Source organism: Ornithodoros turicata, chromosome 8, assembly GCF_037126465.1.
Source record: "Ornithodoros turicata isolate Travis chromosome 8, ASM3712646v1, whole genome shotgun sequence".
NCBI classification, from domain to species: domain Eukaryota; kingdom Metazoa; phylum Arthropoda; class Arachnida; order Ixodida; family Argasidae; genus Ornithodoros; species Ornithodoros turicata.
In genome coordinates this window covers 14670412-14742284 of record NC_088208.1, presented here as the reverse complement: position 1 = coordinate 14742284, position 71873 = coordinate 14670412, and the positions used below count along the sequence as shown (strand labels likewise).

At 46.9% G+C, this 71873-nt stretch overlaps 3 protein-coding genes across 3 annotated transcripts; 2 read left to right on the top strand and 1 right to left on the bottom strand.

Annotated features, from left to right (window-relative positions):
* The first annotated feature begins 4532 nt into the window (after positions 1 to 4532).
* On the top strand, positions 4533 to 16829 carry LOC135365976 (uncharacterized). The gene is made up of 5 exons (XM_064598619.1): positions 4533 to 4600; positions 5770 to 5847; positions 9656 to 9721; positions 14937 to 15002; positions 16594 to 16829. The coding sequence occupies exons 2-5, from the start codon at positions 5781 to 5783 to the stop codon at positions 16788 to 16790; spliced, it is 396 nt and encodes a 131-aa protein (XP_064454689.1). The 5' UTR covers positions 4533 to 4600; positions 5770 to 5780; the 3' UTR covers positions 16791 to 16829.
* A 4468-nt stretch (positions 16830 to 21297) lies between these two features.
* On the top strand, positions 21298 to 24606 carry LOC135365975 (phospholipid scramblase 1-like). Its single transcript, XM_064598618.1, has 3 exons — positions 21298 to 21468; positions 23038 to 23163; positions 24223 to 24606. Exons 1-3 carry the CDS (start codon positions 21298 to 21300, stop codon positions 24316 to 24318), a joined length of 393 nt encoding a protein of 130 aa, XP_064454688.1. The 3' UTR covers positions 24319 to 24606.
* A 15102-nt stretch (positions 24607 to 39708) lies between these two features.
* Positions 39709 to 64709, bottom strand: LOC135365974 (phospholipid scramblase 1-like). The gene is made up of 8 exons (XM_064598617.1): positions 64574 to 64709; positions 61515 to 61592; positions 57681 to 57737; positions 55517 to 55582; positions 53070 to 53230; positions 50611 to 50784; positions 45681 to 45806; positions 39709 to 40071 (listed from the first exon to the last, which is right to left on the bottom strand). The coding sequence occupies exons 2-8, from the start codon at positions 61579 to 61581 to the stop codon at positions 39973 to 39975; spliced, it is 750 nt and encodes a 249-aa protein (XP_064454687.1). The 5' UTR covers positions 61582 to 61592; positions 64574 to 64709; the 3' UTR covers positions 39709 to 39972.
* Positions 64710 to 71873: the final 7164 nt, after the last annotated feature.

The following is a 71873-nucleotide window of genomic DNA, read 5'->3' as shown; positions in this document are numbered from 1 at the left end:
CATGCCTTAATCCTGTTCTGTATGTCGCGCCTCATGTGCGTGGTAATATGAGACTGAGACTGCATTCCAATACCTCGCGCCCGCGAAGCCGCCTGACTAGGCAGCTGAGTAGACCACTTTGCTTGTCACTATTGGAACAGGCTTGCATAGCCGAGGCGCCTGTGGTGCCACCTCGTTGCTCACGCAAGAAATGCGTACGGCGCAAGCGCCGCAGGTACTAGCGTTTCCCGCTGTCAGCCATCCCGGCTGTCAGATGGTCAGGTGTATAACTAGACTGCATCGATGCGCACTAGGCGGTAGCCGACTGAATAGCGGACTTGGCGAGATTTGGAACGAGACTTAATATGGCGGCACTTCCGGTTGGACCGCTAGGCAGTCGACTAACCTGGGTATTGGAACGCAGACTGAATTGGCGGGGTATTGGCTGCGGCCTAGCGGTCTAACCGGAAGTGCCGCCATGTTAAGTCTCGTTCCAAATCTCGCCAAGTCCGCTATTCAGTCGGCTACCGCCTAGTGCGCGTAACTTGTTACTTTGGCAAAGTTACCTGAAAAAGGAGTTCCTCTGAAAATTACCACGGCGCAAAAGTAGCGAGTTAAGTTATATAGTTACCAAGAAAAGGAACTTAGTTACAGTAACGAGTTACCTCGAACTCTGGTTGAAAGTGTGTATTTGCATGAAAATCTAGCCTCTAGAATCATGTTCCATAGTTAAGAGTTTCAAGCGATGGTTGGTGATTGGAATCAGTACTGCACGAAGGGCACCTTAAAGCTGCAGCTTGTCCAATATATGAAAATACTCCTGAATTACGCATTCATATGCAGTAAAAGCCACTCCATATTGGATAGGACAATACTAAGGTGGGCAAAAGCATATAAAGAAAAAAGTATTGCATGAAAATGTTGCCTATAATCGTACAAACTCGTATTAGTGGGATATACAAACACACCAGCCACATGTCTCTTTGGTGCGTTCCAGCATGTTTATTTTACTTAGAGACAATAAATAATTTTTCAACCTCGAATGTCTACTCTTTATTCTCGCTGCTTAGGTTTGCGACAACACATGTTTGAATGCACCCCATCCGATCAATGTATCCGTGATCCGTCTGATCAAAGAGGTTTCCCAGTGCTACAGCAGTATCGGACTGTACCACCTTGCCAAGGAATATACAGAGAAGGTGACAGCCAGGCCTCAGCTGCGAAAGAAATTGTCAAGGTTGATCATATTCAACAACCAGTAATGCACTCGGCCCACTTACCTGCTTGACTGCTTCAAAGTTGCTGTTGTAACTGGACTTGTGATACTTTGATGTTGGAGCTTTCAGCACAAGACCTTGCTACTTAGCCTTTTTATGACTTATTCCCTCTACCTCTAGTTATTTTGAACTGTCTTTACCGCCATTTATTTCCCCAGTGCACATATTTCTAGTCGATATGTTTTTACCGTCATATAGCCTTTATATCACATATCATTCTAGTCCTTTGGAAGTGCTTTAGTGCCGTTCGGCATTTCGTGTCATAACTAGTCATATCTAAACTTCCTGTGCAAAGCATAATGTTTATACCCAAGCATATTAAGGTAGTTACATAAACAAACGTGCCAAACATTCCCTGGCATTCCACACCCCCGAGCAGAAAGGAAATGGGAGAAACACGGGAAGCAACACACTGCACACACTGACAGACGATAAAGGAACCGTAACACAACAAATACAACACCGCACAAAACCAGCAAATCACATAATCGAAGTTCAAAGTACAAAATTGGGACGACACGACCTCGCACGAGTACAAAATAGGCAGGAAATAACATGCATGTGACGGGATTTCATACAAAAAACGTAAGGAATCTAATCACGAGGGATTTCTGCAGCGATCCGTGGCAAAATTTTAGCGAAGAAGCAAGGGAATCGCTCACAAACAGCAAAACTTGTCACAGCTTACATGCATTCCTATGGGCTGTAATCGCTCTTTTGAGCACCGCAATATGGCGGACGGTTGTCGTTCCCTTTCCCGCGATACCCTCACCCATCCGCTATCCAGCCTTTATACATAGAGATCAGTGGTCTCCAACCTCCTTTGTGATCTGGAGAGGATGGGTCTCTCCTGTCCCAACGTCCGAAATGCACGTCTATTTCTGCCGCCAGCTCACGACGTCGCATGTCGCGTCAAGCTTCGCCAAGTGAGAGGTGGCCCTTATTTGTCGATTCAGGTTCAGGTTCAGGTTCGCCTAATCCCTTTTACAACAGGGCAGACATCCATAAAAGAATCACAGGCGAGTCTCCAAGCTCTCATAAGAGGAGAGAGGAATTTGAGTCAATGCTGGGGGGTTCATCTTGCGGAGGCGCCACTTGATGGCTCTGGCTTCGGTTGGCCATCCGCTGTGTTTGGCCGGTTTCGGTTTCGAGAACCTTTTGTGGCCGCGCCGTGGCGCCCGCGTGCCGTGGGTGGACAGACCCCGCAGCCTCTCGCCTTGGTAATGCGATTTTCAAATTCAACTCGCGCGTCATAAACGCACACAGGAAAATAATTTGATAAGTAAATCGCGATCTTTGCATGTCCAGCAAAGTTCACTTTTCTTGTATTTTTTTTAAAAGAGACAATAGAGGTTGACTTAGTACGTTTCTGGGACCATTTGAAAAAAAAAAAAATTCTTGCGAATTAAATTTGATAAAACTACTCAGAAGCACATTAAATACGGCGTGCCGTGTGCGGTACGTTCAGTACCCATCGAAATAGCACGAAGCAAGCATCTACGTTTCCTGAAATGGAATTGGTATGGAATGGGACGGCCCCATTCCCGTATCTCACCTCTACTAATTTACTTTTACCCCTACATTACTTGACAATCCCACCTTCACTAAGCTCTCTTATCATTACCCTTAGAGTTTTCGAATCTCAATGCCTGAAGCATACTATTTCTTTTGTGTTACGAATGACTGCTTTTCTGCGAGTTATACGGCCCTGATACGGGCCTGATAGGGCCTGATACGGGCCCTGATACGGGCCTGATTAAAAAAAAAAGTTTCCTTTTTCTCCCCCCTTACTACGCGTGCCAGTAGCAGAGCATGCAGCAAACAATCACTAAATAAAAAGTTCCTGCGATAGCGGGGTATCATCTCGTATGGCCCAAGTGTGCATAAGGTCCAAGTGATCAGAACGCCCAAATGTTCATAAGACCCGAAAAAAACTTGGGCCTTTTGAGCATTTGGGTCAAATGAGAAGGGCACGGTAAGGTATCCAGAAGGCCGAAATGCCCAGAAGGCCAGAATATTCATATGGCCCAAATGCTCATAAGGCACGAAGACCAGGAGGCAAGACTAGGAGTGACATAGATACTGTATTTTGTATACACATATGCGCAATATTAATTAAATGCTGAATGCGACAGCAGGAGAAAAAGGTAACTGAACTAAAAATATTAATAAAAGTACTGAAATGAAGAAACAAATTTTCAAGCAAATAAGATATAAATGTGACAAAAAGTAAAATACAAATAAATATGAATCGTTACAGCGTTCAATATTTCGCTCGGTATAGATTGGTAAGCTATGTGCCTAATATATTTATTGAACAACTGATTCGTTTGCCGCATTAAAATCTTTTCAACTTTCGCTTGAATACTGCTATGACGCACAATATGTAGCGCTTTTTCTGCGAAGGTATCCAAGCCGGGCACGGCAGTAGCGTAGCCAGAAAAAAAATATTTCTAAAGGGGTTCAGGAGGAAATTTGCATAGGAGAGAAGGGTTTTACTCCTCGTTTCTCTCTTCCAGATGCGTTACCAAAGCTACGATTTCGGGAGGGGTCTGAACGTCGCAAACCACGCCTACGCATGGGACCGTTTTTTTCGCTCTAACCGATCGGTGAGATGCGCGCTGCAGAAGGAGCATATTCCACTGAGTGACCGAGTGCAATTGTCCAAAATGGGCACTGCTTGATGAACATAATAAATCTCAGTCCCGAGCAAAATACCAAGCCGTAGCGATTCTCGGCAAAGTGTGGAATTCCTGCGCAGTCACACCTAAAACGCGATTTTACAGAAAAATATTTCTCGCATATAATTCGCACTGATAAAAGTACCGCATTTTTCTGTGTACAAGCCCCGTTATATATAAAAAAAGTTCTCTGAAGAAGTGCTGCGCAGGACGATGGCACGCATATGATGACATTAGATGACGCGGAGGACTTCTTCAGAGAACTTCTTTCAATGTATAACGGCGCTTATACACTGAAAAATACGGTCGAAAACATACACTGTTAGTCTTCCTTTTTTGTTTTCGGGCCATATGACCATTTGGGCCTTCTGGGCGTTAGGGCCTTCTGGACACCTTATCCTATCCTGCTCATCTAACCCAAATGCGCAAAAGGCCCAATTTTTTTCGGGTCTTATGAACATTTGGACGTTTTTGTCACTTGGGCCTTATATGCACACTCGGGCCATATGAGATATAACCGATAGCGGGACTGGTGTGAGGAGGACGAAGAAGAAGAGTGTTCTAGTTCGGCGTTCAGGCTGCAAAAGGAAGATTCGCTTCTAGTGCACCCAGTTCGAGCATAAGTGGCAGCGCAGTGAAAGCAGTCGGTGACAAAATTACAAGGTGAGTCCAGCTCTAGAGAACGGCAAAGACTTTGCACCGGAGCACAATGCACTACAGTGTGGACACAATACAGATAGCAGAGAGGCTGCGGAGGCTCACGTGACAATGTGCGGGTTAGGTTAGGACAAGTGGGGTTCCTTTACGGTTCCCAGGGCTCTTGGGATGTGGAGGAGAACGGAAAGCCCCTGCTACAGCTCTGGACAGTGCATCTGGACCAGGGGTGCAGTCATCCGGGGACCGAACTGTGCCACTAGGAAACCACGCGGGTCCCATACCACGGCCCTGGGGTAGCCTGTTTCTGATATACTAGATGACAAAACACAGAAAAAAACGTCATAAAGCGTGTATATTTGGATTACTTAGCATGGCCCAATCACAGGGTCGGCAATCTAACTTTTCTTTTTTGCTGTGTGACCTGGAAAGGTGGCACCTCTTGTTTTTAACTACTGCGCGACCATCGTGTGAGGCCGATTTAATTACAATATTAAGATCTGCGTTGATCTGTTCGTTTGTTAATCGTGAACGTAATTTGACCTATTCAGGTTTTTCACAGAAAAACGCCTACTCGCAGACGTACGTTGACGGTAGTTGTCTCGCTGCGTACAGCCTCGAATTATTATTATTAGACGTATGTTGGTTCGAACGGCGCCAGATTAACAGTGGTGGGGGGCCCAGGACAGCATACATGGTGGGGCCCTTGTGCCTTATCAGTACATGGTGCGTCCTAAGGATAAATTGCACCGTCTCTCGACAGTACTCACGTTCAACAGTTTTTTGTGTTGTTCCTCTTTCTTGTACCGATCCTGTATCAACACTGTTGACGTCATCCGGCATGGAATAATGCGAGCTTCATAGCAGATTTGCAATGCTTGCTGATGTCACAGTACCTTTCACCGCTGTGCGCTTTGCATTTTGGTTTCGGTTTGGTATTGTCATCATTTATGAATTAACTATTCGTGCAAAATGAATGCGAATGTTGTACTTGGCATCAAGTGAGCGGTCCCTGTTCGGTATGATGCTCACCTAACTTTGTTTTCGAATCCTTACAAAGTCTCCCTTTAATGGCGTGATAAGTAAAGCACACACCCATTCTCTAGGATATGTGCAACAGGGCTATAGGTGTGTTGTGTGCATTCCTTGATTATACTTCAGTTAAGTTTGTGTTTCAGGGCGTGGCTTAATGGAACCAAATACTGGTCTTGAGGGACTGGCGCAGGAGAACCAAGTGTGGTTGTGTTTCGTACCAGGTGAGCAGAAATGGACCTATTTCGGGTGAGCATATGTGCATGCGCAGCCACCTGCAGACGACTGCCACGTTCATTGGGGGAGATAATCACAGGGGTGACACAAACCCGCCATTGTTGTAACTACTCTCGAGCAGGGTGCTTCTGGCAAAACTGCAATCTTGTCCTTGTCACACGTCAAAGAAAACGCCATTTTGAGGTAATGTGTCTTTGTTTACATGTCGTTTTGCCACTTACCGACATATTTCCGTCGTCGTATAATGCCACGAGATTACCGCATTTTGCCAGCGTAAACTATGCTGTGTTTCTTCCGCAACATATGGTAGCCGAGTTTTCCTTAGTACAGCGCATCGGCTCGGTGGGTCTTGACGCGCGGTCGTCTTCGCATCTTTGGAGTTGTCAACAGTACGCCCTTGTGTGCAAAACTCCGCGTTTTACTGCGAGATCATTGGATGAAAATTATTGCTGTGATCGCCAGAAAGTCGCACTGAAACAACAACCGCATTGTTTACAAACGCTTTGGCCGCCGATCACGGTCGCCGTCATCTTTAGGGTCACGTGTGCCTTGACGTTTGCTGTGACGTGCGACCAGGACCTGTCCAGATGGATTGTGTTCGCCCAGTACGCTTACAGCAATACACTGTATACAATACACCTGTTAAGTGAACAAACTGTTTCAAGGCCACGTGAGCGTTGGACGTCGACAGTTGACCACGTTTTGTGTTCATAATCACTACAATGCACTGTCACTGTTTCCTCATTCTTATTGCAATCTTCTCTTGCTACTTTCCCACGTGAAGTGCCAATCCGAAAACTGTCCTCCTTGTTTACTGTGTTCAAAGATACGACGTTCGACATTCCGCCACCAGGGGCGACGCAAATATAGAAACGGTACAGTAACTCGAAACAATGTGAAAAGTAGCTTTCGTCAAATGACGCTATAGCGTACCTTAGCGCGCGTGTCCAGCTGTGGGTTGGTCCCCTCTGTCGCATGGTGAACTGTCAAAAACACGTCCTACACTAACCTAACATCTGAAGACTAACCTATCACCCAGTTCTAACCGAGGTTCCCACCGGGGACGATTTCTCTGGGGACGTTTTCTCCGGGAACGATTTCTCCGGGGGATGATTTTTCCAAATCCCGGAGAAAACAGTGCTGCGATTACATGCAACCAGGGATGGGCATAAATACACTTTTTGAGCATTTAAATATAAATACAAAATACGTTATTGAAAGGGGTATTTAAATACTCATCATAAATACTTTTCAACATGAGTATTTAAATGCAAATTATAAATACGTTATTTAAATACCGTAACTACTACCATAAATACCGTGAGGAAAATGTCATCTGGAATTACAGAAATAACTATGTTCAGAACAACAAATCCGCAACGAACAATAGTGTTTATTTGTTAGACTATCATGGCGATTTTAATATTAGAAGTTTCTCGAATGCTCGAAGAATTCTTTTGCTCGTATTAAATTTACAATGCTAAATTATACAAATGCTAGTATTAAATTTGACGAAGATGCTCCGTACAAGAAGGTAATCGGATTGTCGCAACCGTTGTCCGCAACAACAGTAAAAAACTCGCCATCTAAAATGGTTTGTCGCATATGCGTGCTTGCGAAAACACGGCATAACTGGGCCCAAAGCTTGCCCTCCTTCCCGAAAGGTCAAAGTGCAGGCAACTTTAAGATATAAATCAGTACACTCTGTATTTGGGAGTAGTTATAAGGTATTTAGGAGAATAAGTACCCAAAAATTGGTAATTAAGTATAATTATAGATACATTTTTCAAGACTGTATTTAACTACAAAATAGAAATACATGTATTTCTATTTTAAATAGTATTTTAATTACAATGTATTTAAATACTGCCCATCCCTGCATGCAACAACGTTTTAGCAGGCATCCACCTCATGGTCAAGCGAGGACTCATGTAGTAGCAGGGGCATCCGAGTGGAGCCATGAGGCAGGGATACACAAGCAGACTGTACCTCCTTATGCTTCCTCACGTGCATTTACAATGTACAGTCAGCCATTCTCTGCCTGCCATCTCAGATTAGTGTATGCATAGCATTTCATGACGGCACGTTTTATATTCAAGCGTTTTATATCTCCGCACATGCGATTTTTAAAATCATAGTGGGTAGCATTAGTAGATGAAACAGTAACAATTACACTCATGGGGGGGCCTTATAGTGGGGGCCTCAGGGCATGGGCCCAAACTCCCACCTTAGATTCGGCACTGGCTAGGTGTTTTGAAATATTAGACTGCTATTGAATCGGTCCAGCAGGAGTAATGAAAATGTCAGCATCAGCGCAGAAATGTACTCGTGACATTTTATTATGTTCTTCATTCATTTTCGTCCTTGAAGCATTTCCTGCTGCAACACGTAATGGCTGTGCTCTCCGCAGTGAACGGCAACATGTACGAGGGTGGTTCCATAAGTTTCCGGCCCGAGGTAGAAAATGCGCGCGAATTTGAAAATGCTAATAAAGGACGCGTGGCGCCATCTGTTGGAGGACCGGAGCACCACCCTCAACCCTCTCCATGCTTTTGTCGGTTGGAGAGGGGCATTTCAAACAGCCAGGGCGCACTCTTCAGTTAAAATGGAAAAAATCGAGTACCACGCTGTGATAAAATTCTTGACAAAAGAGGGACTTTTGCCTAAAAAAATTAAAACGCGACTGGACAATGTGTACAAGGAAGCCTCTCCGTCGTACACAACGGTAAAAGACTGGGCTAACCAGTTTCGACTGGGGCGAGAGTCCATTGAAGATGATCCACGCGATGGTCGTCCAGTGGAAGTGGTGACACAAGAAAATTTGTCTCTTGTCGAGAAGGAAGTGCTGAGCGACAGGCGTCTGGAGGTAAAGGAAATCTCAGAAAGGCTGGGGCTTTCCAAAACAACCGTTTTTCGCATCATTGGCGAGGGCTTTCAAATGAAAAAGGGCAGTATGAGAGGGGTGCCACGACTTCTCTCGTCAGTTCAAAAGCAACAGCGCGTTGTCTGTGCCAAAGAGTTATTGGAGCTCTTTCGAGAGAACGAAGAAGAAATATTGAAGTCAATTGTCACAGGAGATGAGACTATGGTGCTCTACTATGATCCCCTTTCGAAAAAGGAGTCGATGGAATGGCGCAAACCAGGAGAAGCACCCTCAAGGAAAGCCAAGGTCACACAATCCATAAAGATGATCATGGCAACAATACTTTGGGATTGTCACGGGATCCTCCTCGTCGACTTCAAAGAGAGGAACACCACAGTGAATGCGACTTAGTATGCTTCACTCCTGCACCGACTGCGAGACACCATCAAGGAAAAGAGGTGCAGCAGGTTGAGTCGAGGTGGCCTCGGTTGCTCCAGGACAATGCCCCTGTCCACACGGCTTCTGTTGCCAAGGCTGCACTGAAGGAGTGCAGCTTCGAAGAAATCCACCACCCACCCTACGGTCCAGACTTGGCACCGACTGACTACTTCCTGTTCTCAAACTTGAAGAGGGATCTCAGAGGACGGAGATTTCAAAACGATAGTGAGGTGCAAGAGGCAGTTTTCCAGCATTTTGCGGACAAAACTTCGGACTATATTTTCAAGGGTATAAGAATGCTGGTTGAAAGATGTCAAAAGTGCATCGAAGTGAAGGGTGACTATGTCGAAAAAGTGATACACTTGTTTCGTCTCTATGACTATTAAAAGTTGGTCGGGCCGGAAACTTATGGAACCACCCTCGTATATACCTGCAGGAGCGGGCACTCTTCTGTACTTCCGTTTTCCATATTGAGGTCACTGTTGCTTTTTCAGGTCCTAACGCGATGGAGGCAAGTAGTGGTCCTGGTTACAGTTTTTCGAACAGGTACAATGTATATGGTGAGTGGAACTTGTCTAATCTTTCTTGCAATTCGAAAACGTTGCGAGGATCAAGAATACAAGGTAATGCGGCACTGATCTTGAAGATATCGTTGAGCCTGCCGTAATCTATTCGCACAGGTAACGTTTCACAGAGTCTGGAGAACAGTCTGGAGTACTTGATCACAGGTCATTTTGGGTCATAACTTCAGGTCATAACTTACTACTGTCACTACACTACAGCTCATAACTTACGCGTCCCCGACCAATAACTCACCGAACACATAACACGCGTCAACAGAAAAATTTGACTTTCAAGATAAAACTGCTTCATCTAACGCACGGACGCTGGTAAATGAAACGCTCATTTTATTTATTTATTTATTGATTTGTATCTTTCTGGTGCCCATGAACGGCCAGAGGGCCCCCGGAATGGTGCACCACATGCTCATACGCTCATGCACATCCTGGGCATTAACGAGCGAAGTTTATTCGTTATACAAAGAAATGGGGAACTTCGCTTGCATAAATTTGTCAAAATTTCATCCTTCATCGCTGTGGAAGAGCTGTTGGACGTGGTCCATTGCATGGTGTTGTCATTAGCTCTTCACGTTCAGCGCGGTCTTCTTTTCTCCATAATTCGCGGGCTGGGCCAAGCGGAGATGCTCATTCGGTGCTCCATATCTGGGATTGCTCTGCTCTTTAGTCTTTGGAAGAAAGGGAGCAGGGTTAGATGGGAGTATGGTCTGTATAGGGCCCCAAGGACTATAGGCCCAAGCAGCACAATGTACTGAAAATCGAGTGCAATAGGAGTGGTCGGTATGTGTCTTATCAAAGTTCTGTAGCTTCAAGAGTCTGTTCAAGGGAACTGCAAACATGTATGGACATGTACAGACAAGAATAATAAAAACAAGGAAACATGTTCTGCTAATTACAACGCGGTAAATCGCTCTGTTGTACCACTTGTTCTTTGAGAAGTCGGCGATATATCTATTTGCAAGACGTCTTTCATCTTGAGGCCGATGACGCATCTTCTGTTCTTCTCACCGGATGGTGGACAGTGTATGCGTCGAGCTTTCTGAGAATGGTGGGGGCCCTATCTCTGGAGATATGGAGCGCTTTCCTGTAACGCTCTACGCCAGCCAGTACCCCATTGGGTTTATCATATCCCGTTATAAGTCCACCACACTATTAAGGCTTGCTGCTGCTGCTGAGGCTGGCGAGATTTGGCCAGGGAAGTGAGACGCTATAGTTTCGAGACTCTGCGAAAACGGGAAGGTTTCTTCCCCGTCTTACGTTGCAACAAATGATTGACTTGGTTTAAGTGGAGGAGTGCGTGATGGGCTTGCCCGACACCAAGACGCAACATTGTTGATCCCATAAGATCACCTTTTTTAAGACAACGCTCGAACGTATGTGCAGCCAACGACACCTTTCTGTTCCATACACTGGGAAACAATTCAGAGAGGTGCTTCGTGTCGGACGAAGAAAGTCTAAAGACGTCGCAACGCTGGAGAGGTGGTAGAGTGGATTGAACTTGAGCAAGGTAAGGCGAGGACAGAGATTCATTTTTTTGAGCGTAGACATATTGACGACCTCCCAGCAAGATGTTGTTACGTAATCAGTGATTGTCCTACGCATAGTTTTGAAGATCGACGAGTAAATAAGCGTGTGGCAACGACATCACTTATTTATGTGTGTCCAGAAGGCCCACGAGACCAAAACCTGAATGTCCAACGGCACGCGCGGCGCATCTGCATGGCGTATGCAGGCGTCCACAGCTCCCCATAGAGCCCATAGTTTGAGATAATTCAGGCAACACTGGACATACGACCAATGAAAATGAGTCGTGATGCCTAGCAGCCAACCAATCAGCAACCTCTCAGTTTGGCTCGGCTTTCGGCCGGCCCTGGCTGCCATTGACTTCTACTGGTTTTCATACCTGGCGCCCGTTATTCCAAAATAACTAAGACATTTTTGATAGGCGAAATACATATTTATTGATGCAACGTATAAACTCAAATGCTTGACTCATATATTCACCGTGCGTACAGGACGTTTCGTTTCTTGAATAGACAGCAACCAAACCAAGTTCGAACTTGCAAAGCACACATACAGTCTACTTCTGGAAGCGAGCGAAGTCCACGAGTGCGTGCGTTTCACAGATGAGCATCTTCTTCTCATTCTGGCGATGCACCGTAGGTCACACAGTCACGGGAAATACTTTTGTCGTTACGAACACTCTCTTCTTAGTCACTGTATTTGAAAATGCGACAGCGCTCGAAAGTGTTCCTCAGGCGTCAGCTCACCAAGCATTCCAGTTCCGACCCGGCAAGAATGTCCGTAGGTTGACACTTTATCGGAGATCAGTACATGGCCAGAGTCACTATAGCTCACGAACAAACCCACGCCTACACTTCTTCTTTGGTCGTTGTGGTCAACCGACATCGGCGAGCCGCGGAGACGCAGCGACCTTGCTTGGAGCTGCCCGCCTGGCCGACTGCCCGCGAAAAGTGAGCTGTCAGATATTTCGAAACTTTATCAACCAATCCCGGAGCGCGCATCCTCCTTTGGCCAATGGGCATCCGTCATGATGCCTGACGATGTAATACCCCGTGACTGTGACGTGTTTTATTTTTCTACTGCCGCAAATGCGGGGAGCTGTGGAGGCCTGGCGTATGCTCACCAAAGAGGGCGCCAGATTCAGTTTTCTGTTTGGCCCACGTTGGGTGCGGTCGTCTGGCGTGTCGCTCTCGTATCGCGACCGTTGCTGTGGAACTCTTTAATCACGTGAAGAAGACGGTGAGTGATGTGCGTAGAGATATACTTCCGATGTCGGTCAGATACCGTTTTAAGGCCTGTTATCTTGTCGTGTTTACCAGGCCCATATTGCGATTCCTTGACAGCATGTATTGGAGTAGTGCATATTTTGCGATTTACCTTGTTGCCATTGGCAGAACATGTCCCCTTGTTTCCGATGTTACTATTCTTGTCCGTGGTGCATGTCCACACACGTTGGCAATTTCCGTGTTGCTATTCTCGTTATTATTCTCGCGCATGTTCGCGGTGGTGGAATTCTTGTGTGTGCACGCTTTTCATTTCGCTGTTTTTCTCTTGTTCGTACTTCTTTGTATTTTCCGTATAACACGGAAGCCGCCATGGTGACGAGGGCCCTGCCACCTGATGTGATATCTTGCAACCTGCCTGGTATGACGGTTTGCAAGCCATGATGGTGGCGTCCGTCATGGCTAGATGATGACGGTAACTTCATTGCCATCATCTAACCCTTTACTACGCTTCCGCACGTACTGACTTAAACTTTCTTCAAAACAAACATACTTGGCACTGAAAAGCAACAGAAAAAAGCTAAATGTAACTCTTAAACCAAAACCATGTGATACTGAGTTTTGGGAGACGTGTTTCAGAACTCTGTCATGGCATGTTGAAAAGCATCTACGTGTAACGTCTATCAATACTAGGAGTACCAAGAAATAGCACTTGTGGTGATGAATTGCATCGTGATGAAGTTCCTCGTACATTTCGGTGGCACATCGGCTTACACACTTGCTACACGCATAGGGGTTGCTGATTACGACATGGCCTCTATAGCCTATTAGGTCGTGATTTCGTCGATGCACACAAACCACTGCGCAGTGTGGGAACATGCGCTGCATGCTGAAATTCATAGGCATGTTCTCCGCGTCAACGCAAGCTATAAGAAGACAAGATAGAATACTCCACATGCTTCACTCGACCGCATGGTAGTCGGTTAACGTTCAGGTCAGTACCACAATAGTGATGCGATGAAGCGACCTTACGCAGGAAATCGGGCGGCTGTTATCCATTGGGATAACCACATTGGCGGCAATACCTGCACGGTAACATATACAGGGTGTCCACGCTAAGTGTGAACAGATTTTTTAAAAATATATCAATCACTTTTTCCGAGATGAAATCAATTGCAATATAGCATTTGCTGAAGGGCACTCCTGTGGCACAGTGGTTAGCGTGCTGGCCATGTCACGTCGAGACTGGGAGGTACCCGGGTTCGAATCCAGGTGCCGGCTGTGCTGTGTGGGGTTTTTCCTGGGTTTTCCTCAGATGCTCAGACATATGTCGGCACAGTTCCCTTAGAAGTCGGCCCAGGACGCACATTCCCCCAGGGCGTCAGTCGTGACGTTGCCCACATACGTGAGGCCGACAACGGCAAGCTCTATCACCACCACCAAGGCACTCCCTAGGGGGCATTAACAGACTCCTAAGGCAATGTCTTAATTAACTTTCAATAATTAACTTTTTAATTATAAAAGCTACGAAGTTGCTCCAATGAGAACATCTGATCTCTTCGGTCACCAGATACCAAAACCGTTTTCAGGACAAAAATCCGTTCGGTAGATCGTCCGCAAAAAACTCGTGAAGGGACGCCATTTTTTGCTTTATTTGGTTTATTGCGCATCTTCAAAGAAGCGGCTTTCCTTTACCCCCATTGTGAGAGAGTGAAAGAGCACAGTGCCGCCTCATGCGTCGAAGATTAGCTTTAACTTGCGGAAACAAACCAACAACAGAAATCTCTGGGGTGACTCTATCGCGACTGCCCTTATCTTGGGCTGCATTTTCTGTTTTCTTTTAATCTTTTTTCAGGACGCAAGAGGCGATAGTGTGCTCTTTCATCCTCTCGTATTGGGGGCGAAGGAAAGACGCGTCTCTAGAGATGCGCAATGAATAAAATAAAGAAAAAAATGGCGTTCCTTCACGATTTTTTTGCGGACGATCTATCGAACGGATTTTTGTTCTGAAAACGGCTTTGGTATCTGGTGACCGAAGAGATCAGATGTTCTCATTGGAGCAACTTCGTAGCTTTTATAATTAAAAAGTTAATTATTGAAAGTTAATTAAGACATTGCCTTAGGAGTCTGTTAATGCCCCCCTAGGGAGTGCCCTTCAGCATATGCTATATTGTAATTGATTTCATCTCGGAAAAAGAGATTGATATATTTCAAAAAAAATCTGTTCACACTTAGCGTGGACACCCTGTATATCTGCCTCCAAGTGAAGCATTGTCCTAGTCGCTTTCGGTTGCCATCCCACGAACACCCGCACCGTGCACACATCCTTTTGGCTACACTGACGCACTTCTCCGCTTGTCAGCTGTAGAGAACGCTCACATGAAAGACACATTTCTATTGATGACATGCGTAGTGAACGATGGATGTAATTAACCCGTTTCTTTATGCAGCATATCCTTCATGGCAGTTCAGGGTTCAGGGCTCGAAGAACAACGACCTATTCTTTGTGATGAAAGGTGCGTCACTTTTATCAACTTTTTCTGGCACTTAACATGTGCTTGTGTTAACTGCCATCTCGAACAGACCTCGTTCTGATAGCCTCGATATATTTCTGATGAGCACATGTTTGTATTTTTCAACCTAGTATGTCTGTTTGAGCTGTCTTCTCAGGCAAAAATCTTTTGAACTGGTCCAGTTGCAACTGGGTCTGGGTGAACTGTGTTACCGAACAGGGACCAGTTTGATCAACTGGTACCAGTGGCCCAACTGGTTTCTGGCCGGTCTCAGTCTCAACTGGTACCAGTTGGCCCAACTAGTTTCTAACCGGTCGACTGAAATTGGTTGTAAACCTCATTGTTGAGCTGCGACCAGCTGAATAAGCTTCACTGGAGTGCTCCCTGTTTGGACTCTTGTACCAATCCAACTGATATGTTACCGGAGCCCCTTTGCATGATCGCTGTTCCCAGCAAAGGCAGATCCAAAGAGCTGCAATGCAAAATTGCATTTTATTTTAGTCCATCATTATACATATTCTAACATACATGTAGCGCAACTATAATGTAATTAAAATTAAATTATAGCAGTTAGAGGAACTACAGAGTTACATGTAATAGATAACATTTCATGGTTGATTGGTCCCTTGCTTGACTGCCTTGGGGACATCTTGATTCGCTCAACAAAGTATTTGAGATATACTGGAAGAGTGACGAAATCTGGGCTTGTTGGTATGAGACCATATTGCTGCTGAGCGCTATAAGACGAGGACTTAAGAAGGAACACAACGCAGGAGATGTTCTTAATAGCACATGATGAATTCGTATTTGAGCTCCAGCAGCTTAAGCTTTCTGGAAAGTTGAAAAAGCACAAGTAAGTATGCATTCAATTGCAACATGTAAAGGCACAGATATAGTCCAACGTTTTTGACGTCGCAGTCAGCGACAGCCCAAGTCAGACCTGCCATGCCAAGCCACTCGGGAAATATGCGTTTATAGTCAGACGCGCGTCAGCAGTGGCCTGCGACCGTTGCGCATGCGCAAAGCCGCTGTGACTGCAGCAGCGCGACTGCGACTGCGGTCGGTTTTTACTATTTGTTTCGACTATTTCTGTTTAGGTACTGTACATAGTTTTTGTTGGATCCGTAGTTATCCGTGCAGCACTTCACATTTCTGTAAAAAAAAAGTGAGGTTCGGTTGGGAATATCGGATGTTCAGTCGACAAAATTCCCTGAATTAAAAATTGTCCAAAGCCTTCCTAAATGGCGGGAAAAGTTCCCAGAAAGCAATTGCCGAAAGTCCCACAATCCTCCGACGAGTATTTCGCCAGTTATAACTTTCTATCACTTTATAACTTTCTATCACTTTCGGTGAAACACCCCGTATGTAACAAAAGGGTTTTTGTGCATGTGTCTTGTACGGGTACGTTTATTTTTTTAAATTTCAAATCCTGTTTTGCTATATCCTATATCCTGTTTGCAATGCTGTTGGGCTAAAGCAGAGTAAAACATGGCAGTTGCATTAGCCCGCTGTGTTCACCTGTCTGTGTTTATTCTTTGTTCATCGTGAACAGCATCTTCGTATCATACACGTTTCATGTTGTTTCGTGATGCAGATATTACACCATGCCTCGTCGTTCAAGGATGCTTCGGTCTTGCGAGTTCATCGTTCACTGCTTTCCTGTGTCAAATGAATGGCACTTCCGTGATGAGTTTCCAACGCCTTCTGAGGCTTCAGGGCGGCGTCAAGGGATGTTTCTGCTGTTGTCTTGGACAGGTAAGAAGTCTGTGTCTGGTGTTATGCTGCTTGTAGACGTCAATAAAGAGAATCACCTGAGTATACACAACGATATAACAATCTAGCGATGTTATTTGGCAACAAACAAGTAATGGAGGAGGTGAATGAGGTGTAGGCCAGGAGATGTTTACGCGATGCAGATATGAGCGTCACATAATTCTCGTCGATGCCTGCGCTGTACATAGAGGAATCAATGAGCAATGCTGCAGGGGTCGCACTTTCTACCACAGCAGCTCTCTACAAGGGCAAAAGGGAACTATTGCTATTGCAACGCTATTCCGACTATTGTTTTTGCAATCCACTATCAGAGTTTACGATAACCCGGCTATCAGAAATGCTTCTAAATCTCATCTCAAAATTGTAAGAGCATTCCTCGCACCCACGTGTTCAGATGTGGTCCCTAAGAGTTTAAAAGTGTGACGCACATATATCCATTTCTAGATAGCCTTCCAGTAAGAGAATGTACGACGCGACGCGATATGATAGTTACATAGAAAGACCTACAAAATCAAGTGCTTGCACTACACTTATTACATTCAGTGGCGTATCTAGGGTGTGGCAGGTGTGGACAGGTGCCATTGGCGCCAGGGGAACAGGGGCACCATTATGTGGTTGGCTGTGAATGTGCCAGGTAGGGCACTCAACCTGGCACATTCATAAATGATCTAAAGCACCCGCCATTAGAGAGGTTGTAGCGTGAAACCTAGTGCGGACCACACGAAAACGCATCCCCAAGGACATCATGTTAACCATGTTGCCATGGGCGCAAGTAGCTCTAGATACGCCACTGATTATATTTACATACATTCAAACACCACACATGCTCTAATTAGTTCTCAGAATATTCTTGTATTATCAGGACGCGGGACAAAAGTGCCGTGTTTTGCACTTTACGCTGTTTCCAGTCGAAACTGAAATAGAAATATGGGCTGATTTACCTCCTTGAAAGCATGCATGTTCAAACCTGTAGAGTACACGTAGAATGTATGTGTTCCGTGGAACATGGTGTTACGCTCCTGTCTGTACGCACACGTACGACGCTAACCAAAAACAACACCCCTTGAGTCGAGCTCAGACTTCTCCGAGATTTATAAACCAATCTGCGCGCGTGACGTCACGTTTTGCGGCGGTGATGCAATTAGCAGATAATCTGCTTCGTGTGGGCAAAACAGCAGTAAACTGGAGTGATTGTTTTCATGCAATCTGGGCATGCCGCAAAAGCTGTACATCCTTCGGCTACAGTATTCAATGGGGAGAAGTTGGCGAAATCACTTTTCACCAGTTTCTGTCAAGGCAGGTCTATCGGGCTGTTCAGTTGTCAATGCGCAGCGCAAAGGGACACTCATAAACAACTTCGTCTTGTAGCAACACCTGTCTCATTCATTCGGAGCTCTAAATTAGTTGGGGTATTGTGGAAAGAGGCAGTTGGGAGCGGTGTAGCAGTGCCGTTCACCACACTTGCAGAAAGCATTACGTACGGCTGCGTTCAGCGTGTCTTGCCCACACCAATCCCGCGCATGCTCAAACAGCGCGCCTCTTGTTTGTAAACAGTACAGTGGTCTACACGGACGCCATGACTCCTGCTCGGCGACCGGACGCCAATGTCCCTCTGTCGCTCACTGATTGGCTTTGTTCGAGTGACGTTTACAGAGGGGGAATTCCGGAATGCTCTCAACATCCGTCGTCTGATCTTGCCAGCGTTAAGTCAAATTGCACCGGAACAACTCCGCCAATTTGCGTCAGACTTTCAGCATCGTTATCGGTGATGAGCGGGGACTAAAATGGAAGTGTAGTTTCGGAATGGAGCTCTTTGCTTGTATCACTCTCCCCCCGCCCCCCCGCCCTCACGCACCTCGCGTTCGCTCTTGGACGGAAGCACGCTGCGCGCCCCAACCCTGAAAAATGAAAACTCAGCGCCTGTCGTCATACCCTCAGGGCCCGGAGGGCGTTTGGTCATGTTCTCACACGAAACAAACTGAGTAACTACAACAAGGTGTACATGTCGCCAAAGCACCACTTTACTGGACTCTGCAAGGTCCCTACACAGCCACGAACAGCATGGAGCACCCCAATGTGACAACCTGTCATTGCTGCGTATAAATATGTGTATACTCGTCCGCCATCTTGGAATTTGGGGGCGCCACCTGTAGTTCATGGGAGTCGCGAATATGTTGGACATGCACAAAATAAAGGCAGTTGTTAGAAGGCGTTTGTACCATGTGTCTTGCTTGCTGTATTACCAATGGTCACTGCTGCGTATAAACTCAGCACCACAGCAGGAGGTAAACAATATCGCTGCTAAGAGCTTCCGCGCAGTTTTTGGCAATACTTCCGTGCCTGCGATTCTACGTAACCCACCTGGCGAGCAGCTTCTTGAAGTGAAGTTTCTGTTTGCTTTTTATAACAGCGTTTGTGTTCCTTTCATATTTTATGCAAATCTACTTGAAACTTCAGGATTCATCTCTGCAGGGTACTTTGTTTAATTTGATTGACATTCACCATAATCCTAGTTCTTGTTACCTTGTGTTACTATGCCATTGTTCAGTGGCGTCGGAACTATTTTTCCACTGGGGGAGCGAAAAAAAATGCTACAATAAACATCATCATCATCATCATTTATTTTCCTTGAGGGCTCATGCAGGCAATAGAGGGGGGTACACAAATTGAAAACGTGCTCCAGGCAAATTACGACTTTTGCATGTGCATACTTGTACAGCAGCCCTAAACTAACATTGCAGAAGTAATGTGTATGAATATGTCAGTGAGAAGATAATGTTAATGTAATTACAAACATAATTTACATAGCTTTTATACGTACTTTACAAACAAGGAAAGATAAACGAACCCTATTAGCTGCGAGAACGCGGTCTTTTTCCAGTCAAGGATATTTGTGTCTGGTAAGCGTGTTGCCGATGCGGCAGCCCCAACAATGGAAGACCCAACAGAACGTGGGAGCCGCAGCACGGAACGAACACTCCCTTACCAATAGTCTCACAGCACGACTGCAGGACGCCAACTCCAAAGAAAATCTGGAACTATATTATGCGGGTCTGGAAGCGAATATCGTCTGATCCTCAATCCATTTGCCTTCGCGATTAAATCAGGCTTTTCTGGCGCGGTGTGGGTGTCAGTAAGAGCCTACAGGTGCCTGTCACGGGCTCGGTCGGGACGATACTGAGTAAAGTCTGGAGCTTCGTGCTAATCAAGATTCGGACTCAGGTGGTGAAGCGGGTTACGGGCAGCGGCCTCGCGATCACTGCAGTTCCGTACAGGCTATTCAACAAATTACTCAGACACTCTAAGATCAAGAAACTTAAAATCAAACTCGCTACACAGGCCTCTCGACAAGATGCACAAAAGTGATCTCTGCTTCTTAAAATCACAATTGCCAACAACAACAATTGACAGGCTACCCAACAAGTTGCACAAATCCGTAAACTCAAAATTGCCACACAGGCTAAACAATTTTTACGTCAGTTTCGTCATCTTCACTTAGCTGTAGGGGTGGGGAAGTGCGAAGATTCTTCGAATAGGCCTCAGACATCTTCTTGTCGGCCGGGTGTCTTCCAGCATTACCCTCGACGTCACACCGTGGCACACAGCACTTGCACCCGTCACAAAAAGCATCTAACTGCACTGTGCGGCAACCTGCACTTGACACTTCAGACCGATCGTCGAGCCATACCGCAACTATTGCCGCCACCACTATTCCCAAACTTTTCCGGCGGGAAAACCGGTGCTATCCTCTTCGCGTTTACATTATTCAGCCTTCCAGACCAACCACGGGACAAGCCTCTCAAGCGCATCCAACAATCCCTTATAAAACCTCGTTAAACGGGGCTCCCACAAGTCACTCCACGGAACATCCTTCTTTTCTTGGGCGGGAAAGAGTCACGACGACGCTGTCACAAAAACCGACTATACGTACCCGACTACCCGCTTTACGTAAAATATATATATATATATCATTTACTTCCTTTCGAAATGTTAGAGTGCAAAGACAATTCCTAGGTCTCGGGGGCCAAAAGATTCTGGGCGAAGACACGTGGCATCGGGTTGCCGTAGACGGTCCGAACGACCCGAAGATGCCATGCCTGGTCTAGCCACAGGTGGTCGAGAACTACCCGGAGGACGCACACTCGGATTGTCCCTCTAACGCGTCTGACAAAACGTCTGGAAGCAATAAGTTTGGGGATCCCGAAGCCGTCAGCCAACTGAACCAGTTCCTGTTGCAACAGCTCTTCTCTAACGTAACTCGCAATTAAACGAAAATTCGCACAAGAGCTTGTCGCCCTGTGGCAGTGCCCTTTGATTGAGGGAGCCGTGCTACGTCATCTGTAAATGAGGGGGAGCCGTCGCTCCCCCTACTCCCCCTGTTCCGGCGCCCCTGCCATTAGTGGGTGAGCTGATTACCTACAGTATCACCCAAAATGACCAGAGGCCTCCATTTCGTGTGCTGCTTCATGAAATTCAGAATTTTTATTCAGTTTTAATTATCGCGTCACATCGTTCATTTCAGGAAATGAAAATTGAAGCTCCTTTAGGAAGAAAAATAGCGTCCATTTCCGAGGATTGGATCACGTTGGGTACCTCCCTCACAATCTATGACGTCAAGGGAAAACCTGCATTAAAAGTTACTGGCTCCATCCTCCCATCGTATTATTCCGGCATGGTCGCCACGGAAGTGTTCAAGGTATGTTAACGTAGTGTCAGCAATGCATGGCTGAAGTGAAGGATGGGTATAAATACGTTTTTGAGTATTTAATATAAATACAAAATCCTTTGTTGAGAGGTATTTAAGTAAGAAAATACAAATACAGTATTTAAACACAGTGACTACTGCCATAAATACCGTGAAGCTGACTAAGTTTTCACGGCACCGCCTGTTTGAGCACACATTGAAGCCCTTGTTTTTAGAGAATGGGTTCAGGATATCAGGTAAGAAAGGATAACGAAAACTTCCAAACCGGTTTTAACCGATATGATATAGGATCGGTACGAATCGGACTGAGGATGAAATCTGCACAAATGTTTAGGAAATCCAGTGCAACTAATAAGGCGTCTATCGCAATACAATGTGCTATCCAGTTAATGCAGGGAAAGATAAAACCTGAAGGAGAACAGTGTCTGTTTGAAATATTGGGCAGCTCTCGTCCTGAGGCAATTCCCCTCATACTTCGTTACCGGTTCACTGGATTTCTACATGTCTACATGGATTTGTCATGGTTTTGCTCCTACATGGTTGTGCTTCTAAGAAAAAAACTTGTGTGGGAACACTTCAGGGAAAAGCTATAATATTTCTAACGAGGACGGCAAATGGACACGATATGAAGAAATATGAAGTGTTCTGACGCCGTTGGTTTGTTAGCAGCGTGTTATAGAGCACCTGACTTTATCCATGTACGCGGGTAGAAATCCAGCAAACCGGAATGCAGTTATGTTCTTCTGTGGTCATATTTCAGTTAAAGCAAGAATATCACATGAACTTGAATAAATAAAAGCTAGTCACATTTGTTTTATGAAGCAGACTTTTATTGTTGATAAATAACACATTCACAGGACAGGAGAGCGGAGGAGGCGTTTCGTTTGCTGGTAGTATAGAGGGTCCGCGGTTATAGCGACTGGCTTGAAAACACAGGGAGTACGTGACATGATTGTTCGCCATGTCATATGTTTTGTGGGTACAGTGTGCGGACCATCGAGGAAGGAAGGAAGGAAGGAAAAAAAATGGGCTCTATGAATGTTCGAGAGAAGTTCGAGAGTGTGGAACAAGTATTAACTGTTAACTTGGTCAAGAACAGTCTCCCCTGACGTTATAGAAAGGAAGAGAGGTTTTCATGTTGCATAGGGTTACTCAGGTCGCACAGAACGCACAAGAATGCGGACGCGCTCACATTGCTTCATTTTCACGCAGAGCAGGGGGCGCTAGTAGTGAGCGGGTGAGGAATGCCTACACAAGTCATGTGTTAACAGAGGGTCCTTTTAAGCTCGCTGGGCGTTCTCTAAGGGCGCGGTTGTACCCGGGAACACTAGGCGCCTGGGCACGCTGCGAGTTCCCCTCTCCGTGAATTCCGAAACTACATGCAATACAGGCAACTGTGAAATCGAAACCGAAAGACTAGCAATGACGTTGCAAGGCTGGCCCCCAAATACAACTTTACCTTTTGGTGGCAGCGCGGCCCCTCTCATTCGATCATCATTGTTGTGTGCACAGTTATGTGCACCTCTACCTTGACAAAAATAAAACTTTACCCGCTTTCAGGTGAAAACAATGGCAGGCACTGTCGTGGGCGAGATAAGGTCAGCACTAGAGGTCATCAGCGTCTCCTTTCCCATTAACCTGGACGTCCACATCAAAGGATGTCTTATCGGGTGCGCCATTTTGGTCGTAAGTGTCTTGGTCTGTTTCCTTGCTGAACAACGCACTCTTCTCAATGATCCACTTCAAATAATAAAAGAGTATGATTTCGGCCGCTTGTCTCGAAATCCAACAAAGTCTTACTTGATAAAATGTTGATTGCTTTCGAAATTAATTCAGGTCAGTAACAAAGCAGAAATGCGTGTGATGAGAATGGTACAACAACCAGATCAGAAGTTCAGATGAACGAACGAACTGCGAACTGCCGAGTCGGTGAGACGTATGGGAGTGAACCAGTTATGCGGCTCTTCAGTACAGCTAGCGAATGAATGGTTGTCTGATTCTTAGATTCCTCTGACTCTTCGATTCAGTAGTATCCTTGTGGAACACGTTCCGGGCCATGAAACTCGCTCAATCACGAGCGGCTCCGATCCGTTTGGAGCCAGTAACCGACCCCGTGGAAAGAGAGCGTCTGTCTCATCTGAGCTGGGGGTTGGAAGTGGGGGCGTTTCTGGGGGAGTTTCTGGGCTGCGCTTCAACGTCGACTGTCACTCTCACACTGTGACTAATCCAGTGTCCGTGAGATGCACGTGTTTCAATGTGTACTGCCTCCAGCTTCCCTTCCCGAGAAACATGCCGCCTAATCAGGCAGGCAGACCTCTCGGGTTCCTCCCAACGACACTCCTCCACTGCCTCCAGCCCCTGCAAACGAATGCTGCGTAGCAGGCCCTCGTAGCTGTCACAAACCTCTCCACATATTTTAAATCGAGATTAAAATATATGAAAAATATGAAAAAAAATCACGACATTGAGAAAGTATGGTCTACAATACCTATAGGCCTCCACAGGTCCAAGGAAGGAAATATTTTTGGGTGCGTCCACCACCTTCATGTATGTGTCACGCCCAATGTGCGGTCCACGTTGTCGGCTGGCGTCTATAGAAGGCTGGGGCAGTAGTTCTTATATAGCCGCGAACTATGCCATAAGCTCACTCGGAATAACTGTAGAAACGTACATATGACAAGTGCTGTATAAACCACGTCAAATTCAAAGTGTCTAACAAACGTAAAGCTCTGTTTTCACCTACAGGCCTTCATGTTTGACTTCAGAGGTTGTGGCTATAACTGGGGGCAAGTATTGCGAACGTATTCACATGCTCCTCGAAGACGGGGGCTCTTCGACTGAAGAAGAGGCAACTGCTTTATACAGGGCTCGGCGTTTCCTCATCCAGAGCTGATCCACGGTGAAAACTGCAGTTCACAGCCAATGATCACTGTGTTCTCAGGGGCAAACAATGTAGTGAGTGCGACATGATCATAGATGCAGGACTATCCTCTGCGTCGAATATATAAAGACCGCATAAATGTGCTATGTAATGTTTTAGATCAGGAATGTGATGAGAGTTAACCCTAGCTAAATGATCACAGTTCAAATCACTGTTTTTGATGATGCGGCCATCGTTACCCGTCCGACAAGCCCCGTGTTTTACGTCGTCGCGGCTCTTTCACAGCGTCAACTGATAAAGGGCTTGCGTCTGGTCACCCCGCGTGTTCCAGATAAATTTAGAAAACTGTCCCTTGCACAGGCATGAACTTGCATTGCAAGTTTGACGGCAAAGGTCGTAGTAAGAGCGGAGAAATGGGCATCGCGAATAGCGCGGCTCTGCCCGCTTCATGTCTTCTAGCTAGGACCTGAGAAAATGCTATTTAAAAGCCTTTTAACGATAACAATCTAAACGTAGTTACCAAATATTAAAACGGCCGGTGGTGCCATTTATTGTGACTTGCTTAGGTAACTTACTATCCTTCAAGTACAATTTTGAGGTACTCTGCACATCACTGGCAGGAAGACATTTTAACATGCGAGGGGAGCCATCGTGTGATGATGAACCATTTCTGTCATTGTATTCCAGGAACCGTTAAAGATTGGTTCACACAGAGCTAACGCTGCAAATCGCTTTTGAATTTCATATCCGTCCCTAAGGTGAAACAACGCTATTACAATCAATTGGTATGACGCAGTCGTGACAGCTGTCATTATCTGCGATATCTCTGGCAGATATAGGGAATAACTAAAAGGGAAGGTGGTGCTGAAGCTGAGTGCGAGAATGAAATACACCCATATTGTATTAGCCAGCGTTGACGTGGTTCTAGGGACGATGTTCTAATGGCATTTATTGATTTCTAGTAATTTCCGTTAGTGCTTCCATTGCTGGATGTTGTGATCGTTGCACAGTTGTATTCATCCTTCAGGTGTAACAACTGGAGGTGGGAAAGTCTCCTTTTCCGCGGTGGCGCTTTGGGCTTCGGAATATTCGAACAAGATGAACGTTTTTCGGAAATTGGGTTGCGACCCGGGATACACCGAGAAATTTCTTCTCGGCAGCTGCAGAGACACCTATTGCCCGCTGCTCTTCACTACTAAAAAAGAATTGTTTCCTTCGTGGGCTTTTATAAGGAGATAAAATGAACCATGATTAACTTTTTCTAGGCTTAATTAATTGTGGTATGTGGCGTGGAATTAAATTGTCATTAACAAATGCGGAAACCGTCCTGTTGATTATCTGACAAAACAACCCAGTAAACCACTGATGTCCCAAGGACGTCCGCATAATATTACACTCAGAACGATGTAAACATCCTAAGGACATCATGAAACATCTTTTTGACTACTTGGGATGTCCTCAGAAGTGCCAAAATAACATCCGCGCACGTCCCAAAGAAATCCCTCGTACGTCAGAGGTGACCTTTGACGGACCTCAAGTGGACCTTTTCTCCGTGCCTTAGTCAGGCTTACTGGCCTTCAATGAACATTACTTCAACACTGCACAACAGTGCATATGAGCGGCACACACAAGCAACATGAGATCAAACCCTTTATTTCGTATGAAACTGCACGTCATTGCATCGTATCACCTGTGATGCGGCAGACTGTGAGTCAACCTACGTGACACCTGGTCAATTCACAGTGCCTACACTGGACGTAGCCGCCAGAGCCCTCAGGGTAGTTCGGATAGAAGCCAGCATGAGACAGAGTCATACAAGGTTGTAATAAGAAACTTTACTGTGAGCATGGGTAACCCTCGGGGGCGGACATCGCAACGCCAGCAACCACGCAACCAGAGCCAGAGACAAGGACCCGGTGGAGCACACCAGCAGCCAGAACCTGGTAGGGCAGACCCGCAGCCAGCACCAGGAACCCAGGACCAGGTGGACGTTCAACCCCAGAGCCAGGCGGTAGGACCCACAAGACGATGCCGACAGTCAGCCAGGGATCTTCTCTTCCAGAACGCAATCCCCCGTGCACCTCTGTCCGTGCCCGTTACGTCACACCTTCTACGTTTTCCCCCGAGCTTCTTCCTTTTCTCAGGTGTGCCCACAACCATCACATCACCTGACCGGGTGTAATATCACAACGTAACATGGCAGTCATTTTTCCGCAACTGGTCATAGAGTATTACATGCCTTTGAAAAAATGATGTCCATCAACACAGATAGCATCAGTCCAGGAAGAGTAATCTCAAGGTTACGCATCCGCAATCTCCGAACTGTGACGACGAAAAAAATGTTGAAGCACTGAGATAATCGGTGGTCGTGCTGCACTGTCGTACACCTGATGATTTGCGATGTCCCGTCCATCTTGTCGTTCGTGCACAAAAAGTAACGCCATCCAAATTCGGCGAGACTCAGCTTTCACCATCTCATCACAAATGAGAGACTCCCCTGACGGCCGTCTCATATGTGAGCTTAATCTGCAAGAAATAAAATTTCAACAACACTGCTACAGCATCATGTCACCGGGTATCCGCACGGGCGACTTTATCTGGCGAGATGTCGCGATGCAATGGAGAGCGAGGAGGAAAGCACGCGCCAACGAGATATCACGCATCCGAACGACGTCTGAAGTGACAAAGTTGTTACTCAAACACGTGACAGAGGATGGCGCAGAACGCAGCGCAACTAGCAGAGTTTCTGGTCGGAGAAATTCTGTGGAGCGCGTACGAGAAGACGTGACCTTGCTCATGTGCAAGCCGCTGCTGTCGCCCTCGCGCCTCCGTCGAGATCTCGCCCGAAAAAAGTCGCTCGTACGGATACCCGGTTACACACAGTGTGGGGGTTAGCGGAGTGACTGCAGTCTTGCATTCTCGCACCTTGCATAATTCCATCCAAGTATAGATGGTTTGAGGCCCTTTTCACAGGCTTTTACGTGCTGATACCTAAGCGCTCTTCTTAAGCCTTTCCCCGATGAGCAGTGTCTTGTTGCATTTTGCAACAAGACATGCTTGCTACCTAAATACCATACTTGCTATACCATACCATACTTGCTATCTAAATTTGGCGTACTCTGTGCGTATCTCATATGAATTCGTTAAGCAAATAAGCAGTGAATATTTTCCAACTACATCACTTGCTTGTGTGCTGCCGTTCGTTCATCACTTTATTATCACGAAGCTCGACAGACCAGAGCATGGAATGGCGGGTGGTTTCGTTTTTGCCATTTCCGGTTCCCGTTGGTTCGCAGAGCAGCATGAAAATGGCGGTTTACTGTGTGTATTCATCTTTAGAATCCTGTTGCCTTCGGAAATACATGCCTACATTTGTTATGATGGGTAACGATTTATTGATTTCGCTCGCAAAGCATACAAACGCCACTTCAACTCGACATAGGCGGTAAACATCTTCATCCGTGTCAGTGGAAAGCAAAGGGTGGTAATCTCATAGATAAGATATGATTCACGTTTGATAAGGCAACGTTTACCTTGTGATTCCCATAGCACTACTCAATTCTGCACGTAACCCGAAGATTCGTGCGTTCTCAACGCAATTACACGGCTGGCCTCGCTTCCTATGGTGGACGCCGTTGCCTCCATGGGCTCGTTCCCAAGTTTCTCATCCCACGTGACTGCACAGTGTTGGCAACAAACAGAGCAGTTCCGCTGTAGTTAGGGGGCTGAAATTCGTCCACTAACACTGTCCATGACCAACGGATGGCTGCACCCGGGATAGGGCTGCAACGGGGCTGCACGCTCGCAGATAGGAGAATCCCATTGACGGCGCGCCAAGTACGTTCTCTAGAGTCTTCCTATATTAACTCTATGGAAGCAGCCAACGGAAGGCAACACCTTCCATGACCAAGGGATGGCAGCTCCCGCGTGGTCACGTTTTTTTGAGGGAGTCCGACCCACCTGCTGGTAACCGTTCCGGACCATTTTCTTCCAGATGCCGTAGATTGTTTATCACTGCTCTCTATAGATTACGACTCTGTGTGACTCATTTTTTAATAATCCTATCTTTTCCATGGAGGAGCGACCACCAGTTCAACATTAAATGAGATGATGCTTCAATTCAAACTTGTCCCAGGTGGTGTTGAAGCTTATTCCTCTGTGCAAAAGTTGGGATTATTACGTACTACTGTCTCGCACATTGATGTGCTGCACGCCTTGCGCTCTTTTGGGGTATGAGGTACACTGTGGGTCTAAGCCTTCCTTACGGTCCGGACTGTGGCTGTCGGTATTATCAAAGCCCAAGGCCTAATCATCCTATTCATCAAATATATTCAAAATCAATCATCAAAATATTCATATATTAAATTTAAAATTCATTGTCATGGATACAACAAAACCTAGCAGGCACAAAGGTTGATGCAGGTTGATGCCTACTGAATGTGCTTTCAAAATAGTTTGGCTCAGCTTTCGTTTTGGCTCTCCTTGGCTTGTTTATTGGCTCGTAGTTTCGCAATCGACAGCAATCGTCACTCGTCAGGCTGCAAGCAAAATTGAGTCACAGGGTGGGTACAGGCACTGTTCTCTGTCTGAGCATGTTTTTTCTCCGACTGGTCAGTACACTTGTCACTAACACTTGTACTAAGTTGTCAGTGTGAGAGAATTGTGAGAATGCCATGCTTCTCGCCATACGAGCAGATACGCTAATAACAAAATGTAGTTCAGTTTATTTCCTTCGTGATTAGGAGTAGTATGGTACCAGCTCAAGTAGCCGGATACTCACACAGGCCTGGACGTAGCATTTAGAGCAATTTGAAACTTTAACAGTAATTAGGATCATTCAGTGAGTCATTACACTAGTTGGGAAGCACCTAACATGTGTCTAGACTACTGTGTGAGTTGGCAGCTACTTCAGCTGATAAACAACAACTTGAGCTTGAATATCAACAACGCCAGCTTGAAGAAAGTGGTCTGCAATGGCTGCTGGCCATTGCTGGGTCGATGAGTACAGACTGCAGCTACGAGTTGACTACCTAGTCGCAAAGCATCGTACCAGGTGGCGCCATGGTCCTCCTTGTGACCACTTCCTGGGACGTCAGGTGGCATGTCATCATGGCACGTCTGGGCAGGTTAAGACAGTTTTGGAGAAGCAATGAGAAAATCACCTATAACTGAGACTGAGGAATCCAAGCTCCTGCAAAAGCTAGAGCAATATGACTAGGGACACCATCAATCGTAACTGATCGAACTAATCGAACTGAATCGTAATGGTTTGTTCTCATTAACACATGCATCTGCATCCCCTAGAGGTTACGTTTTGAATTAATTTAATGACAACCTTATTTCAGAAAGCAAACCCTTTTCCGAGTCTAGAACCAAAATTTTACCTTCATCACGCTAGGAGAAATTTCGGGAGCGAATTTAAACAGAGCGGCGAAGGGAGGACAGCTGGCGCTGCGTCGTGGCGAGCTGCCGAGCGGAGACACAGCTGGCAACTTGACGGGTCCACGGCCGGCTCGGCAACAAGTCATTGGGACATGTGGCCGAGCCGAAGGATCCCGCCAGGAGCATGCGCCATAGGATCCCGCGTATGCGTTCATCGGGAGTGGAAATCTCCATGACGGCAGCTTCCGCGCGATGGTCGCAGTTTATCCCAGTCGTATCCTGTGGTTTTCGTCGACATGCCGAGACGATGTTGGATAGTTGGTTGCCCTAATTTACGTCAATACTCGCCTGGTATCCAATGTCTCATGCTTCCCAGTGACGAGACGGACAGCTTTTGATGCCACGAAGCAATCGGACCGCCGGAGTGGAAAGATGATGTGGTGTCATCGACTGCTCGCGTTTTTAGCGGACATTTGCATGATCGAATTTACGAAGGTTACGCTGAATCTCTTCAACGCAGGGGCGCCGGAACAGGGGGAGCAACGGCTCCCCCTCATTTGCGAATGGGGGAGCACGGCTCCCCCAGTGTCAGCCCGGCATCATAATCTACCACGGTCTAACGGAATGGCCTGTGCATGTGTTCTTTCGGCGGCCATAAATATAGAGAGCAATAAGCACAGAGCCTATCACTGTCACTGTGTGCGGAGACCATTTGAGAAGAACTACATACCACTGGTGGCAGGTTCACAGTGTTCTGGAGTTGACCATGGCAAGGCTTGTGGGACAGAGTGCAAGCGAAGAGCAATAAATCAGTCCTAAAGTGTGTGCCAGGAGGCGCGAACATTACCAGACTCAATCCACGGGGTGAGGTGGGGGGACAGAGGCGCAAACGGGAATCACGAAAGGCACGCAAGACACCAGACATCTGGGGGAAATAAGGATACAAAGAAATCGCCTTGTTGCGGACAGACGGTTGTTATAGGGGCGGTTTGCGAGGTTCAACCAGATTTCAGTCGGTTGTGGCCAGGGTGCCCACTTCGAGCTGGCGTGTAAGACCTGTAGTACGACAAGTGCGATGGACTGAGACGACACGTCGCACCGGTGTTGTGTTCATGTGTCGCATGTGCAGCGGCAACGTCGAGGGAGCGCCATTATGTCGTCGCCTGCAGCAGCGTTACAGGATTATCAAACGCCATTGACATCAGAGAAGGCCACACCTCTGGCAAGAGATGTGTATCGCAGATTCTTTGTTATCTTGATATTATATGTTAACCTGTCATAGTAAAATATTCTAGCTGTTAACCTGATTGCTGGCTCCTCACTTTCCACCGTACCGATGTCCAAAATTACCCGCTATTGTCATTTACCCGGCTTTTCTTATTGAGTCGCCCTGGAGTGATAACGACAGCCTGCCACCCAGTCAGAGGGCACCTGTAGGCTCTTGTTGAGCTCGAGACCTCCCCAGAAAAGTCGGCTTTATTCGCAGAAGGCTTGCAGATCAGACGATATTCGCTTCCAGTCCGGCACACGTACTTGCCGCGACGACGATTCCCGGGGACAAGTCCCCCGGAGTTCCTTACACATTACTTGTCGTAGAAGTCTACGCACTGCGTAGAGGTACAAAAAGCCGGACGCACTGAACTCATACCAACTAGCCCACCACCAAGCGCAATTTAATTACAATACTTCTGCAATGTTATTTTAGATCTACTGTACAAATATGCGCATGTCGTAACTTGCCTGGAGCACGTTTACAGTTTGCGTAGCAACACTGTATAACGCAGGCATGAGCCCCAAAGGGAGATAAGTGGTGGTGATGATGATGATGTTTATGTTCCGACGCCCCTGCTTCAACGTACTGGGTAACGAGCTCAGTGTCGTCTGAATCAAGGTGTAGCAACCTGCCCACACCGGAGAAAGAACATCCACCTAAACGGCGCAAAGGTGTGAGTATTTTTCATTATTGGGGCTAACAAACGTCTCAGTCCATGTGGTTCAAATGCTATCATAGATTTCAGTATTGCGTGAATGGGTTAATTCTCATCTGCGTGACTCTGAACCTTGCCGGCGCTTATGGCACAGAGAGAGTAAAAGAAAAGCAATAGAAGTTACCGAATCTAGTCCCTAAACTCAGGTGGTGCACTGTTGATAAAAGTACACTTCGTTTAGCATGATCTTAGAAACCATACTTCAACAGAATATTTATGTTGAACAATAGTATGTTGAACATACGTATCCGTTCTTTTCTCTTCACTCAGCTGCTTTCATGTTCACAGGTGACTTCCTTAGCAGAGCCGGAAACCCCTTAGGTGAAACAGCATAATCATTGTAACCCACTATTCAGAGCAGACAAATGCCTGTGCACCCTCTTTCCAACTTCCTCTTTAATGCAGTGTCTTGCCTACCATTCGGGCTCTGTATATTCTTCACAAGTTTCTTTTTACCTTTTTTGTCATTTGATTTACAGTTTGCTTTATCATGTGCACAAATATGATATTGTGGGGGACATTTTCTTGTTTACACTCCTTATCTTATAATCATTGCTCAGTTAGATTACATCATTTGCATTGACCCGAACTGGCCCATGTGTATGGCAGCTGAAGTCTTTCACCAGGGTAACATGCCAGGACAACTCCAGCAAGTGCTCTGCAGGTCACCTCTAAATTAAAGGAACCTAACTTTGTTGCACTACGTCCTCATGAGAATTTGTTCCTGCTACAACTCTGCGCTTTGTTTCACATTACCAAAAAATAACCCTACCAACCATTATCATACCGGTGTACTGCTGTGTTCAACCAGTTCAACTTGTTCTGGGCATTCTGCAAGGCCGTGCAGCTACTTCAGCCCTTATTTGCTGGTAACACTGGTGCCAATACAGTTGTTAGATGAGGTGTGACAGTGTAAAATAGAGCATATCCTGTGTTGTATTAAAAATAAAAATTATGCATGTATAGCATATAACGTGTATATGTAGATGTTAGGTCTTAGTTATTGTACTATTTGAGCTAGATGTCGACATTTCAGCTGTTGGAGCCTGATGCCCTCGTCCCTGACGCACATACAAGTGTGCCCACACCCTCAGAGGAGCCTGCACAGCTGAGGACTCTGTCCCGGTGGCAAATGAAACAGATCTTTCACAAAGAAAGCAGATTTCTGCCAGAAGACCAACAAGCAGTTTACTTAAAATAGTACCAATTACTTGTCTTGTTTCTTTCGAGTTACGTCAACTGGTGACTTCAAGCTTACGTAACACAATAATATAATAGGGCATGAAGCAGACGAACTGGTGTCGTGAGATTGTGTCCCCCAGTCTTAGGGATGTATTACACAGTTTTGGAAACCTGGTTGAACAATAAATTTTTGAGTTTTGTAGGCATGGTGGTTGGCAATGCTAAATGTTCAGATTTACGACGTGCTCAACATTGAATACAGAATACGTGACGTGCTCATAAATAAATTCTTGCATGAAACATAATCTTAGGCAAACAAGAAGTTCTTGTTGTCCGAAGCAAAGATGAAGGAAGGAAATACAGCCATCTGTAGAACAATAAATGCACAGTAAATCAAAATCGCCTGAAGACGCGAAGCTGCTTTGAATAATAACAGTAATGATGACGAAGAACACGAGTTGAAACAAAGTAAAACAAAACATTAGACCACCCAGTCTTTTACGATAATTTGTGCAAACAAATCTAGCAACAAAGGGGGCATCTTCCAAATATCACAGTCACACTTCACAATGCACTTCCTTTGTTGTCAGATTGCCAACACGTAAACATAACTGCAACTGACGTAAATATAACTGCAACGCCAAGCAACCACCAGACACTTTCCATTGGTGACGGCGATACAACCAATACACGTTGCGATGAATCGCTAGAGACCCACGTAACTCGTCAGCAAAACTCTTAAAGCCACGGAGGTACTTGAGTTCCTTGTCGTGAACGGCCGCAGAGCAGAGGACGAATACATTCGATTAAAAAGTACAGCTCACATGTCATACTTGTCAGCTCAACTGTAGCAAACGATTCACACGCAAAAAGCTGTTCATTATAGCGTGCTATCCGAACGCCTCCAACCAAGAAAACGTAATGCTCCAACTAGAGCCCTGCGCGGATGACATTTTTGGCATCCGCATCCGACCCGCATCCGCGCAACCGTTACCGCATCCGATCCGCACCCGCAGCACACACAACAGTTTACATCCACATCCGATCCGCTGACCAAAGCGCACCATCCACATCCGATCCGCAAAATCCGCACGTTTCGAAGGACGCGTAAAGACCGCCGGAAGCATATGTTGGTATAATTTCGGATGCCTCCATGCTGTCACGGAACGACTCACGACGACCAGCAAAGGTAAACATTTCAACAAACGCGTTACGGAGAGCCTTCTGTAACGCGTGGGACGCTACCTCGTCGGTGCTAGCGCGGTTCGCGACGCCATAATGCCTTTTCTCCCGTCTTGGCCGTGCATGGTCAAAGGTGAACCCGAGCATTCGCTCGCTGTCGCAGCGCAATACAAATAAATTGCTGGTGGAAAAATTACAGCACGCGGTATATCCGCATCCGATCCGCTACCGATCCGCTGCCTTCGTATCCGCATCCGATCCGCATCCGACCTCGCGCCATCCGCATCCGATCCGCACACCGCAGAAGGTTCGGAATTTTCATCCGAATCCGCAAGTATCTTGCGGATATCCGCTTCCATCCGCGGATGGTGCAGGGCTCTAGCTCCAACTTCAACCCTCAGACGCGACCAGAGACCTTGTGACCTTCTATGTGCGACTGGGCGGCGCTTGCCACAGCGCCCTCGCAGCATTACTTGACATTGCACAACACCGGTGACGTAACGGGGAACAGAAGCGCGGTCCGTACAGTTACACCATCGACGGGAGAATGTGCGCTGGAGAGGAGGGACGCGGAAGAGACATTTCGAGCGCGCGCTCCTGACAGAGTGGAGCGATTTCGTCCCGAAAAATTTATGGCATATTAGTTTCTCGGCGGCAAGAACAGTTTCCAGCGAAAAAAGCACTACTCTCGTTGCTGAGGTCAAGGCAGCTTCTGTGGAAGATGGAAAATGGCATTGATGCACACACATGAACAACGACAACCAGAGCCCGACATGCACGGACACGTCACTGCTAGTAGTAAACAAAACGGGGGGCAAAGTTATCACGTCCGTTCCATCGAGAGGCAGGCAGAGAACTGAATTTTAATGCTTTTTCTCCTCTAAAAGCCACGCATCTGTCCCTCTTGTGGTTTCATACTGAACTAATTTAATCACAAAATTATTAAGAATCGTTCTAGCACTTCTCCTATTCAGATCAAGTATGCGGTAACACTAGCGTCATTGTCAAGACAAGAGCTAAATGCATCAAAAACGAAGGAAAGCATGCATCCGAAGACACTTAAACGGAGTGAAAAAGACACTCACCAGCATCGAAGTATTTCCACATACACAGCACTCCCCAAATGTAAATCCACTAGAAACAAAATCCACCAGAATTGTCGCACACCACCCGCTAGTAACGAGCCACACATTCGTATCCTGTGAGAGGCAAACTGAATCCCACTTAAGCTACACTTTTCCACTAATGGCCAACGCAACTGCTAGGAACAGAATCAACGCATGCCATCCACCAGTAACACGTCCATACCCGCATCAGTCTAAGAGAGAAGTGAATCCTTGTGCCCTCAAGGCAGTGTTCTCGGGCCTCTGAGAAATTTCTGAACATATCCCAGGTCTAAACAACCCAATTTTCGAAATTTCCTCAACGAATCTTTCGAAGCCCCAAATACCACTCCGTAAGGACGGAAACTTTTCCGCCTCCGGTTCTTACACCTCAAGGGTAAATACAACTGTGCGTGTGAGCTCAATGATGGACAAAGGGGATCTTTAGAAATATCTTTATTGAGTGCTTATTATGGATGTTGGTGTGCAGGAATTTGACATGAAAGACCAAACTCGCGATCCCAACATCCGGCATTAGAAGTGCCAATAGAAGAGTACCGCTAATAGAACCACGTCAACACTGGCCAATGCAATATGGGTGCGTTTCATTCTCGCATGCAGCTTCAGCACCACCTTCCCTTTTAGTCATTTGCTATATTTGCCAGAAATCCTGCAGATGATGGCACCTTTCAGGACTGTACTTATTGATTTTAAGATTGCTGTTGGGCTTAGAGATGGAAATTGAAAAGCGATTTTCAGCATCAACTGTGTGAACCAATCTTTCGCAGTTTTTAGAATACAATGGTAGAAATGGTTCACCGTTATGCGATGACTATCAGCAATGTTACGCTGCCTTGCTGCCACTGCCAGTGATGTACAAAGTACCTCAAAATTGTAACTGAAGGAAAGTCCCAAGTTCCTAGCACCTGTTGCACTTGCCGTACAGTACAAAGTACAATGTTAATCTATACCTAAAGTGATTAACAACTCTCTAAAGTGCCCATCAGGTACATTGCAAGTTTAAATGGTATCACTGGACGTTTCAATATTTGGTAGTCGTATAAATAAAAGTTACTATGTTTAGATTGTTATCGTTAGAATGGCTTTTAAATGGCATTTTCTCAAGTGCTGGCCAGAAAACATGAAGCTGGCAGAGCCGCACGGGCTTCGGTGTTCTCGGTGTCCATTGCTCTGCTCTAATTACCATCTTCGCCATGAAACTTGCAATGTAAGGTTACCCTTGTAAAACGAGCAGCCTTCTAAGTTTATCTGGACTAACGTGGGGTGACGTGTCGCAACCCCTTTAAAAGATGACGCTGTAAAGGAGCTGTGACGACTTAAAACACAGGGCTTGTGGGCGGGTAGCAGTAACGCGGCTAGTTCCATCACATATGCAGCAGTCCGGTACACCTCATGTCTCGAATTAATGGGAAAAAATATATGTTGAAGCCATCGGTGAGTTAGGAGAAATAAGCGCCTCCAGAATTCTCCACGCTGCGCGGTTCGGGAAATAGGAGAGATGGCAAAAAACCGCCTCTCAGAAGATGTCGTCGTCGCGCGCAGGTTTGAGCGTCTCCTGCAAAGCTATTTCTTGTCGCATTGTAGTGATATCTTGCTCTGGCTGTAGACCACATAGCGCACAAGAGGCTCCTGCGTTGGCTGTGCTGTGTCGGTTTTCGTTTGCTTTAAAAAATATATAAAGTTGACTCAAAGCGCCAAAAGGCACCGCAATTACAAAAGCAATGTACAAAAAGGATAAGGTTGAGCTTCACGCCATTTAATTTGTCATTTATGGGTCTATCTATAATGATGTATAACTTGTTGCTCTACTCTATCAGCAACGTAAGCGATACCTCTAGGTAGCACCACCACCTCCGAGAAATCACGAATTTCGGTAGCCTTTATCTAGAGAAAAAACACAAAAAACTTGCCCCGAAAATCTGATATGTCATAGAAGAAAAATCAAAATTGGAACTTGATCGGTAGGGGCACTGTGAATGTTTTGCTGGCTCAATACGCGGAGCCCAATCAAGTGGTGGCACAGTCTCCCGCGTGTGGCAAAAACTGAATTTTCCAAAGGGACGTTCAACTTCGGTCTCCACATGAACACGAATTGTTATCGTTTGAAGCCGTTTTGAGAGTTTGCGTTTATGACAGTGTTATACTCGCTGAATGTAGATTGTGGATCAACCAGATGCGCTTGCATTTTGCACCGAACGTCACACGTGCATTCCGGTGGCCGGTGACGGGCATTCTGGGCACGGTGCCCAGCCCGTGAAGAACAGAGTACTTTTGCGTGTTTCTAAGATTTGTTCACGGTGATCACGTACAAGCATTTTTGTTGTACACGTTAGGTCAGAAGAGACGCAGTAACTTTAAAACCTTCCGTTCCTTACCGTCCTATGACACAGGACAGCGAAAATAGCACAGATGAAAGTGTTGTTGTTTAGTGTCTTACGCACTGCCTTTTGCCTACAGCCTTTTATGAACCTTGCCCGGTGGCGCTGGCCAACAGCGACAATCTTTGGTTGGACACGGTGCGACCATGGGGAGGTCCTAATCGCACTCACCCCCTGGAGAGAGCTTTTGCCGTGATTCGCGTCATCCTCAGCTACAGAAGAGCAGTGAGTGCCTTTATACACCGCATGTGAAGACATCTTCATTACTGCACTGCAGAGCCCTGTACGGGCCGGCTTTTCCGGGCCCGACCCGGACCCGGCCGCATCGAAAAATGGGTCGACCCAGCCCAGTGGACCAGTTAGTAGGGCCCTGACCGGCCCGGTGACTCAGCGAGTAGAACCCGGCATTGCCAGCAGTGGCTTACGTGCTTGTAGCGCTTATCTAACAAATCTATAGGGAGAGAAAACAAGGCCACAAACATACAAGATCTGGCAGTTTAACATCCCAAGAGCACGAGAGCAAATTAAATCAAAATTAGCAAATTATCAAGCAAGTGTTATCGTTACCATACCAAGTTTTTGTGGAGGGTGAGGATATTGTCGGCAAAATCCTCCTGAAACCTACCCATCTCACTAAGCTTTGCAAGCGTGATTGTGAAATATATGAGGAGTAGGAGGAATGTGAAGTTGCTTTGAGAATGTTCTAGATGGTCGAATCATACTCAAAGTGCAGTGTCCCAAATCGCAAATTGCCAGTTTCGCAAATATATGCGCAGGAATGACGCAAGCACATGATGATACGAATAGTTCTCCATTGTGTGGAATTAGCTGAGTGATCCTGCCGAGCCCTACTCTCGGACACGCAGTTGTCAGCCCGGCCCGCAGTGCTGGCGATTTTGTCGGCCCGGCCCGGAGCACACAGCACACAGACCGGCCAGCCCCATGTAGGGCTCTAGTGCACTGTGTCGTCTGTGGCATCACACCTGCCTCACGCCCAGTGAAAAAGGCTAGAACACCTGGTACACTATCGACATTTAGCGATTATCACACTGTCATGGACGCAAATGCTCAGAACGGCTTCCAATGATAGCAATCAGTATACATGTGAAAACAGAAGGTGAATGTCGTGTTCGCCTTCTGATCCCAAGATCGCGGGTTCGAACGTGGCCGAGGACGCAAGCAACCTGGTGGCAGGGCACAAGTTGCTTAGACACGCCGTCTTCGGTGAGAGACGTTAAATACGGGGTGCCGTGTGGTGGAGCTGTCATCGCACGTCAAAGAACCCTCAGGTGGGCAAAAGCAATCCAATCAATCAAGCAATCTCGCAACCCCCAATTATTATTATTAAGTTGAATGTCTGTTTGAATGTTGATTTTGTCCCTCGCGGGAGACGGTGCCATCGTTTGATTGGGGTCCGCGTATAGGGCCGGCAAAAATTCAGAGTGCGCCGACGGAACAAGTCCGAATTTTTCTTTTTATTCTGTGTGTAATCTGAGGCACTATCTGTGACATATCAAATTTTCGAGTCAAGTTTTTTTTGCGTTTTTTTAGATAAAGGCTTCCGAGGTTTGTAATTTTTCGGGGTATGGTGCTACTTAAAGAGGTATCGCTTACGTTCTTGATAGAGGGGAGCAACGCATTAAATACCATTCGATAGCCCCATGAATTAGAAATGAAATGGCATCAAGCTCAATCTTTTTTGTACATCGCCTGGGAAGTAGCAGTGAATGTGGTGCTTTTTGCGGTTTAAGTCAACTTTGATATTTTTTCCAGACAAACAAAAACCGACACAGCACTGTCAACGCAGGAGCATTTTATGCCCTAGGTGATCTAAAGCCAGAGCAGCGTAACACTACGATGCGACAAGAAATGGCTTTGCAGGAGACGCTCGAACCTGCGCGCAACGACATAGTCTTCTGAGAGACATTTTTTTTCCTCCTCTCCTATTTCCGGAACCGCGTTGCGCGGAAAATTCAGAAAGGATTTATTTATCCTAACTCACCGATGGCTTCAACGTATATTTGTTTCCCGTTCATTCCAGACATCAAGGGTACCGGATTGTTCGATTTAAGATGGAACTAGCCTTAGGTGTCCTCAGAAACAACGATTTCAGCTGCGACTTTTAGGCCGGGTTTACTGACTGCACTTTCATCACATTTCAGATCTGAAACATTATACGTAGCACCTTTATACAGTCTTTGCACTCGACGGACAGGATGTTCCCGCATCGATGATCGTATTGCACTCACTATATTGTTTGCCTCAGGGAACATGGTGACCATTGGCTATGAACGGCTGTTTCCACCGTGGAACAGCTCTGGACGAGGAAACGTCCAGCTATGTATAAAACAGGCACCTCTCCGTCAATCGAACAATCGTCAAACTCCGGCAGTCGTATTCCGTTGTAGGTCACTTACGCACCGCTTCAATAGTTGGTCGCAGTTTTTGGCGCAACCCCTGAAGTCAAACATGAAGGCCTGTAGGTGAAATGAGAATTTTACATATTATTAAATACTTTGCGTTTGACGTGGTTTATTTAGCACATGTCGAGGTACGTTTCGAGAGTTATTTTGACTGAACTTATGACGTACTTCGAGGCAATATAAGAACTACTGTCCCGAACGTCTATATATGCCATTAGACAACGTGGATCGCACGCTGTTCATGGCACATACATGAAGGTGGTAGACGCCCCTAAAATTTTTTTCGACGTGTAGCAGCTTATATGTATTGTAGGCCATGCTTTAACACTCTTTCAATGTCTTGATTTCTTCTTCCATATCTGCGGGGGGCGGGGGAAATGCAGATTTAAGTGAGATGTAGAGGCTGGTGACCAGCTCCGGTGGCGCAGCGGTAACGCGTGCGCTTGGAGACTGGGAGGTCCGCGGTTCGAATCCGCGGGCCGGCTGTGCCGTCTGGGGTTTTTCCTGGGTTTTCCTCAGATGTGTAATAGGCGTATGCCGGCACAGTTCCCCTGAAGTCGGCCCATGGACGCAGCTATCCTCCCCCCGAGCGGATTCCGCTCGGTCTTCCACTTCACCCTTTCCTCTCCTCCTCTCCACCACCTTTCCCTTCCCGAGAAACATGCCGCCTAATCAGGCAGGCAGACTTCTCGGGTTCCTCCCAACGACACTCCTCCTCCTCCTCCTCCTCCTAGAGGGTGGTGACAGCTATGGAGGGCTTGCCACTCTGCATTCGTTTCGAGTGGCTGGAGACAGTACACATTGAAGCACATGTGAATGGTAGCAGGGCGTGATGTCTATATCCCAAAGTGTGACCCTAGACGAACTCTTACTTGTCTATTATTATCTAACTATGTAACTAGTCATTTCTATAACTGACTCCTATCGTGTGCACTGTTTCTAAAGAAGAAGGAGCAGACAAGCTCGCTCTGCACGCCCTCCCTCCCCCCACCCCACCGTGCTTGGAATCTGAGATAACCACTAGCAGTTCCTTCACAAGCTTTCGACGCGTAATGAACGTTCGTTTTTTTAAGACAGCAGGTGGTTGAGGTAGCATGGCTTGAGTACATGTAAAAGAACGAACTATCTGCAACGGAAGCGGGGACAAATATATCTTTTGGACCAAACGCAACATAAATAGCTTGCCGTCTGCCGTTTTTGTGTTCTGGCGTTCTTCGAATATAAACGGGTGGGTAGTTGAGACAAGAAAAAAAAAACAAAAACATATGCTGCTTGTTCCTCGAGCACATCCACGGCTTCCGATGCATTAGTACCACCTAAATATCGCCACAAGAAGATGCCATCAATTATAATAATGTAGCTCCGCTGCAGGTGAAATTACAAACGTCAAGGATGCCTTCTAAATTAGCCGTCCACCGCCGGCAAACCTTCCTCCTGGGTCTGAAGTGTCCGAGCTTTGAGAAAACACAAGGAGACCCAGTAAACCATTTACATCCAGGCAATATTTATGTGATATCTCATTCTGAATATTCGGATGTCTGCTGGAGATTCGTCAGGATCCAACTTACATCTACAGGACGTCCGTGAGATATGCATTTTAACCCCTCCTTTGTCATCCCAGATATGTCCCCGCAAGGTATTTTAGTGGATATCTGGACACAAACTTTAATGTTAAAGGGGTTGTGAATCCAAATCCAAATATTACACAAAACCATGTTTGGAATGTAGATTTATGGGTGCCAAACATTTCCGTCGAAACCCTATCACGCTGCGCTCCCGCGCCACGGAGTTATGGCGCTTTAAATATGAGGAGATACTTTCACTCTTGGCTCGCCTCCTCCTCGCCCGATCTCGGTATGACGTAGTACCGAGCGCGCCACGGAAGTGCAGAGTTCCCGTCCTCATGACGACGCCTGTAAACAGGGACGCGGCGAGCGCTGGGACGCGACGCGGCGAAGTGAAATGAGCGGAAGAGCTATGACGTAGAGCCATAGAGCAACTGGTCAAGGCGTCACTTCCCGCCCACTTCATGGAGCTGCCCGGCACCGTTTGGCGCCACGGTCGGCGGGGGCCTCAAAAATGGGAGATTTTCGAAACTCTGTAGCATAAAAAGTAATAGGAGGTGGGAGGTGAGACTTTGGGTACGGAGTGCGTGGAGTAAGGCGTACAGACTCTGCCAGAGACAAAGTTCTATCCGTGTGGTTTCTCAACCCCTTTAACTCGCGCATCCAGTAGATATCGCATGGTTGTCCAGACATTCAGGACGTTCGCTACCTTACAGGGATGTCCTATGGATATGAATGGTTTACTGGGGGAGGGACAGCTCACCGGTCAACCCTCTCTTTGGATCAACGTCAACCCCCCTTTTTGAATTTGCAAGTCGTTACACGCTTTCCGCGCTATATGCTACCTCGTCCGCATTGCAAAATAGTCCGTCTATAGGAGCCGTCGTTGAGGTGTAGAAGGGGTGTCAGATATGCTTTCGTGACTGCCTTGCAGTCCCATTTCTTTTTGGTTTACCCCTGCTTGCAGAGAGCCTGCTGGTGAGATCGCAAGATGCAATGCAGTGAGATAGTTACAAACCGCGCTTTGTGCAAGCAGCATATTGCATATTTTGATAACTCCATTAGTGACATGCTGTTCTGACAATGTGTTTTGAAATGATATTTCTTGCAAGTTAAGTACGTCCCACTCTGCAAGCACTGTATCGCCAACTGGTAGGTGAAACTCAATTTTGCCGAAGTTGGTTCAAAAGAGGCAAAGTGAAAGGGAAATAACGGGTCCCGGCCGAAGTCTATGAAAGGGCAGAAGCAGGGTGTCGGAGCGAACCGAAAACCGAAAAAAACACACACGCCATTTTGGTGCGAGCCGGACCGCGATCGAAACCGTATACGTTTTTTTTTCCGCTCAGGAGGGAAACCGAAAAAATTATTTAACGGTTTTCGGTCCAAGAAAAAACCTAGCCGGTTAACTAGACTCTTAACTCGGTACCCTTTATTGTAACTTTTAGCAATGTGTAACCTTTATATAGACCTAGATTTCGAAATATCGTAGTGGTTACAGGTCCGATACCTCTATTTAGGGGTTAAACACGACTTGTAACGTGACACTGGAGGAGCAATAGAGGTTAGTTCAGAGTTCAACGGAAATCCAATCGTCGTAACTTATAGACGTATCCTTTATAGGAACGTTGTAACTTCTAAACGAATTCCGCGTTTGAATTTCCTTCCTTCGTTTTTCTTGTTTTTAGTACCCGTAGCACCCAGTGCCGAGTTTTCCTTTCAACGCGATTTTTGTCAGTGCTTCTTTGTTTAGCGTTGTGTGCCTAGTGGTTCCCACCATGTGTTAGCTGCGTAGTTTTGTGACGCTGTGGATAGGCCTAACCTGTCGCCCCAAAGCCTTTTCCCCGATGTGCTGTTTAGCAGTAGCGGTTAGACCCTTTCTCTAGCATGCCTAGACTTGTTTAGCAGCGTTATTTTTACCTGCCCCTAGTATCTTATTCTCTGTCTTTTTCACATAGAGCTATGATGGTGGCGCCATTTGGTGTGATGCCTTGCAACTAAGTGGCCACCTGTCGTCGATCTCTGTAACTGACGGGTGCCAACAAGCAATATGGCGGGCGCTGGTCACTCGGGCGTTCCGGAGCGATTTCTTCGCCATGACATTGTTGATTTTCGAATAAATTGTTTCTGTCCTCTTTATCTCCATCTTTTTTTCTTTTTTATGGACACTGGTTGCCGTCAACTCACAGCTTGGTCCCGACACGAGTTAGATGCTCCCCAATCAGCGTGGTGACACCCTGGAGGATGCTGATCAATGTGGGGGTCCCAATTAGCTCTAATTGCTAATTAAATCGTGTTTAGACCAAGACGTGCGTTGGCGGTGGTCTGTGTCCAGTCATTGTTACTGACGTCACACACTCTTCTTATTTTCCTTCCTGTATGGCTCGCTGTATTGCTTATTATGCTGTTGCGTTCCAGGACACGTAAACCGTACACCTTAAATGATGAAAAATCCTCTGAACGCGCGCGAACGGCCACAACCACTTCTAGAAGGTTCGCCTAGTTGCTTGCGTTTTCAGCAGGTGGAGCGCGAGTCGGTTAAGCGTTGAACCAAGCCGACTTAACAGCGACCCCGCGGCCACCCGCGACCTGATTATTCATTACCCAACGATTCGAGTACGGATGCCACCCTGCCGCATGCTCTCACACCCGACCCCCACCTCAAACGAGACAGATGCTCTCTCTTTCCATGGGCTCGGTTACTGGCTCCACAGGGAGCGCAGCCGCTCGCGATTGACCAAGCCCCATGGCGGCGAACGTGTTGGAGAAGCATACTACCGAATCGAGAACTCAGAGAAATCTAGGGACCAAAGAGAACCATTCATTCGCTAACTGATCCGAAGGGCCGCATAACCGGTTCGCTCCCAGGCGGGTCACCGACTCTGCAGTTCGTAGTTCGTTCCTGCGGGGAACCCATATCTCCTCCAGTTGACCATTCTACTGGTTCTTCGCTTCTCGGCAGCGTTCGACGAGCGTCTGTGCAGCGTATCGTGATTGATTGGAACTTTTTCACACTGGCCTATGAGCATGCGTGCGACTTTGAGGCGCCGTAGGCGGTTATCTCCGTCTTCACTAGATGACACGCTATGGGAACTGTGGGGACCAGTGGGGAGACCGCACGAATGGCGCGAGCTTGTCGGCCCCACTCCGGACCGGTTTGGGTCCCTTGTGCTACCCAGGTCCCCCAAGGTCGCCATTTTCCCATGTATTTGTTCCTATCCCGATGCGTGCAATGCCGGAGGCCGCCCTTAGATACCCCATTGTTACCAGACGTTGGCTTGCGTGGATTGTAGCGCGCTAAAGATCCAGTTGAAGCACAATCCAAGCCAGGCCAAGTCACCGAAGGAGAAATGGAGGACTGCAGCGCCTGCGGCGCCTGGTACGGCTGGTACGCTATGTGATGCACGCAGCCGTGCACTAGATCCTTCCGATCGCTCAACACGTTTAAAAACGGGACCAAAAAGTGAAACACGACAGAGATAGTTGTTATACGCGTTTTATTTGGACATATAAAGACTAGATTCATTCGCAGAAACAACAAAAACATTTTACCGCTAAACTTAGCGCGCTGAAGTGATCCGGAACGGCAACAGTGGGGTATCTAGTGGCGGCCTTCTTCGTTGCACGCTTTTCCGAGGTGAGTTTGGGGGACCTGGTGCTACCCATGTGGATTTGGTTTGACGCGCGGCCAGCATGGTTTGTTGCAGGGCTGCTAGGATACGACGCGGTCCATTCTGTACATTTCGAAAACCTTGATTGGCGAGTTTTCCTCGCTGCTCGCTAGTTGATCATATGTCTGCAGTGGCACTTTCTGTTGTCATAATACAACGTTTCTCTTGTAATCGCCTGTTCAAATAACCTGACCACCCCGCCACCACATGACCATTGTGAAGAGCCTTGATCTGAACTTTGGTTGTTGTACCGTTCTCATGAGACGCATTTCTGCTTTACGGACGGAATTAATTTCGAGAGTGACCAATTTTATCGTGTGACACTTCGTTGCATTTAAGACGGGAGGCCAAAATCAAGCTTTTTTATTTTTTTAAATGGATCACTGAGAAGCATGCACTATTCAACAAAGAAACAGACCAGAACACTTACGACCAAAATGGCGCAACCGATGAGACATCCTTTGATGTGGACGTCCAGGTTGACGGGGAAGGTGACTCTGATGATGTCATGTTCTGCCCATATCTCGCCTACTACAGTGCCTGCAACTGTTTTCACCTGAAAGTTGGTGACGTTTTATTTATCACAAGGTAAATTTAAGCATAACTGTGTGCACACCAAGGATGAAGGAATGAGAGGAGGCGCCCTGTCACCAAAGAGCTGAAGTCGGGGGCCTGCCGTGTGACGTCATTGCTGGTCGTCTGGACTGGGATCCTGAGTTGACTGTATTACATGTAGTTTCGGAATTCACGAAGAGGTGTAATCGAAGCGTGCCCAAATGTATAGTTTTCTCGATTAACAGCACCTTACAGAAAGTCCAGCGAACTAAATCACACCCTGTGTTCACACATCACCTGTGTAATCATTTCTCACACGCTCGGTACTAGCGCCCCCTGTTCTGCTTGAGTTCGGGCGGAGTAACACCAGCCCTTCTGTACACATGAAGCCATATGGGCGTTTTTGCATCTTTGTGCGTTCTGTGTGAGGGTCAGCTCTCACTTGGCGACGCCGGACGCGACTTCGTGAGCAGATGATGGATATACACTCTTAAAAATGAACTTCACCACATAGCACGCTCCTAGCCAACCATCACCCCGAATGACAACGTTCTCGCTCTAGATTTGTTGAAAACGGGAGGAGGAGCCTATTTTGTGTAGCCATTATGCACGGCACAGAATAGGCTCCTCCTCCCGTTTTCAACAAATCAGGGGCGAGAACGTTGTCATTCGGGATGATGGTTGGCTAGGAGCGTGCTATGTGGTGAAGTTCATTTCTAAGAGTGTAGACGCGCATTTCCGGCTTGGAACAGGAAAGATGTCGAACAAAAAAAAAAAAAAAAATGCCATGCCAAACTTCTTTCACAAGGCGGCGCCCCTCTCTTCTTTCTCGGCGAGAGCTGCCGAGAAAGATACACTTGCGACCCATCAGACTCCTTTCTACAACGTGAGCGGAGACTCTTCTTATCAAGTTAACGGTTAACACATGCTCCATACTTTTATCTTCCCTCGACCATTCATAGGGCCCCTTTCTTCCTTCCTCACAAGACCCACAAGACTTATGACGAGGCAAGCGATCATGTCACGTACTCCTTGTGTTTCCAAACCAGTCGCTATAACTGCGGTCCCCCACTACCGTTTCTGGTCAGGCAACAGCGACGAAATTGCCTAGCTCTTGCGGGATTAGGCATGGCGGCATCACCGCAATGCAGTCTACTCATCGTAGGCTATTGTACAGGTATTACAAGTCGTTCCTGGATCATGAGCTCACGTGTCGTTGACGACTTGTTGTTTGAGAACAACCTACGTCACAGCACTACGCTCTTAAAAATGAACTTCACCACATAGCACGCTCCTAGCCAACCATCATCCCGAATGACAACGTTCTCGCCCCTGATTTGTTGAAAACGGGAGGAGGAGCCTATCTTGTGCCATGCATAATGGGCACAAAATAGGCTCCTCCTCTCGTTTTCAACAAATCAGGGGCGAGAACGTTGTCATTCGGGATGATGGTTTGCTAGGAGCGTGCTATGTGGTGAAGTTCATTTTTAAGAGTGTACACGTCGTGACGCGTCGCTGGCAAAACAGCCGCCTATGATGGCTCACAAGCAGCACAGTGTACTGAAAGTCGAGTGCAATGGGGGCGGGCGGTATGCAAGGTATACATGACATTACCGGGTAAACATAAGCGAGCCCGAGCAACAACTTCCTGCGCCACACAGACTTTCGGCCCTTCCGTGACTGAGAACGCTCGGAACCAGCCACCAAGCAGAATTATATCTTTCGCTTTCCTGTTGAAAACGAGAGTAGTACGTCTTTCTGTGGCAGTATGACTTGCCATAAAAAGGCGCATACCACACTTTCTCTCCTCAAATCCGAAGTTATGACTGCATCAGTAGGCACAGTGGTTGGCGCAGAGCGTGCTTGCTGTGAAACTCGGTTTCTTTTTGGCACCAAGCAGAAAGCTGTGAAATAATGCCATGTATATGTAAAAAGGTCGCGATAGTCCCACGAGGCACTTCCTCTTCATATCTATGCCAACTTTCGACCGTCAGCGCCATACATCCGTTCTGCGGAGAAGCATAACTGTGACGTCACTCATAACATCTGGTGACGTCACAGTCGACGTCAGTTGTCACTTCGTTTTCGTACTTCCGTTTGCTTCCCTTTCTCCCTTTCGCGCTTCGTTTTCCTTTGTTTCCATCGACACATTGAACAGTTGTTCGATGTCTCCGAAGGAAGGCTGATGCGTCGCCTGTTTGACCCGTAATTTCACGCGTATAAGCCGCACCGCAGATAAGCCGCAGGACGCGTTTTTTGGGACGTTCTGAAAATTTTCTGGCAGATAAGCCGCACCCGCAGATAAGCCGCGGGCAATACGAGACGACTGATTTGTGCGACAAAGGAGATCATAGAGAAGGCCATAAACCCTGTGGTCCATACTCCGGGATCGGCACAGTGTACAACAGAGGAGGTCAGTTCTGGAGTTCTACCAAGATCGGATTGTGCCCTTGTCGGGTGTTTTTCGTGGACTGATGGGTCAGTGATCTTCCAGAAGACGTGAATCACTGTCACCACTTTCCTTAAAGCTGCTTGGGGGAATGCACCATGAAGATCAATCTACTCGAATGTGGACCAGTCCCTGTTACGCACTGTTCGTGCATCATCGGCAGGGCAGTACTGTTCCAGCACTGCCCTTTCGCCCTTGTCGCCTTGTCGGCCCTTTCGTTAAAATCAGCGTATGGGGAAAATAGTCATCAGATAAGCCGCACCGGTGGATAAGCCGCAGGGCGCCCGTGAGAAAAAAAAAATCGCGCATAAGCCGCGGCTAATACGCGTGAAAATACGGTAGCCCACCGAATAGAGCCATGAAATACAAAACACAGGACAATTCATGTAAGTGTGCAGTGGTAAGAAGTAACAATTACAAATCATCCATAGTATCACGTATGACAACTCGTGCGAACGCTGAGAGGTTTGCGTATGTGGGAGCCTGCTGCTTACAGAATCCGCGACCAATGTGCACAGTAGAAGTCCCTTTGTGGCGTGCTTATTATCACATAAGTGACCTTCTCGAGTTTGTATTACGGGAAGGCTTTCAGAGAAACTAGTCCACTACCCGGCCCTGCAACACAATGTCTACCACGATGTGTGGGAGCGCCATATATACCACTGGGTATGGAATGGTATCACAGGCGATGCCTTTCAATATACAAGCTATGTATCACATGTAGCTTTCACAAGCAAGTCACAAGTGAATGTAGGACATGGCAAATTTCTGACAAAGCATTTTTCGCAAATTTTGAATGGTGCCCAGGCTCAAATTGAGTAGCGACTGTGACGAACATAGACCTGTTCTGTGCCAAACTAGCCCAGTGCCCCGGGATCAAGTAGAGTCACGATGGTCAAGGACGCATGGAACAGATAGGACAAGTGTGTGTAGTGTCCTTCTTTTGGGGTAATCATGTGTTCAGCGACCCAAAAGGAGGCAATCACATCTGACGGTTTTTTTTGGGGGGGGGAGGGGGGTTGTGGATCAGTCGGAAAGTAGGTGTTAAGGAGGAAGAAGGAAACAGGACAAAACCATAAGGCCGCCTTGTGGGTCTTGGAAAAATCGGAGTTTATTGGATATATCCGATTATTTTGCAAAAACATCAGAGGGAGTTTAGCGGAGCTTGTCGAATAAATTCCAAAAGTCGGTGGCCTAATTATTACACGGGCTCCCCGCTGGCGTTATCACAGAAATTTTGACAATATTGACGCAATATGGGCAAGATGGCTTGCCAACATGGGCAGCCCATATTGGACAAATATTGCTAACTCTGGCAGACCATATGGGTCCAATATTGGACCACTATTAGCGTGCTGCTTAGGATGTACTTTATATTACAAGCTCCCAGCTCATTCATAGCAGTGTATGACACCATAAAAACTGCAGCTCGCTTTTTTCGTTTTATATTTGAATTGTCTGGAATCGCTCAGAAAATGATTTGCCTTTTGCCTTTCTTCTCTCTTTCCAGCTCTTATTTGTCAGCATATATAACCACGTTGATCTCGTAATTGTAGTTTCCCAAAATCTTCCATGACAACTATGAATCAGCTATGACAACAAAACAATGATCGTTTTCAAACAAAATTCTGCCTGCCATTCCACCATTTCTGATAGTTTATTGAGAGAAATATCCTGCAATAACTGGGCTTAGTCATGTGCTTGGGCTATGGAAAAAGCAAAGTGTTTTCCCCGCTGAATTGGACATCCAAATGCTGTCAGCCAATTTCTTGTTGGAAAGTGCTATAAGGACTTTTGATACAAGTGCAGTCCATCTTGAAAGGAATCGCTCTCTCGTGTACTAAACTCTGCTTAAATGATATGGGTATCACATGGAATTAAAATGTTGCGTGTCAGGAAAAGGTGACAAAGAGAGTCGCTGCTTACACTCATTCGACATTTGACAGGACAAGCGGCAAAAATGTACTCAGTCGAACCGGTTCATACCGACTGAAACTGGTTCGAATATTATGTTGTGTTCGAATCCTGAAGCGAATCTCCAAAAATAACGGCCCCAATGTGCGCTCAAACACACGGTGCCGTGAAAATGTCGTCAGCCTCGTAGTATTTATGGCAGTAGCTACAGCGTTTAAATATTGCATCTATATTTTACATTTAAATACCTGTTTCAACAAAGTATTTTGTGATGAAAGATGGAAGTTACTGAAAAGGTTAGCCATGTGAGGCTTTGAGTGTATTTGTCCTTTCTATGTTGTACCAGCCTCAGAACATCAGTTTTCTCAAGTATTTCGCATTTATATTAAAATTATTAAAGAAATGTATTCATGCCCACCCGACTTGCACGACGGTAACATACCTTGAACACTTCCGTTGAGATCACGCCGGACCAATACGACGGGAGAGTTGGGCCAGTAACCTTTAACATAGGTATTCCCTTGGCGTCATAAATTGTGAGGGAGGTATCCCATATGGTCCAATCTTCGGAAATAGACGCTATTTCTCTTCGAACAGGAACTCCAATTGTCATCTCCTGAAATGAACAATGCGATGCGATAATTAAAATTGGAGGTGTGATTTGATTTGATTCGGGCTTTATTGGAGCATCAGAAGGCCATCGTGCGCCAAATATCAGTGAAGATTAGTTAGGCAAAAAGTGCATGTTCAGGACAAAAGCTGTAACATCAGTACTATTTAAAATCATAGACCTTTGAAAGGAGCATGGAAATCATTTGGAACATATATTTTTTCACCGCTTGATATGAACATACTACCTTCATAAACTGTCACGGAAGATATTTCCTTCGAAAAGCGCGAATTTCCTGAGAAAATTAGTTTGCAAGAATGCGCTCCGCGGCGACAGTCTCCCCCAAGCCGTGTATGGCCGTGCGGTGACGTCAGGCGGCCGAGCACTTCATTGGCTGCCGGAAACGTCCGCTCCCCGCTAGAATCGTCTGCTAGCTCCGGAATCGTGGCGACTTACCGACAGAGACGCTGTTGCTATTTATTTGCGTTTGACATTCACTTGCGTTCTTACATGATTTGTCTCGTACGTTTTGCATAAAACAAGACTGCAGGCAGTGTAAAAGGTGTGACTAGGCCTTTGTGTTGCCGCGACGGCCCGGGTTGAGGTGGATCGTACGCGGTTGTGGTTTCTGTTGTGATTGTGCTGAGGTGTCGTTAATTAGTGAACAGTATTGTGCCTGAGCGTGCGGCATATATGAGATACGACTAAATACATTCCTGTCAGTTTGAGATTTATTTCATGTGCCATTGTTGTATGCTGCGTATGACCAATCAAAAAAGAAAATGCTTATTTGGCTATGTGTTTTGGGGTTTCCCATAGATCGCTAGCGGATGAACTCTACTGACATTATTTTGGTATCCATGTTGCTGTGCTTGTGGAGACGTTGCGCTCCTGGTATCAGTACGATATGGTAAGCGCAATGTTACACAGCTATGCATTCATCGGTCCGCTCTTTCGCCTCAGAGATGCCAGTGTCCATGCGGTTCAGAGCCCATAGTGTTGACCACAACACGGAGACGATCAGCAACGATAAACAACAAAGCTTCCTGCTCGGTCGGCTTGCCGGCGCCGCGACGCCGGAGAAATGGCAAAAAAGAAAGAAAAAGACGGCGCGGTCATATGACGTCAGCGGCTGGCAGTCGAGTGAGGGGGTATTTCTGCCACGAGATTCAAAGCTCCATCGCGTTTTAGGATTGCGCGCTACTCTCAAACTTTTTGTGCGAATATGTATCACAGGGCTCAGAATCGTAATTTGTACTTCTCCCGCCATATTTTATACCGGTGATTTCCATGCCCCTTTAAAGCCCTAGTTTCCCTCAAAAACATATACACGTTCTCAAAACGTACAAAACTGTCATAACCCAGCAGAAGGATTGGGTGATGCGGCAAAAAGTTTGTACAAAAGAAAGCGAAATGGTGGCCGTACTTTGTGAACTGGTGCCTACATAGGGCTTTATACTACGTAATTTATTACTGGTTTGCCTGTCTCAAGGTATCTGTCGTGGGATATTGATGCATCTTTTTAGACATAGTCTGATACCTTCATATGACATTTCGAAAGGAGTTATGTCACTTGTTATAGCGCAGCCGTGGCAGCATGATCAGCTCGTTCATTGCCAAGAATCCCAACGTGGCTGGGTACCCAGCAGAAGAGTAACTGATAGGACCTATCAGCTATAGTGCTTGCCATGCTCCTTGCACGATGAACTACCAAGGTATTAGTGGAATACATGTGACAAATACCCTGTAGAGAACTGAGAGAATCCGTGTATATTACGGATGAACTTATATGATTTTGAAAGATGTAATTGGAGGGCTAAAATTATTCCATACATTTCAGCAGTAAAAATAGACATGATGGGCCCATTTAGCCCGTGGGCTATATATGGAAATTACCCATTCGCGTTTGTACAAGTCGGCTTTCTACCCGTTCTCAAAACTCCCTTCGCCTTGCGCCCGGCGCAAACTCGCCACTGTGCCCACTCTGAAAATTTTCCTCGCCATGCGCTCAGCACAGAACTACCCAGAAGAACCCAGAACAACAAGAGGACAGTGCATTGATTTCCTCTACGTACAGCGCAGGCATCGACGAGCATTCTCTGACACTCAAATCTGCATCATGTAAACATCTCCACGTCTGCACGACGTTCGCCTCCACCATTACTCGTTTGTTCTCAAATAATATCGCTCGACTGCGATGTGGCCTGGTGTTGTTACTATGCTTTGCATACGCGGGTGATTCCATTCATCGGCTACCTCCAGCAGCAAAACGCCATTCACAGACTTTTCACCTGTCCGAGGCAACAGCAGAAACATCCCTTAACACCGCCCTGGAGTCTCAGAAGGCGCTGGAAAACCATCACAACAGCGCCATCCATTTGGCACATTGAAGCAGTGAATGATGTACTTGCAAGACCGAAGCAGTCTTGAAGAAGGGGGTGTGGTGTAAAATCTGCATCACGAAAGAACATGGAAGGTATATGACACGAAGATGCATGTTGTTCACAGTGAAAAAGGAATAAACGCAGGCAGGTGAACACAGCGAGAGAGACCATGTTGTACTCTAGGGCAGCGTTTCCCAAACTTTCGGCGGCGACGGACCCCCGGAAGCGATGAGAACCAATTCACGGACTCCCTCCCCCCCGGCTGCCAAATATAAAATGCGCTAAACACAGGAGGAACACTCTCAGTCAGTTCGAACTCGAAGCAAAACGGTATGACGCACTGTATTTCCCATGCTAGCCAGTGCATAACCAACAACCTCGTCAGCTGCTGCGTGCTTTCGATACAGCTTCAGAAACGATTCCGGACTGGTTTCTTCTTCTTGTTAGTATGTGTATGACGCGGACAAACGTGCATTGCAGGACTTTTCTATCAGAAATTAGAAGCTAGCCGTTGGAGCATGCTTGTAGCAATTGTGGAAGTTCTGGGTGTTTGGAAATCGTGCAGCATGTACGAGCGCGTGTTTGTGGGGGCGAAAATCCTCACTGAAATGTGAGAGACGGTCGCGGACCCCCATGGACACTCTCGCGGACCCCCAGGGGTCCGCGGACCACACTTTGGGAAACACTGCTCTAGGGTACAACACAGTTGCCAATAAACGGTTGAGGATAAATGAACTCAACCGTTATTTGACTGCTTTGTCAACCACGTGTAAACGCCAAGTATCCCGTCTCTCAGAACAGTTGTTGCTCGCATGGCTTGTGCTACGTTCACACTGCGTCAGTGAACGCCGCGAATGTCGCGAACGACGGAGATGCCGGTGAACTTGTCACTTTCACATAGCAATCCGTGAACCCCGCGAAGGTGCCGAAAGCCGCAGAGATACGAAATGATGACAGCCATTGTCATTTACTTGTACCACTTTCTATACTTACCCTTTGAGAAAGAGAGAGAGAGAGAGGGGGAAGGAAAGGAGGAGCGAGAGTCCCACTGATTATGAGGCCAGGAAGGTTGGTAGTGTGGGCAATAAAATGGGGTGGCGTATCGCCCCCGGCGATGAAACTTCCCATTCATCATGTCAAAACAAAGTTGTTGTTATTGTCGCTCTCTGGTTATGCTTTCCACGTAGGGCTAATTTTGTCTTCTATCTTTCGACACGATGACTGTTTCGCTTCGCATTAGTAGGCTAGCAACCCTGTCAACTGTCGCCGCCGTCGCCACAGCGTTTGACTGTTCGAAAAGTGGCTCGCCAGCGGACAGTGTAGCCAGCATCAATAAATCATTTTGGACTGGATATTGAATGTCTTGGAAATTATTTTGGACACAAAGTTCGCGGTAAAGTGGGTCATACACCAAAAGCCGACAGGCTGGTTTTGTGCATGCGGGTATTGCGGGTATACCCGCGCCATCCGCGGAGACAATGTGGGTCTACCCGCACCTTAAAGGGACTATGAAATTTCCCGAGCCCCCATACTTTTTTTCGATGGAAACTGTTCTTCCCGCAGAGAAACTAATATGCCACAAATTTTTCCGGACGAAATCGCTCCACTCTGCGAGGAGCGCACGCTGGAAATGTCTCCTCCGCGTTCCTCCTCTCCCGCGCATATTTCCCTGCCGATGGTGTAACTGTACGGACCGCACTTCGGTTCCCCGTTACGTCACCGGTGTTGCACAATGGCAAGTAATGCCGCGAGCTCGCGCTGTGGCTGCCGCCACTGCCGAAATCTGCCGATCGCGTGAAAGCTGCTGTCATGGAGATTTCCACTCCCGATGAACGCATACGCGGGATCCTACGGCGCATGCTCCTGGCGGGATTCCTCGGCTCGGCAACACGTCACGATGACGTGTTGCTGAGCCGGCCGTGGTCGCGTCAAGTTGCCCGTTGTGTCTCCGCTCGGCAGCTCGCCACAGGGCGGCGCCAGCTGTCCTCCCTTCGCCGCTCCGTTTAAATTCGTTCCCGAGAAATCCGCTCGCGCGACGAAAGTAAAATTTCGGTTCTAGACTCAGAAAAATGTCTTCTTTCGAACGAAACGAAGAAAAAAATCGTTTCATAGTCCCTTTAACCCGCGAAGAGCAAACTTGCGTGGAGACCCGAACCGCACTCATCTTTACTTATACACTTTCTGTCGTAACTACATTAGGTCCGCTGACGGTCACGCGTCTGTGTTTAGTACCATCATCTAGCACCTTGAAGATTTATCGAGGATATCAGGGCGAGGTGTCTACTTGTTGGCAGTTAACAAAAAAAGCATGCGTGCAGCGTTGACATCAGCAAAGGTTGAATAATGTGACGCACCTTTCCTCACAAATAATAGGCCGTTGTTCTTCGAGCCTTGAACGTTGAACAACCATGAAGGATATACTGCATGAAGAAACGAGTTAATTACTGCACTAGTCCACTAAGTATGTCACCAAAAGAAATGTGGCTTCCTAGCTGTGAGTGTTCGCCACAGCTGACACGTGGAGATGTTCGTCGGTGTGGCCGAATATCAGAATGTTTCAGCAGTGGGGTGTTGCTAGGATCATAACCGTTCAACATGTTTGAAGTATCGTGAAAGCTTTCGCATTGCGTTGCACTAGGAGGATGTGTCTTTTGCAGGCAGAAATACAACACACCGCACTAATGACGTTGCCAGCTCTACTGGCAATCAAAATGGATAAGAGCCGCAGGATTTTTCATGTAAAAGCGCTTCATCCGGTCACTAAAGGCTGAATTGACCTGAACATTAAATGACTACCGTGAGTTTCCGTCATCCTTTTAGTTGTATTTTGCGTAAATCGTGCGGTAAATCGATATTCGTAGCGAACGTGCTAAGGAACCTGAATGACGTCGCGGACACACCTTCTTCGCACATATTCTACGTGCAGAAATATGCTTCGCTGAGCATGCTGGACGAATTTGCGCACTCTAAAATGTACCAAGCAGCGACCACGAGAGTGGGACACATCGCACGCTATGCTCATCAAACTCCAGGAATGATGAAATTTATTTTTTTCTGACTGTCTGTCCTGTGTAGAACACAGTGAAGCCTCAGTAGAGCCGCTGGCATCTGTCCACGTGGTAACGTGAAGGAACCAGCCAATCAGCGTTAAACGGAAGTAGCCGGGGTGGGCCAATCAGAAGGCTTACAATCAGTGGGGAGGATAAAAAAATCAGATGGCTTATAAGTGTAGAAACTGTGCAGAGACGATCTGCGATGAATGGCTTTAGAATTGACCAATCACTCAGCAGTCAAGCCAGCTAATTAGCATACGGAGTCACAATCTTAGAATGGACCAATCAGCAGGGGGCGCAGCGAACTAATTCCCATAGGGGTTGGCAGGGAGATGAGTGTGTATAGCATGAAGGTGCAGCATAAAGGTGCAGAGCTGTGCCAGCCAATCATCAATCAGTGTGTTTGGAATGTGCCAACCAGTGCAATGGGGCGTCATCAAGCCCACTCATTAGCAGAAAGAGGCAGAACTATGGTCGACCAATCACCGTGAAGGGGTGGAGCCAAGTCGGCTCATTAGCATAAAGGGGAGGAGCTACGGTCGAGCAGGTGCTTGATGTGTGGGATAGTAATATACTACTAGTGATATCAGGAATATCGGTCATGACGCCGTCCTCCTACTCAGAGTGCAGATCACAACCAGTGGTGCTTGACCGGTCCTAGACATGACGCTGCACCCAGAAGGAACCGTACCAACGTTAACTGGCGTGGTGTCTTTCGATAATCACTGGCTTATTGCGCGAAGACGGAGGCTTGCAAAGCATCCACCCATCCAGGACGCTTATCTCCGCAAAGCACAGTAGAGCAGTGTATGGGCACCAAGAGTGCTGCAGCTTACGCTTTCGGGGTAGGCAAAGATTGTCATTGTTCTGACTGCCCATGGTCATTCTAGTTCTTTGGGCCCTATAAACATCTTCCGAAAACTAAAGATGAGAGCTGGCCTAGATATGGGGCACTGAATGAGGATTTTTGCATGATCCCTCCCAGGAATTATGTCGAAACTATAAAAGACAGCGATGTCCATTAAGAGCTAATGACAACACCACGTATTGTGCAACTTACGCCAGATTTTGCACAGCGATGAAAAACGGATTTTTTAAAATCTACGATAACAGAGTTCCATATTTTTGTATCACTAATAAACTTGCACTCTCACGCGATGTGTATGCGTCCTTCATAACTGGGCTTCTGTGGGTTACACGAAGCAGTTTTATCTTGAAGGTCGAATTTTTCCGTGGACGCGTGTCATATTCTGGACGCGTTATTGGCCGAGATACGTGTAAGCTAAAAAAATGTCCTGTGATCAAACATCTTCTATCTGTTCTCCGGACTCAGCGAAACGTTAGCCATGCCGAATGATTACGGCAGGTTCAAAGATATCTTCAGCGAACAGTCCTGCACTACCTTGTATTCTTGACCTTCACAACGTTTTCAAATTACAAGAACGGCTTTAAAAGCTTCACTCACCATATGGATCGAATTGCTTCCAAAAACTCCCACCATGTGGTTCATCCGCGCCAAAACCTGAAAAGGGCACAGTGACCTCAATATGGGAAATTGAAGTATAGAAGAGTGCTCGATCGCGCATGGTATATATGTTGGCGAAGATATTCCAAAAGCCGGGCGTCATAACTAGAGAATGAAAATTGTCACCGACTATATGTTGGCGTTCACCGCGGAGAGCACAGCGATTACATGTGGCAGCAGGAAATGCTTCAAGGACGAAAATGAATGAAGCACCTAATAAAACGCAACAAACGCACTTCTGCGCTGCTTCTGCTATTTTCATTACTCCTTGTGACCCGATTCAGTAACAGTGCAACCTTTCGAGACACCTAGCCAGTGCCGGATCTAAGGCAGGGGAGGGGGCGATTGGGCGCATGCCCTGGGACCTCCACTTTAAAAGGGAGCCCCCACGAGTGCAATTTTCACTGCTTCTTCTGCCAACCGATACGGCTTTGGGTTTCAAAAATCACGTATGCGGCAAGAACTTTTGTGCACTTAAAGAAAACCACATTCCCACATTCTCGGAATTGTGGGACACCTGCGCTTAAAGTTGGCTTGACCTTCAAACTCGACGCCCCTATTACAGCTATGCATTCCGTCTACTTTCCATAGAATATTCATTAGCACTGAGGGTTAGAAACAAGTGTGCAGATTTATACCCTTGTTACAAGGTCATACTTAACCGTGGTTAGACAAACCGCGGTTACTGATAACCGGCGTCCGCCACAGTTACACGGCCGACCTAACTGCAGTTACGCCGCTAACGGCGATTAGAGCAAACGGAGCTAGGCAACCTCGGTTTGGGCTGCTAAACCGAGAAAATGGTGGCGATATTTGGCCATGTAGTTTTAAAAGAAGGTCGATACAGTAAAAGTATGTTAGGAATATATTATTCAATCATATTATGTATAGCTGTAATTTTTAATTTTATTTCTAAGTGCTCAATTTTGTAAATATTAATCCGCGGGATTGAAACCACGTGACCACACCAAACTGTGATGATACACGCCGTGTTCCAGCAGCGAACGGTGGTTTCGGATAACCGCGTTTAGGTAGGGTAACGGCGGTAGAACCACGGTTAAGAATGATCGTGTAACAAGGGTATTATATGCACGACGGCGGACGGCTCCTCGATCGTCCACAAGTGGGTTGGTGGGTGGGGTGGTCCAGAAGATGTCCACAGTTTTTTTTCCTTGAGAGACCTATTTTCGATGTACTGGCTTCATAACAGAGTACGTCGGAATGTCTTAGTGATTTAATTACGTCAAAACCAGGGCTTCCCCAAAAAGTGTTCATATTGGATACGAAAGACTGACTGCCTTCTGAGGGAAGGGAGTTGCCTCAGGACAGAAACCGCCGATATTCCGAACAGAGACTGTTCTTCTTCTGGGCGCCCAGAAGAAGAACAGTCTCTGTTCGAAATATCGGCGGCTTCTGTCCTGAGGCAACTCCCTTCCTACATCTCTACCGGTTCCCTGGATTTCTACCCATCTATGATTGCCTTCTGAGGTCTGTAGCTTTATGCACAGTTGCAGGAGGTCCTAATTTTTTGCCTCCGGCGAAGAAAGTACACGATTGACATACGAGGGCTTTCATATAGTATTTCGAACCAAATTCCTCGCTAATGTCGCGCTGCGTTGTTGGCCTCGCCCTATGGTGAGCGAGTTGAGGAACTCGGTCTTCCTTCCCAATTTCGATCCTTTGTCGATCCTTTTCGATCGCCACTTGTTCGCTGCCTCCTATGGAAAGAAAAGTAGTACCGAAGGTCGCTTTACATCCAGGGACCACCAACCCATCTGCATTACTGTCTGTTTTGAACCCCCGAGATGGCTGAGGGGGTTGAGGTAGCGTTCCGTCCTGGTTTTCAAAATAAAGGCTGTGCACAAATATGTGGTCAAGGGGGCGGTGGTTTTCGTTGCGAAACTGTTTAAGCTACAGCTGCACTCTACTGGTGTCTTTCTTGCAGTGGCGCCGTCTGGTGTGATGCCTTGCAACTAGGTGGCCACGTCTCGTCAATATCTGCGAGTACCAGCCGCCAACAAGCAAGCAACATGGCGGTCGCTGGTCACTCGGCCGTTCTGGAGCGGGACAAAAAAAAGAAAAAAGAAAAGAACTAGAGAACTCCGACTTAACATCACAAAATAACAAGGTTTACTCAGACGTTTCATCCATCATGCGACGAACATCATCAGTGTCAAACTGAATGAGAGATTACACAATCGGTCGCAATTTAATGAGATTTTTTGTTTTGTTTTGTTTGTTTCTTATTATTTTTTGTCCCGTAATGTCGTTTCCCGGCATTTGGAGTATTTTTGCGAGAGATTTCTTCGACACGGCATCGTTCATTTTCAAATAGATTATTTCAAGAGGATAGAGAGGTAGCAAGCGAGCTGGTGGTATAGATCCATAACTTAAAAACCCGAGCCTAGGGGACAAAAAAAATTGAGACCTTGTTTGTGTTGTCCTTTTTTTGTCCCCTAGTCTCGGGTTTTTAAGTTATAGATAAATTATTTCACTCCACTCTATTTCTACCTACTTTTTGTATGACCACTGGTTGCCAGCAACGCACAGGGTGGTTTCGGGTTAGACGGGTTAGATGCTCCCCAATTAATGTGGTGATTCCCTGGATGGTCCCAATTACTGTTGTAATTACAATTGTCTCATGTTCAAAACATGCCGCTTGCGTCTGAGCAAAAATGTAAGAGTAAAAAGGGGTATGAGTGAGGGAGAGTGGCTGGTTTGTCGCTTCAGATGACGCGCCCTTGGGAGTCGCTGGGGAGGTGTGTTAGCTTACCTTAATTGGTAGAGGCCTGGACCGATAATCCAGAAGATGTGGGTTCGAGTCCTACAGCTGGCTAACCTTTTCAGTGACTTTCATCTTCCATCGTTAATTTCTTAGGCAATTTGAGGCTTTGTAGGTATTTGTCCTTCTACGTTGTTCCAGCCTCAGAACATCAGTTCTCTCTTGTTCAACAGTTGCCGCTTGCGTCGATCCCGTCGTATGAATGTGTGTATGAGTGAGCAAAAATGTAAGAGTGAAAGGAGGACGAGTGAGAGAGAGTGACTGGTTTGTCCCTTCAGATGACGCGCCCTTGGAAGTGGTTGGGGGAGGTGTGCTAGCGTAACTCAATTGGTAGAGCCCGTCACCGGTAATCTAGAAGATGTGGGTTCAAGCCCTACACTCTTAAAAATGAACTTCACCACATAGCACGCTCCTAGCCAACCATCACCCCGAATGACAACGTTCTCGCCCTAGATTTGTTGAAAACGGGAGGAGGAGCCTATTTTGTGCCCATTATGCACGGCACAAAATAGGCTCCTCCTCCCGTTTTCAACAAATCAGGGGCGAGAACGTTGTCATTCGGGGTGATGGTTGGCTAGGAGCGTGCTATGTGGTGAAGTTCATTTTTAAGAGTGTACAGCTGCTAACCTTTTCAGTGACTTTCATCTTTCATCGTTAATTTCTTAGGCAATTTGAGGCTTTGTCTGTATTTGTCCTTCTACGTTGTTCCAGCCTCAGGAATCTTGAACATCGTATCTTTCCACCCAGTTAACAAGGCGGACACTTTTCGTATTTGCACTTCGCGTGGGAAAGTAACAAGAGAAGATTGAAAGAATAATGAGGAAAGAGTGAAAGCCCATTGTAGTGATTTAGGAGTACAAAGCATCAATTGTCGACCTCAAACGTCCGCGTAGCCTCGAAACTGATTACTTCCCTTCAATGAATATGGCAGTCACGTGCAGGTGGCTACGCATGCGCATATGCTCACTCAAAAAATGCCCATTTCCGCTCACCTGGGTCGAACTGCAACCACACTTGGTTCTCCTCCGCCAGTCCCTCAAGGCCAGTCTTTTGTTCCATCAAGACACGCCCTGAAACACACACCCATTAAGCTTAGCTGAAGTATAATGAGGGGACGCACACAACACACCTATGTATATTGATATTACCAGTATACATTCATACCAGAATAACTGAGCAAACCCTGCATGTCCAGTTTGTAACAGCGATGCCCTTAATGCCACCAGAAACGGACCGATCCAGTTCAGTCACATAGTTCGTGATCTCCCGAGTGTATTCTAGTAACGATTCCTCGAGTGCAGAAATCTTGAAATGGACCCTTTTCACTGGCCGTTTTTCCGCAGTTGACAATATTCTTGACGCCTAACAAATGTAATTGGTTGACCTGCAGTGCGACGCACCGATAGGAAGACGCGCACTGTAGTTGGCACGGACCGGCCTCGGTGGCTCAGTCGGTAGCGTGTTCGCCTTCTGATCCCGAGATCGCGGGTTCGAACCCGGCCGAGGACACCAGCAACTGACGCCAGCAACGTCAGGCAATCCTGACCCGCGCGGGACTATACTTGATATACAGATAATCCCTAAATATCACCCTGGGATTCTGGGATTGCCGGCAAAAAAAACTGAAATCCCAAGATTGCAAAAATGGCTCGGGATTGACAAGCTTACTACTGACGTCATTTGAGTGTGCTTGGCCTTTCTTCTGTGATATCTCTTTGGCGCGTGTTTTCCCCCTTGCTCTCCTTTCAACAGACCTCAACCGTTTCAACTCGTGTTTTTAGTCCATGCTGGATATGTACATGCATGCCACGCCACTGAGTAGCTCCGGTGAAAAACATAGTGCGCTGAAAGATGAAAGTCACTGAAAAGGTTAGCCAGCTGTAGGGATCGAACCCACATCTTCTGGATTACCGGTCCAGGGCTCTACCAGCTGAGCTAAGCTAACCTGAGCTAAGCTGAGCTAAGCTAAGCTAAGCTAATTGGTAGAGCCCTGGACCGGTAATCCAGAACATGTGGGTTCGATCCCTACAGCTGGCTAACCTTTTCAGTGACTTTCATCTTTCATCGTTGATTTCTTAGGCAATTTGAGGCTTTGTTTGTACCTGTCCCTTCTATGTTTGTTCCAGCCTCAGAAGATCAGTTCCTCTCTTGTTCAACATAGTGCGCGTTGCAAAGCGGACTGGCTTCGCTGTCCGAAGGATGTGAAGATAAATGTTGTCAGTGGAGCATTCGCCAGAACTGTTGTGGGCTACAATTCAGTGAATGAGTATTGAAAAATGAAGCAGTTTGCATAATGCCGTGCATATACGGAACACTATGATCGGACCCGTTCCAAATCCACACGGCCACGATAGGTAAGTGCGCGCTTCTCCTGCTGTCTCATTGGATGCCACCAATCTTCCTGAGGATCCCATTCGAGGCCGGCAAAGACGGCTCTGTTTTCATCGCATTTTTCTTGTAAACGGTACAGCCATGTGAACTTACTTTGCTTGTGTTATGCTACTTGAAACACGATTTTCATTTGAGAGCAAATTGTTTCTGCATTTTAGTGCCACTTTAAAATCTACTGGCCAGTTTGGTTCAGGCCGCCAAACGGATTGCCCGTCTCTCTCTGATTCCTATCACCTAGTCGTGACTACTGGTGACCCGAAAATCGAACACTGGCCATCGAACACAGCTACGCCACCATGGCCATGGGTCGCGGAACGCACAACCCGTCCCCCAATCGGTTCCCACAGCCCGGTTCGTTAGCCCGTCGCCGTCTCCTCCGTCAGCGTTAAGCTGCACGCTTTTCGGAATGGCAACCCGGCCACTTGGTTCGTCCATAAGTGGGCGAGTCACAACACACTAATGTAGAGAATACTACCTTTGTATACGTCTACGCTCATTCTCGAAGCTAAAGCTCGCAGAAGAACATTCATCGGGATACCACAGCTCACGGCAGATTTAATACTTTGTGACATCATTGCACAGAAACGTACATATATGGAGCTACTGCAGTACATTGAAACTTTTCATGTAATGATATATTATTGCACGGAATAGTCGCACCGACGTCAGATGTGTCCATGGCCGTTCCCAGGATTTTTTCGAAAGGGAGGGCCAAGTGCTTCCGTGTGGGGCAAGCGCGCAATCCCGCATCCACATCTTTTTCCGGAGACGTACGTTGCAAACTGTGCGGGTGCTCAGACGTTCCTATTATGATATCTGAGAATAATCTATGACCAAGCACAAGGGACCCACCCTGTGCGTTGTCCCGGTGCCCCACCACTGTCAACCTGGCGCTGTTCGGTACTCTCTATGTTTAATAAGGATAATTAGTGGCTTTACATAGCGAGGCTACTGTCAACATATGTCTGCGAGAAGGTGTTTTCTGTGATGAATCTAAATAGACCGAGTTACATTCACGATTAACAAACGAACACATCAACGAATGACGGGGATTGATGTTCTGAGGCTGGAACATAAAGGCAGGCCATACGCATGCAAAGCGTCAAGCGCCATTTCAATGACCTCCTTATTTCACCATTAATATCAACACGGATCTTAATATTGCAATTGCGGAATCATATTCACAGGATGTTGACGCAACAGTTAAAAAGAAGGTACGTCAAGTTTCCAGATCACACAGGAAAAAAAGAAATGAAAAATATGAGGGAACAGAAAGGTTGGTGACCCTGTGATTGAGCAATGCTATGTTGCCCAAATATACACGTTTTTTTATTGGTTTAACTTCTGTGTTGTGTAATCTAGTATGGTTACCACAAGCCTGTGGTATCCGGCCCGCGTGGTTTCTCTGTGGCTCAGTGCGGCCCCCGGGCACCTGCGCCCCTGTTCTAGATGCACTGTCCAGAGTTTTGGCAGGGCAGCCCCGTTCTTCTCCACACCCCCGAAGCGCTCTGGGGACCGTATAGGAACCCCACTTGTCCTAACCTAACCCGCACATTGTCACCGGGATCCTCCGCCTCCCCTCTACTGTCTGTATTGTGTCCCACTGTTCTACATCGTGCTTCTGTGAGAAGTCTTTGCCGTTTTCGAGTGCTGAACTTACCTTGTGATTTTGTCGGCGACTGCTCTCACAGCGCTGCCACTTATGCTTGAACTGGGTGCACTAGAACTGAATATTCCGTGATACATCCAGCCCGAACGCGGAACTAGAACATTCTTCTTCTTCTTCATCCTCCTCCTCACAGTTTCTGTGCTTTATTCACCAGTCTCGCTGTCGCGCGAACTTTTTATCTAGTTATTGCTATTAGGGTTGTCAATGGAGATGTCCCGGAATCCTGGGATCCTGGCCGGTTTTTGCCGTCCCGAAGTCGCAGGATTTCTTTCGGCAAACTTTCGCTCACGCGGTTAGGGTGCAACAGCGCTTCTGTCTTTCTTTGTTCATGTCGCATTTCGTATCATCATGCCTCAAGTCACAAACAAACATACATTCGCACCTTTTTGCCCCCTGTGCTGATGTGGTAAAAAAAAAAAAAGAAACATGCACGCGGACACGTCTAGTCATATCAGGCATAGTCCAGGGAGTAACTCTCATCGCGTTCTGTGTCTGGTTCGCGTGAGCTTTCTGAATAAATATGTGGGCCACGTGCGGTCTCCATATGTAACAGGACGCTAGCTGCGTGTCGGGTGCAGATTTGCACGTGCGAGGACTGCTCAGGACTACTCAACTAGTCGCAATCCCGAAATAACGTCTCGGGATCTCGGGGTTGATAGCAAAACATCCCGAAATCCCGGCACTATTCACGGAACAGTATGTCATTCGCACATTACGTCATACATAACTGAATAGATGAACATGCACACAGATACATTCGTTATGTTTATTTTTTTTTCTCGAAACGAGCGAAACACCGCATTATTTCACGAAATCGTTGCGTTCTGGGCGACGCTCAGTTGACTAAATATCACGAGACAAGACAAGAAGCCTATTTCGACCTGGCAACATGACGACTCGGCACGAGAGTAGTTATAAAAAAAAGAATACAGCGTCTTTCGTGTTTAATTTCTCTCAACGGTTGTTGATGTTGCTATCTCACCACTGAACAGTACACACAGCCGCTACGAGGGGGAAAAGCGAATGGGCTGCTCGACCTCAGGTGCCTCTCAACGAAGCGCACGAAACTCTCGACTTCGTGTAGTATGACTACTGCTGTTAGTTTTTTCCGACAGGTGTGTCAAACCAGACGTTTGCTGCTAGTGTGTCCATTCGTGCACATACTTTGCCTCGTATGGACGTAGCATGACACGCGTCCGCATGAGCCGTAACTATAGGCGTGGCGCCTATAGTTACGGCTCATGCGGACGCGTGTCATGCTACGTCATATCGAGAAGTTTTACCGAGAACACAGTCACCGGCTCGTGGTCAGCCTCGAGAAGAATCTTTTCAAGGGATTCAAGATTGTCTCGGATAACACGCGGTTACCTACAGTAGTTAAACGGTAATTAGAAGGTAATTGAAAGTAGTTGAGGCTAATTAGTGATTAATCAAAGTGTAAAACCGCAGGTAAGCTATAGACCGGAAGCGGACGACGGGAAGTTTGGTTTAGACCGTATGTCGATACCCGGAAGTCAAATATGGACTGGATAAGGCGCCTAATGGCCACGCATTTCTCTAGCACTTACCGTCAAGTCGCCACTGGGTTTTTCCAGCATTGCTGCGCATGACATTAGCAAGAGCCCTAGTGGCGTTAGCGATATCTTGGTACTTCCAATCTTGAATCACAGGATTGATGAAAGCGCCTCAATTCTCTGATATTTGATACCGCGGCCATAATGAATCATTAACAGCGACCGTCATTATGGCTCCAAGGTCTTGAAGGCAAAGACCTGAGGTTGGCTGCACTTTTGCCAACTGAATGCCATTTTTCCACATCCTCCTGGCTTTTTCGAAGGATAGTTCCTAGGCCAAAGGAAGATGCGTCCGCCGTCCAGCTGCCTCTCCGACTGAGTCGTAGGTACCGAGAACAGGACTCGCACAGGGGACCTCTTTCTACTCCAAAAGCGTTATCGGCAGCACTAGAGTAGCTTACACGTTACGAAAAAGCATCTGAAGCTGCAACAATCTACTCCAAAAGCTTTATCTGCACCATCCAAATAGCGTTATATAGCTTACGCGGTACGAAAAAAGCATCTGAAGCTGCAACAATCTACTCCAAAAGCTATATCTGAGTAGTAGGGACCTATTACGCACAACGACATCCTTTTTCTAATCCAAGATGGCCGATTCTAATCCAATTCTAAGCCAAAATCCACTTGTAAGCCAACAAAATCCAGTTGTAATAAAACACAAGCCAAATCCAAAGCCATCTGATTGGCCGCCATTAGCTCCGCCCACTTCACGTTGATTGACCCATGCTAAGCCTACTGATCGTTGATTGGCTGTCCGTAGCTCCACTTCTTTATGCTAATTGTTGGCTCGGCTCCGCCCAGTTCACGTTGAATGGCCCGTGCTAAGCCTACTGATCATTGATTGGTTGACTGTAGCTCCGCCCCTTTATGCTAAGTACTTGGCTCTGCCCACTTCACGCTGATTGGTGCATGCGTATCGCTGAGCACAGCTCCTCCCCTTTATGCTGATTAACCGGCTCTGCTGATTGGTCCATGCTAAGCCTACTGATCACTCTCCCACACATTTTGAGCCCTCTGATTGGCCGTCCCCCGTTTAAGCCTACCGATTGGCCCGTTCTAAGCCCAGTGATTGGGGCCCGCTGAACATAGCCTTCATTAGCGCCCGCCAGACGGCAGCGACCCCACTGCGGCTTTATCTCAGATGTTCAAACTTACCTTGTGGTGTGCAACTTTCCACCCACTTCATGCTGATTGGTCTGTTTCAGACGTCTAAGCCAAAGCCTACTGATCACCCTCCCAATGTAAGCCTGCCGATTGGCCCGTTCTAAGCCCACTGACACCAGATGGTGCAACCCTTTACTGGCTCTAGCCACTTCACGCTGATTGGCCCATTCTAAGCCTACCGATGGCTGGGCGTGATTGGTCCACGCTAAGCCTACTGAACGGTGATTAGCTTACCTGAAGTTGTCGCTCCTAAGCAGCTTCAGACAAGACACACGACAATTGTTGATTTCAACCTTTATTTGGTACACCAGCCTCCTGGTCCAGCTGTGGGTAGGTTCGGCTGCATCAGAGAGATCATTGGTCCATAATTCTATGTGGACATCTCTCACGCTCATTGCTCACTCAGCTCCCGCAGTAGATTCCAACTGTTATTGGTTCATCTGACTGCAAGTGGCAGCTCACCCAGCTCCTTATTAGTTCTAGTTAGTCACAGCTCCCTCATAGGCTCCAACCCCAATTGATCCATCTAACAGCAAGTGGTCACTCACCCACTGCTATTGATCCATTGAACTGCAAGTCACTCATTGGTCACTCACACTCATCTCTAGACGAGATAAATTTAACTGTGGGAGATTGTAACTTTTACCATAAGATAACTTTAGCAGGGGTCATACGCTGGTAGGCTCCAACTGCTATTGGCCCGTGCTAACCGCATGCCTCTACCATGCTGCTCATTGGTTCACAACGCGCATGCTCTGACGGTGCCGAAGAAGGTTCCCTACACATTTAATAGAAATTATGCTATTGGTCCAGCTGCGTCATAGGGCACGGCTTGGTTCTGCTGTGGATGGCCCTGATTGGTCCATGCTACTTACTTCGTGGCGCAACTCTTTTATGGCTCCACCCACTTCGCATTGATTCGTCCATTTTAAGCAGGGTTCGAAAAAACCCGGGTTTTTTTAAAAAGGCCCGCCCCAGTGGGTTTTTTCGGGTTTTTCGGGTGCTGAGATTTTTTTTTTGAACTGCTGCATATGACACGCAACAGCCGTCCTCCACCTATTTTTCATGTTTCTGGAAGAAATAATTGTTTGCCGCTGTAGAATTTACGGTAAAGTAACCTCCGAAGCAGTCGTCCCTTTTCCTTCTTTTCTTTTTTTTCCTTCGTTTCTGTATTTCACCCGCGTGTGGGCTTTATTGGGTTTTTCAGCCCGGGTGGACCCAAAAAAACCCGGGTGGGTTTTTTAAAACTGGGTCCATTCGGCGAACCCTGATTTTAAGCCTACTGACTTCTAAGCCTGTCCACGCTAAGCCTATTGATCACTAGCGCCAGCGCTCTGATTGGCCGTTACCAATTGGCCCTCGTTCTAAGTCCACTGACACCAGATGGTGCAACTCTTCACCAGCTCTGCCTACTTCATGCTGATTGGTCCATTCTAAGCCTACTGACTTCTAAGCCGAACCACGCTAAGCCTACTGATTGTCCCTTCACACCAAAGCCTACCGATGTCTGGCCCTGATTGGTCCACGTTAAGCCTACTGAACAGTGATTGGCTAGCCTGTCGCTCCTAAACCACAATGCGGCAGCTTCAGACAAGACACGACAATTGTGGATTTCTACCTTTATTTGGTACAACAGCCTGCTGGTCCAGCTGCGGGTTGGTTCAGCTGCATCAGAGAGATCCCGGTCATCTGTTGCGCTCATTGGTCACTCAGCTCCCTCAATAGACACCATATGGCTCATCTAACTGCAAGTGCTCATTGGCCCATCTGACTACAAGCCTCTCATTGGTCACATATGTCTAGAGCTACCTAACAGGCTCCAACTGCTGTCGGCCCATGCCTCCATCCGGCTGCTCACTGGTTCACAATGAAACTTTTTCACATGCTCTGCCCTACACATACAAGAGATGGCGTCGCTTGTCTTTGCAAAGATGGACAGCCGCCATTGCATTGGTGACTCATTTCTATCCAATTGGTTCATACTTCTAGAGAGCCAGCGTTCTGAACAGCTTACATGCTGCCGCCTCCCGCTATTCACATAGCCACAGTTGGAAATGGGAAATTTTTTTTTTTCAGGGTACACCATCTCAAAACAAACTCTACACGAGTAAAGTTGGCTTCCCCCTGTTGCATGCGTGCGTTAGATCAAGCCCACCCCCTGAGAACAAGCTCACGATCGTTTAGGATGTGTGTGCTTTGCAGTTCAACCTAAAAATTGTTTCAATCAAGCAGAATGGCAAATGATGCAATGGAGTGCGTTCATTCTTGAGAACGAATTTTGTGACAGAACATAAACAAACCAAAACATTTCAATGTGCAAAAAACTCGTCGTGATGCTAATCAGGGAAGCCAGCACGCGTTCGAAATAAGCAGGAAGAAGCACGTGATCGAGAAAACAACGATAGTTGATGCTGTGCAGAGAAGCTGGTTTGAGGGAAAAACAGCTTGTATGATCAATAAACCCTATAGAGCTTGGGCCTGTTTTTATTTTAGACAGCGCGCATTCAACACACGAAATTAAATAAATCGAGCAGAATGACAATAGCATAGTGGCGCTATGTGGTGAAGCTCAAGACGCACTGACACTCCCACGCTTATTAAACAATGCTATGCACGCGCGTACTGAAGCTAAAAAGAAAAAAAAGGCGGACTCAACCCAAGCTGAGTATGAAGAAACACAATTTCACATTGCTGCCCTCAGAATACTCTGTTCAAACATAGCCAGCGTACACGACACAGCTCACACTCCTGGAAGCACTCTTAGAAATATAAGTCCAAGGCACAACGTCGCACAATGAACGAGTTCCATCTCGGAAAAAATGCGCTCACCTTCGCAGAGGGGCACATAGATTCACCAGCACCATGCCGCAATATCTGAAACACGCGGCGCGTGGACAGCTCACGCGACTTTAGCCAGCCCGTGTTTACCCATACTGCAGTTTTAGACTTCAACATAAGAAATTAACTAAACTAACTAACTTAACTAACTAACTTAACTAACTAACTAACCTAACTAACTAACTAAATTAACTAACTAACTAATTAACTAAATCAAGCACAAAGCACAGTGATGCTATGTCGTGACTGACGCTCCAACGCTTATTAAACAATGCTATGCAGTGAAGGTTCGCACGTACTCAATGTTAAAAACGGACACTCAACCCAAACTCAGTATGAAGAAACACAATTTCAGATTGCTCTCTCCCCGAGCATCCCGTGCAGTCGCACCTCCGCGTTCCTTCTCTATACTGGAAGCAGCAATATTAAGATCGTTGCACTATGAACAAGTTCATCTCATAAAAAAAAAGGGCTCACCTCATCACACCCGTATGACGCATGTAGAATCTTGTCGCGCGACGCGCTACAGCAGGGTAGGGAAACACGGGCGCGTGGACCGCTCACACGATTTCAGCCTGACCGCGCACACTTCACAACATGCGCTGACACACCAAAATGTCGCGCACCTTCCTGGTTCACCCACATGTCGACCACTTACCGTGCCAGCCGCACGGAAAACTAGATAGCCGCATCACAGGCGCGTAACACACCCCTCCGGTTGGGACCATCTCTTTTATATCAGTGCTCGCTCGTTTCCGCAAGGTTGCAAGTACGAGAAATTGGGTCACCTTGAAGATGAGCCGGTGTTGGACGCACAAAACTCCCGCACATCAAACGCACAAAACGCACATTAAAAACGCACTTCCACCCGTCATGGCCAAACTGAGTACTCTGCGGCGGAACCTAGCGGGAAAAAAATGTTGCGTCAAGGTGATGTAAATAGACCTTCTCCGAGAAACTGGGTCACCTCGTAAATCATGTTTTCCGAGGCCGCGCGTATTAAAACCAAAAGTAAGCAATGATCATACCACGCTACGTCCCACGCTACGCCCACGTCACCACCTGCTCATTGCCGAAACAAGCTTTCTCTAACCAAGAACAAAGGGTTCGCTTATGCAGTTTCCAAGAAGTTCCAAATGTCCTTCGCAGCTAACGGGCGCGCATCACGGGCCATTCCTGCGCGATTGTGTAAACAAAATCGCACCACCCTCCAAGGGCGCATTTGAGTTCCGTCCGTCGGTCGTCTCTGGGTCAAGCGCACAACGAGGAAGATGAGGAAAGTTCTCATTTTCAGTTCATGCGGCAGTAAAATAAAAGTATTTCCTGTTTTTAGGGGGGAAAATTCTGTGTTGTGTGATGGAGAAGCTATACAGATAGGTGATAAGGAGAAGGATTATATAGCACGTACTCATCGACTAAGCGAGTATAGTTTGTGGAGAGCGCCACGCTATTTTAAAGCAATTTTATATCATATCCCAAACGTTCTGCGCGGTCAAACAGCATTATGGAAAGAAGAAAACCTATCACGCATCAGGGTGCGTGCGCGTTTCGGCGTGCTCAAACAAGTTCTGGGCCCGCTTGCACGAAACAAACTTAGTGTAATACTTAAAGAGTTCCCCACATAGTGTAGTGCCGGAGCCGTAAGTGGCTTGCACGAAACTTCTGCAACACTAAAGTGGTGGCGCTCGCTCCGCGCAATTTAGGACGCTGGCCAA

Coding starts and splice junctions, on each gene's coding strand:
- LOC135365974 (XM_064598617.1), bottom strand. CDS start 61,581: ATGGAACAAAAGACTGGCCTTGAGGGACTGGCGGAGGAGAACCAAGTG. Junction 53,231..55,516: donor CCTATTATTTGTGAGGAAAG/GTGCGTCACATT, acceptor TTCGTGATGCAG/ATTTTACACCACACCCCCTT. Junction 50,785..53,069: donor TCTGCTGTTGCCTCGGACAG/GTGAAAAGTCTG, acceptor TGTTCATTTCAG/GAGATGACAATTGGAGTTCC.
- LOC135365976 (XM_064598619.1), top strand. CDS start 5,781: ATGGAACCAAATACTGGTCTTGAGGGACTGGCGCAGGAGAACCAAGTG. Junction 9,722..14,936: donor GAACAGGTACAATGTATATG/GTGAGTGGAACT, acceptor TTCTTTATGCAG/CATATCCTTCATGGCAGTTC. Junction 15,003..16,593: donor CCTATTCTTTGTGATGAAAG/GTGCGTCACTTT, acceptor TTCGTGATGCAG/ATATTACACCATGCCTCGTC.
- LOC135365975 (XM_064598618.1), top strand. CDS start 21,298: ATGAAAATTGAAGCTCCTTTAGGAAGAAAAATAGCGTCCATTTCCGAG. Junction 21,469..23,037: donor TCGCCACGGAAGTGTTCAAG/GTATGTTAACGT, acceptor ACCCGCTTTCAG/GTGAAAACAATGGCAGGCAC. Junction 23,164..24,222: donor TCGGGTGCGCCATTTTGGTC/GTAAGTGTCTTG, acceptor TTTCACCTACAG/GCCTTCATGTTTGACTTCAG.